Consider the following 72089-nt stretch of genomic DNA (forward strand, 5'->3'; position numbering starts at 1 on the left):
TGATATATATGTGCTCCTAATGAGCTCTGATGAGTCCCTGAATGAGCTGCAGCTGCTGTGTGATCGTTGAGAGGTGTCAGGGAGGAGTAGGAGATCAACCTAGAGTGGCAACACCTGGACCACAGCCTTCATCCTGCAGCTCCACAACACCATCATTAATCTCGTTTAATTGTAAAGTATATCTACATAGCTGATGCATGACAAGAAGTGTTTTCTGCCACACTGGATCTGATTTTAAGAGAATGTAACGAGATCAACTTTTATCCGCAGCTGAACTGTGATCGTCACTTTCTACTGAAGTATTTATATCATAGGCGAGTAGTTGAGTGACCGAGAAACAAATAAGCTCAGTTTTGAGTTTTAGGGCTTGAATTTCATTTGATGACTTGGGACCTACTTGGGAATCAACACATAATACTTAAGTCTTGCTTGATACTTGAGGCTAAAAGATGGACTTGCTTAAATGTACTAAGGGATTACTTGTTTACACCTCTCATTTACTTTAACGATGACAAAGGCACAGGTACAGAATTTCCGGTGTCTACACCTTTATCTCATGATAGTTTACAACACTTTAGTACTGGTTATCAGTCATGGATGAGCATAACTAACCTATTATAATAATCTCCACTTTATGTTAGGAGTTAGGAACACCTCTGAATTAACATGTTGCACAAGTGCAAGCCCCTTTTTCATGTCATGGTACATTATCTTATAAATATAGATATTTACCTTAATAACAAGGCATGTATTGTATAACATGAGCTTTAGTAAAAAAAATAGAAGGAGTCAGAGGAGAAGCTGGTGCCTCAGAGATATTTTGGCTGGTAATTATTTTCATTTTGTCTGTATTTGGCAGATGGGTCAAAATGTTCATTTAAACATGCCCAAACAGCAACTTCAAGAGTGTGAGTTGGAATTATTTGTATTTTGCGCATCTCTGTGTATGTGATCAGCTTTCATTGTCTATTCACAAATAAAGGGCAAAAGACTCATAGCATACTTTAATACTTTAACTGTAAAGCAAAGCACAGGTTCTGCGGAAACTTAGACGTCTTCATTTACCCATTTATTACTCATAGCAAGTGATGATGTCATAGACATCTTTAGTCTTCAACAGAAGACTCATTCATGCTATGCTCTCCTGTTTAAGGACCAAACAAGCCAGTGCTTAGCTACCAAGGCAAGTCTCAAAAGTGCCTTATTTGTCCAAGGGGTCCATGCTGTGAACGATCGAGCAAGTTGGAGGGGTTTTTTTTCTTTTTCTACCAAATAATTCATTTATATATCAAATTCCTCAAAACCATATTTTAAAACAGGTTCTTGCTTTCCAGAAAAATATGTACTGATATCTAATTGCAAGCAATCACACCCCACACACTGATTCATTTTAAGCAACTACAAACAGAACAACTCTTCAGGCAGATTTATTGCTCATGTTTTTGTGAAGCATCAAACCCTGAAGCATTCGTTGCAAGGCAAGATTAAGTCAAACTGGCATGTACATAACCCTGACACGAAGTTTTTTCTTTGGCAATCATTTGCATTATAGCCTTGGTTACATGATTGTAAATAGCAAAAAAAAAAAAAATTAAAAAATCAACTGATTCAGTTCATAAAAATATTTCTTTCTACTTCTGACTGGCAGTCTAAATTTTAAAAAGTAACAAATATTTTATACATATTCAGGCAATACATATTTACAGTAAAAACAATGAGTTTACATTCAGGGGTTTGGCATGAGTTTAAGAGCACCATGCACATAGAGCTGGCTCCTTTATTATATAAAAAACCCATGCCTTAAAACAATGCATGTAACTCTTGATAATATAAAAATATAATTAAGGTTATAATAAAGATCATTCTCACAAAAAAAAAAAAAAAAAAAAAGTATAAGCACAAAACATTAGATTACTCTTGCCACAAAAAAAAAAGAAATTATATATATATATATATATATATATACACACACACACACATACACACACACGCACACCCCATTTAGGCTTTGATATTTGACAAAGGTGATCTCGATTGTGAAAAAGAAAAAATGCACTTGGAGGACATCAGCATATTCACAGATAGCCTGAATGTTTTAGAACCATCATATGCTCAGCATATCTATTATGGCAAAAACCCACTGTGAGATGAAACACAATCTCCTTATTACTAGTTAGTAAATAGATCAACCAAAAAGCAAAAAGCACCAAAACATTTACAACAAGGACCATTGAAGTGCAAGTATTGCATCTTTCGCTAATAAAGATGGATGTAACTAGTACAGAAACTGTAAGATTTATCGTTGTCAGTAAGATGAGGGGGTGCAGATACAAAGCACCAGCTGAGCTGAGTGTGGCTAAGTGCACTGCAGATGAAGCAAGATTCAGTGCAGAACCTGATTGTAGTGCATGGGCTGTGAGGCTCTGTGATGCATAATTCCAAGAAAATATTATTCCACCCGTCTGTACACAAGCTTCTGGACACTTTCATAGCTAAAGGCACGTAGACTGAAGTAATGATGCCTGTTGAATTATTTAGAGAAAAACAAAATTTTAGGTCTTTTACATTTTCCCTTAGTTGTATTGTCTACAACACTAGATGTTGTAAAAATAACAAAAATCTAGATTTGCAGAGAAAGTATATACACAAGTAAATATAATTCACTGGAAATAAGTGCATACTTTGCATTTAAGGATTCCCGTTAAGGACAGTGCATTTAATTACATGCAATTAAAAGAGATTGTAATAAGCACAGGATTTTGCCAATATAAAAAATATATTATTTTTGCAGGAATGTGTGGTTCATTTATATCTAAAACTGTATTCTAAACTGTTTCTATATTTATTCAAAATGAGATGCAATGTTTTTAGGATGTGACAGAGACCAGTTATCTAGAGACCAACCAAGCAGAATTAATGAATTCTTCTAGACATAGTAAACTGAGAGGTGAGCCAAGTGGCTCCCAAACGTGAAATTACTGGAGAGCAAAATGAATGTCATTTTCCCCCCATCTTAAATAAGGAAAGGTCTCAGATTCATATGTCATTTACACTATGATATATGAGGTCAACTCTGGTCACAATCAGTCTGGGCCAAATATTGGAACCACAAGACCATTTTAAACATCAACTCACTAGCATTTTTACCGCTGGTGCAGCCGACATTTGGTTGTGTTATCAGTGAAGCGTGATTGGCTTGCTATCAAAAGGTGTGCAGGTCAAAAAGCATTGAGACTTTGTAATAGCAGAAAGGCAGATTATTGGTCTCCTCCCATAGTTCCCTGGGGTGCGACTGCAGGCACAAGGCAGGTGGGAACAGGCAACCCAAAAGTCCCTTACATGTCCTGCCGCCACGCGCCCATTTATGTCTGCCCTCGGCAGTGCACTCCGGTCAGGTCCTTCCTTATGATCTCATTAACTGCAGGGAAGAAAGAAGAGTGGGTCATTTAGAACATGAAAGAAACACTGTGTCGTGTCATGGGGTAACATGGCGTTAATTCCATGCTCACTAGACGCAGGTGAGAAGCTTTATTCAAGACTCACAGGCCAGTAAAGGTATGCGTTATCCCTGGTTTTAAGGTGCAAATAAGGTTTTAGGGAACTAGCAGTTTCTTCATATGCATTAAAGAACATGTTTAATAAAAATGACATAATAATTGTAAACAAAAAAAACCTAGCATGAAGAGGTTTTTTTTCCCCACTGGTGAAGGATGAATTTACAAGAAAGCCACATGGAAAATGGAAAACATGAACAGACACTACCAGAAGAACAGTTCCGACAATAATTGATAATCCAACCTCAAATATATCTAACCTATACCAACATATTTCTATTATGTCTTAATGGCTCCTGAATATCCTATGCTTTATTGAAATAAAGAATTCTGAAGTAATGTGCACATATTTTAAAACGTATTATATTTTATATAATATAATATATTATATTTTATATAATATTTTTAAAGTTTAAAGTTAAAGTCCATATATGGAATCTAAGATACAAAAATAGCCCATATTAAAATCACTGTTTCCCTGCCTAATGTCGCCCGAACAATTGCTTTCAAATATGCAAGCCTATTTAGTCTACAACAGTTTAGCCCTGCCCACATACATTGCAGTTCTCAGGTGTGTTTCAGCTCTGAATGATATTTGAATGAGTGCTTTTTGAATTAAATTGAAATATGCATTATGAAATATGCATTAAATTGAAATATGGTACAATAACAGAAACAGCCTTTGTAATTATATTACATAAACAGAGGTTTAAAATGGTCACGTAAAATGAATTATGTTTTTGGAACATAAAGCCACAAAAACATTGTAAGTGTACATCAAATATAAAATAATATAAAACATATATAGGCCCTTTAAAAATCACCGACCAAATTGCACTGACACAATCTGGCCACTAGAGTGTGTGCTGCATCTTTTATAACTTTACCTTGCCTTGTTATACTCTGTGAAGGTTCTATTGGTGATAATTTGCTTTTGTTCCTTTACCTTCACTAACTTGGGGGGATACAAATGGAAACTTTTATGGCCTTCACATTCTAAGAATAGCAGCAAGGTGTGCAGGGTAGTTTGCATACTGATGACAAACGAGGATAGTTGCCGACCACATGAGAAGCTCGGCTGTGAGACGTTCTGACTTTCTGACTTTGTATAGTTGTCACAAGTTCAGAAGTTTGTACAATTGTGTAATCTTGGAATTGACTACAACTGAATTACGACATTTCATTTTGACCTCAGCCAAATACAACAAGGGTGTCTTGGGAGAGCTAAGTCAACAAAGTTGTGTCTACATTTTAATTTTGTTTAAATAATTATTTTAAGTAAGATGTAGAAAAGTGATAAGAAGGAATAATTATTTTTTTAAGAATAAGAAGTCTTTGAAAGAATAACAATGGAAAGCTTTTGTCAGTTAAAGAAAAGCTACTAATAAATACCTTATACAAGAAATCAGCACATGTTGCAGTCTTTATAACCTGTCTGTCTTTATAACTTGCCTGTCCTGTTAAAACTTTTACATGACCTGAATGCAGTGCAGTTTACAGAGTTTAGTAGCTCTCACACTCTGTGAACAGGTTTGCACTACAGCTGAGCTCATTTCATTTTTAAAAGCAACAGTATATGCCTCTCTGTTGAATGAACAGCACACAAAACAAACCGGGGGAAAAAACACCACCAAGTGCTACTACAGTTAAACTTAGTCAAAAAGGGAACCCATCTAATTCCCTAGATCATGGAAAGCTCAAGTGACAGTGGCGAGATTCCACAGAATTTTACAGAATCCCACCATGCCTTCCCAAAGCCTAAGACAAAGTGCCATCAGCGTGGAGGAGTGTGCGGTACAAAGCATGTGGAGTCTAGTGTGATAGACCACATCATCTGAGTCGTGTGCGGCCTTTGTCAGTGTGGACCGGCTCATGGCTGGACGCATTCGCCATGGCCTGCCCCCCAGTTGCCAAAATATAAGCAGCAGGAACCCGCCTGGGCAGGTGGTGAGGGTGAGGGGTAAGGGTGGGGGCGAGGGTGGGGGTAGGGGGGAGGATGGAGGAGAGTAGGGGGAGGGTGGGTTAGGGGTGAGTGTTGGGTAGGGGTGAGGGTGCACTGAGGTGAAGTGCGTGGGCTGGAGGCTGCATAACAAGCAACTGTCATCACTTCCTGTTGCATAGCTATAGAGGCTGTGTAATATTGTTATGACTTTACAAGGCGCTGATTGACAGTTCAGCCTAATTACTGATGAAAAATGTTAATATTTTATGAAAGGTAAAACAATGAAGACTACTCTTTAGTAGATCTGAAAACTATTTTGAGGGGGGCCTAAGTTTAATAAAGTATTCTTGAATTTAACTTTGGCAACAAAGCAAATAATCAACATAGTTTATAGTTTCAAAACAACAATATTAAACACAATAGCACAGTGATAAACAGCAACAATTTGTTGACCAATCATGTTTAAGTTGAGCAAAAGTGAAAACTCGTTTTGACTTTGTGCTAAGAACTTGTTAGGCGGTCTCAATATTCTGCTAGATTCCCTTTCATGCACTGACCTGCACACGCTGGAGTTACTGTGAACAGGAAAATGTATGGTCATGTTATATCAGTTGGTCCAGAAGGGTCGACTATCCTGCACTACTACACAGGCTGGGCTGAGTGACATAATGAAGAAGTGGAGCTTTATTATAAAGCTAGATCTATATTCTTTATCTGGTTATCCTTTTAAGCGTTTTAAGAGCTTGGTAAATGTCTTGTATTTGGCAGAGGAATACTAAACTCTATCAGTTTAATGATGTAAATGTGAACAGCAAGAAAAGAGTAAATCCTGAAAAGATTTTTCCACTTGCATTGTGGGATTTTGAGAATCTATGAAATTCCAGAGTTCCTAACTTGAAAGAGCATGAAAGTATGAAACTACACATTACGTCAATGCAACAACACAATATGCAGTGAACATGTTTTCGAGGTAGAAATATCACAGTATCTTGCATTCCTTTATTTTGTAAAAGATAACAGTTTTGATTATGCTAATGTATGGGGAGCAACCGCTTTTCCCACAGTGCCCTAATCAAAACAGACATGCAGAAGTTTGACCTCACAGATGGTTGGTCTAAACACAAAGCCTGGCTGTCCCAGGGACCTTAGCCATTCACACTAGCTGCTGTGTGAACAGGGCCGCAGGCCTTTCCGCAGTGTAAAGGCTGACCAGTGTAGGACAGAGAAGGGGCTAGAGGGAGCCACCTTATGAGCTGGCCCAAACTACACTGCATGAGGCTGGTAAGGGGGCAGCACAGGACGGCCTGTATAACAGGTGGCTGGAGAGCAGAAAGCAACTGGGAGAGGTTGTTTACTAATCGGAGCTGGGGAGCAGGAGGCTGCACAACAGCTGCCTTGATTTGCATTTTTCAAAAGCAGAGAAAGTAAGACTGAGTGATAACCAGCATGCGAAAGTGAGTGGTTGCACACGCATGGCCTGCCTGGGCCACGGGTATACAGCAAAGTCATAGAGAAACAACAGATTTAGATAGGAAGAAGCAAAACCACAAGCCTGGCCACTGGAGGCCTTCTTCCCCAGCAACCAATCCTAGAGACCAAACAGAGAAAGTAAGGGCATCCGATGGTCTTTTATAGTAACTGCACCAATTTCAGCATGGTTATTTTAGTGCAACATGTCACACTTCATTCTAAGCAAAAGACTCTTCCCTTATCATGGTAGTTTTCTGATCAACTGCTAATCTTATTTTTGTACAAATACACAGCACAGTCTGCAAAAGAATGCACGGGACCTGTGGCTAAGGTGCACACCTTGTGTCCTCTATCTAACAAATCCCACTCTCCAACTGGAAGAACTTCAGCTCTGCTTTGGCTCAGAGGTTAGACTGCCCCCCCCACAACTGCATCCAGGCCAGTTTTGATTATGTTGCGAATAAAGTTTGATGAAACAAGAAGAAAATATCAATTTGAACTGAAATCAGTTTTTGCAGTGAATAGAAAGGTTTCTGTAAACATAACTAGTGGCATGAGTGCATGATGAGCAGACACCCCTTTATTGACTAGCTAGATAGAAATGGAAACACAGTTTTACAGAAAGAGCAGAGGATGGTAACTGACTGGCTTGGCAAATCTCCCTTTTGTGATTGCTCAAAGTGAAAAGGGTAACAGCACAGCACCTGCAGAAAAAACATATCGGATGCAACCACAGAAACCCTTAAGCCTCTAAGCAAAACCACTGACAAAATGAGTGATGAGAAAGCTACACTGCATGACTCATTTTAAAAGTTAATATGTGTGAGGCACTCGGAGGACATCAAAACTGAGATGTTTGTAGGTGTAGCCACACCATGACACCTCGGCCCTTGACAGACATATGGGGCTTTTTTAAAGTTCTCATCCTTCCTGCGCACTGGCCACCCCCACTCAGTGGCTGCTAATACAATTGTGAGCATTGGTTCTGTTTGGGGAACAGTGTCACTTCTTTTCAAACCCAAGACTGGAAGCCCACGTTGCAAAGACGCAGCAGACATAGCCTTCCTTCTGCTACCCAGCATGGGAATTCCCCAGTTTGTGGATTTACACAGTGGTGTAAGTCTAATAGCGCTACCAGATCCCCTTGGAAAGGAAAGATCAGCAGGCAGCACACATGCCATATGCTGGTGCCTGGCAGGACCCCTTTAATCAGCACGTCATCATGACAACACCAAGCAGGTGGGGGGTGGGGAATAGGTGGGAACCACTCCCGGTAACGTGCGTGTAATGTGGCAATGCCTGCTCCGTTGCTGTTTATCCAGGGAAGTCCTATTATGCTGCGCAGAAGAAATTCCATCTCCCCCTTTTTGTTAATTCGTTCGGTTCATTTTTTCCGCCCACCCTGACCCCCGTCGCTTTTCCCGTGGCCCCGCGCCCAGTCGCTATCGTGCGTGGAGCGTTGGCTCTCCAAACGAGCACGGCAGCTGCGAACAGGACCGGGCCATGCCAGATGGGCAGGAGCACAGTTGGTGGAAAAAAGCGAACCCTCCCGTGAGTCCCCCCAACAGACGTGAGGGCCATAGGGCCAAGGGGAAGCCCTGGCCAAATATAACAAACACGGAGGCTTTCCCCACCTCTCCCAGGCAGCCTGTTCCACTGTTTGACAATGGTTGCCATGGAACTTGTTTTGTACATCATAACAGCGTCAACACGGCCAAGAGGTCCTGAGTGTATTTTTTCCCCCTTTCTTTCTTTTTGGGTACCCAAGATTCGAAAAGAAGCTCCATTTTCATGGTTTTATGTAATTCCCTTCTTATAATGTACTGAGGCCCTAAGAGCAATCAAACCCCCTGAGCTACACTCCTGGGCAAAAGATGGCCCAAACTCATTCCTAACTGTTGAACTGTTGGAAGGGGGAAGCCTGAGGCAGTGTTCTTGTACACAAATAAAATCATAAAAATAGAAATTCAATTGAACACATCTAGGTGTTTAAATTTTTCCCATTATTAGCTATTTTGAGCACTAAAAGCTTAAGATTATACCATTTCTTAATATTATACAATTTTTGTATAATGTATACATGTATACATTATGTATACAAATGTATACAATGTATACAAATGTATAAATCTTTTGCCCGACAATGTACTAACTCACAAAAATGATTATATCCATCCATGCACGTTACGTGACTGAGCTGTTTGACTGACGTAGACCCCACCCCATTCCCACCCCCTCTAATTAATTAAGCTGGACATATGTGAAAAGATTAGACGCTATTGTACTGAAAATAGTCTCAAGCATTAATTACATCATTAATCCTGATGTTAAGTTTGTTAGAGAGGGTGTGTCTGTTTGTGATCTTGGGGCAGATATGTATGTGTGTAATGTGTGAAAATGTGAGAGAAAGAGCAGAAACAGACTGAGAGAACACGAAGAGAAGACAGGCTTGCAGAAGCATGCTTCCTGCTATTGTTTCAGTGCTGAAATGTGACACTGGCCAGTCTTTTTAAGAGCAAAAAATTCCACATTGTGCTTTCTTGTCATTGCAGTAGACTATTTCAAATCAAAATTCAGATTTGTCTGCTATTACTTGCAGGTTCAAGTCATTTTTTAATGACTTAATTAAGTTAATACTTTTTAAAAACAATGGCTTCATAAACTTTGATATCTGAAAATGTATGAAATGTTTATTCAAAACAATCTCCCTCCCTCCAAACCCCACCCAGAAATTAAATAAGCTTATTTGAGTTTGCATAACTAATGCAAAACAAGTTGACTAAATACCTATTATGATGCCTTGTATCAAGTTACTGGCTGATATGGCCAAAGAAATCCAGGCAATATTACAGTATGCTAGGATCAGCACAGCAAATCTGCCAAGTGTTATTTAATGAAATATTTCTGGTTTTCTTACAGAATACTTCTTAGCTGTTGAGATCAGCCTGTTTAATCTCAAATCTTTAGTTGGCATGATCTATTCAGATGGGGCTGGCAACTGAAACATGCAAAACAAGTGTCCCAAGCTTTGTGAGAGTATAAAGCAAAATATTTGGTTGTGATTCTTACATTACATCCTACAGTGCAAAGTCTGCAAGAAATGTTTGTTGCAGTGTCTGCCCATTCATTCTTCTATTGGAAATCTGTAAATCTCAGTTTAGGTTTCTGCACTAACTCACCTTTCTGGTAGTGGTTTAAAGGTATATTTGCTATGGACACTTTTCTGGGCAGACAACTAAAGCACTTTGGTAAGTCACTCAGGATAAGAGCATCTGCTAAATGCTAACTTGCCTTTAGCTGCTGAAGGATGGACATTCTGAGTACAACATGAAACACCAAAGACAGGACAACTATTCACCCACCATCATCCAAGTAGGCTTGATCCAGGTTCTCCTGCTTGACTGTGACTCGGCCAGGAAGGGGGGCTTGCTGCTCCTCGGCTGGGGAGCACCTCTGGGGGTCTGCCGAGCCAGGAGGGGACCTGTCCTTTGGGGCCCTCTGCACGTAGGGCTGCTGGTGGATTACAGTGGGGTAGTGCTGGGGATGAGGGGCTTGACCAGGTGCGGGTGAGCGGCTGACTGCGGCCTGGTTCCCCGGCTGGCTGTAGCCCTCGCAGTAGATGATGTGCTGGTGCTCCGGAGGTGGCGGGGCTGGGGGTTCACCCCCTCGCAACAGGTGGTGGTTGGGGGAGAATTGAATGATGGAGGAGTGCTGGGTGGAGGTGTATTGGTTGGGGGAGCCTGTGTGGACCAGAACGGAGCGATGGCCGTCCGGAATCATGCTGACCCCCGCTGGTGGGTAGGGGCCGCGAACTAAGTTCTTCTCGGCATGGGAGTAGACGATAGCTGAGCTGTGCTGCTGGAAACAGGGGTCAGGAGGGGAGAGGCCCGGCCGGGGCTGCTGGCACGGGGGCATGCTGGGAACCAGGCTGCTGTCTGGGCTGAGCATGGTGCGTGGGTTATGCTGGTAGTAGGATGGCACCGGAACTCCCAGGATCTGGGACATGGTGTAGCCCATTTGCCCAGAGTCATATTCATCCACTGGTTCTGTTTTTATGGACGGAACTGCAAGATGTAAAGAAAAATCATTTTCCACTGTTGTCAGTTTAAAAAAAAGGCTAGGCAATATTTCATCAGTGAATGAATTTAGATTTAAGGTCTTTACTGAAATTCATATTAACATTCATCTTTAGCTTTGTTTGCATGTTGCATTACCGTGTGATCTATATCTGGCTATCAATATTTTGGATATTGAATAATCTGACAGCACTTTGCATTGGACCTGGTAATATTCATTCTCATGATCTGCACAGTAAACAGATTTCATTTCAAATCCGGGTCACATTTTAGTGTCCAAATCCGGGACCCCATGAGTCACGTGGTATGGCCTGCTGCGTGCAGGGGGGTTCACCCTTGTCTAAAGCCACACCCCCATGATGGCACGCACCTGCACGGCATTTATTGTTGAGTGTTTGTTCGTCTATTTAAATCGCGTGCCTCGGTTGTTGGCCATTGTAAATGTAAATGTTAATGTTAGTGTCGGTGTATGTTAACCATCGCTGAAAGTGTGCAAAACCGTTTAAGTGTGTCCACCGTTATCTATTTGTGAGTGCCACTGTTGTCATTTGTGTTTTATGTTAATAAATGTTTCACTAGATCGAGGGAGTCTGCGCGTCCTGTTCCACGCCCTGCGGCACTCGGGCAACGTTACACATATGTGGATCTGTGGAAGGTCAGGCAAGGTGTTGCTTCAACCAACAAAACTAACTAAACCAAACAAAACTAAACTAACATGATGGGTGCAGGGTCATTAACTACTATAATGGATTAATTGCTGTAGCTCAGCAGGTAGAGCAAAGCACTGGTAACACTAAGGCAATGGGTTCAATACCCAAGGAACACACATACTGTCATAATTTAAAAGTTGTTCTGGATGAGAACAATGCCTTGCAAATGTGCTGAGGAGATGGAATTCAGAAGTTCTTTAGAAGATTCTGATGCTATTGTACATTCTACCTAATGTAAGCACACTGTGCCCGAGATTCAATCACATTATCAGCCAAACGGTCACATTCCAATTGTATTACATGCTGTGGGAGTTAACCCACTCCAGATGAGATGTCTGGATACACATGGCATTTTATTTCAAGGTGTAAATGGGGCTACCAGTGTGCTTTCACCATTAAGCTCTACAGCTCTCTCATGTAATACATACATAGAAGGTGAAAGTGGCTTAATTCCCAAGTGTGCCACCAGTGGCTGTGTGCCACCAGTAAAGCACCCCATCTGGCAGTGTATGTGGAAAGCACGGGACAACCACCTGGCAGAGGCGTGTACGTGAAGTGCTGAGGTTGACTGCGTTTCCTTTTCCCATTGATCACGTAGAAATTGACCTTTGCCGGATGGGAGATGGATGAGTCTCGATAGGGAGGCACTTCGATGAACAGCATAGTCTGAGAAACACAGGTCACTCACATTAGTCCTCGCTGGTGCGCAGCAGCAAAAGTGAGCCCCAGGCCGAGTTTAGCCGCATTTCGCCTGTTGTCGTGGGCAAAAACTGCAGGTGGTTATCTCAACACGAAAGGAAAAACAAGCAGGCTCGGGTTTCCCTTTCTAGCAAAAGAAACAACGCTAGAAATGTGAAGCGTGATAAGTTGTGCTTGTTCGTGTCAATGCCGATTTCATGGCCAAGTTTGGGTTATGTTTGTGAAAATATCTTTGGATGACAAGCTGGATATTCAGAGGCATCAGCTCACACAATCTGCCATTTGATACCATGAAGAAGTCACTGTGAGCTCATTGTTCAGTGACTAATACAAAAGACTGCATCTTTTGTATAATATGATCCACTCACTCTTGTCATTTTTAGCGATATTCAAATGTAAAGCAAAACATTAACTACGGACCAATCAGTGAAGGAAATTTCATGGTGTGTTGGTAGCAGGTATTACACAAAGTATTCACAGTACTTACCGCCTGACTTTTGTCTTTGTCAACTGTGGCCTCCAACTCCCAGATTTGCTGTCCATCTAAAACGAAGAGATGGCAGAGATTAGGGATTACTGTTATTAGTAGCAGTCGTCGTGTTTTTTGTGTGTGTCAAAGTCATCATTATGTGTCATCGTTAATCCAATTGTCCAATGGTCGTTTCAAACAGTGCAATGCTATATTGTAGGACAGACATGAGTTTTACATCAGATATAATTACAGTACTTTCAATGGTATGAGGAAATACAGGTTTACCCAACAGGTCTGTATGTGTACTGCAGTCTGGTTTTGAAGATTTATCTTTTCTAAAAAGATACACTAGCATAAATGCCCTATGTTCCCAATACCCAATGAGTCAACTCCTAATCATTTCTGTGACAGGTGAACGGGGAATGGTGATCTGTTTCACATTGTTATCTCATATGGTTGATAGACTGCTTATACCATGCCTCGCCTACCATCCACGTTCCAAACAAGGGAAATGTAAATGAGATAATATCTTCAGCCTCGACCGCTTCATCCAGCATGTCTGATCCACTTCAAGGAAGAGCAACAAAATCACACCCTATTAAGACTGTAAGTTTCAACAAGCAGCATCCCTCAAAGAGCGATTTTCACAGATTGTTAAACATAAGTGTGACTTCTTGGTATGAATCATCTTTGCGTTTTGAGTGTCTTTGCAAACATCACCTAAAACATCATCCACATCACCTAACAGACATCCCAGTGATCAAAGTATAAAATCTATAAAAAAAAAATTTTTTAAATTATATATGCTGTATTAAAAAAAAAGTATAAAAGTATCTCTTCAAACCAAACCAAGCGCAATATTCCAGCTGGTTTGTTAATTACACAATACAGACTTTTACATTTGATTCAGCCATTGTGGGAAACCCCTACTCTGGTTGAAAGTAAGACACATAAGCTCAAATGAGTCACTATGAGAGAGGGGGGCATCCGCGCATGCTGACAGGTATCACCAATGTTTTATCATCAAGTCGCTCCATTTCAGTGATACCTCTGATGAGTTCTGCTTCTCTGGCCCTTTTGTTTGGTTGCAGTTTGCTCCAAATTTTACCCTCGGTAGGTGCTCTCATGGCCCCACCCACGTCCCCTTTTATATAGTTAAGAATGAAGGCTTTTTTGAGGGGGTGGAGGCCCAGCTCAGCGTATTCCCTGGGTCTTTGCGCACAGCGACGCCGACAGCAGCCAAACGAGCTGTGGCCAAAAACAGCTGTCTCCCGTTCAGAGGGATTTCAGAGACTGAATGTTCCAGAACAATCTGTCATACAAAGAAACCCTCCAAAACAAAGGCGATCCCTCCTTGAGTCGTGGTAATATTTTTCCCCCTCAAAATTTGCCATTACAGCACAGCAGAATTATGCAGCAGGGAACCCCCAATTAAAATAAAGGGGGGGAAAAAAACTGTATTTTTTGATAAATTTAAGTGAACAAGTGAAGAGCTTACATATGAGGAGAAAGAGAGTGAGAGCGAATAAAGGAGAGCAAGACAGAGAGTAAGAGTTACTTGAAGCAGACCATGGAGAGTTCATGTCTAAATGTCTAAAAGCTGCCCTTGTTTAGAACAGGCGGTCACTGGATTTTATGACTCATAGCTATATACTGAGACTAAGCACCTTACCATAGACCTGTATCCCGCCAAGACTTCAGACACCATGGAAAACCAAAACAAAATCTAGACGTAAACCAGACAAACAAACAGAAACTACACGAACCACCTTGGATACACCAGGCTGCAAAAGTTTGGAAGCAAACAACTTATGAGGTAACACATGAAGCCCAAACAAAAAATAACAAAGTCTGCATTGTATGGGCTCAAATTCATAATCGAGTGCACTCAAGTCACCTGTAATATACTTACCTGGGCCTGCTGTGTTTATGAACAAAGCTTCCATGGACCACATGTCTAAAACTATCATAATTTGTCAAACTGTCACCAGTAGCATGTAAAGGTCCATCTGCTCCTCCCAGACAGAGCAATTCACAGCCTATGCACATCATGCATGAAAGACCAGCGTGTTTGTGTGTGCCAGAACAATGGCACCTACAGATGACGAACCCTGTCATTTACATGTGATGAAAACATGTCGTGAGGCGTGACAGCAGCACTTCTTTAAAGTGCTTGTATTATTCATCGAGTGGAGCTCATGAAAGGCCCGTGAAAGTGACTGATGTGTGCAAAGTTCCGTCTAGGACCAGGTGCTGGCCGGTTTGAACGAAAGGATAACAAGGCGCTGTATCAGAAGTCTGAATGCAAATGAGAGCGGGCAGATCAGGAAAAGGTCACAATTCAAATACCAGACCTACGTGCTAATGTGGGCGCTTGACCTTCAGCCTATGTTCACTGATCCTTTCTCTGTCTAAGGTATGTCAGGCTTGCTGCTTGTAGTTTCTGCTGTGTTGCAACAGCTATACTTATAGACCTTTAAAATAAGCATGGGTCTTTGAAAGCACTCACCTGCGTGCAGTCAGGGGCCCTACATTAATGAAAGTTTTTCTGGTGTGCTCTCAAAAATCGACTTGGTCACGTTTTCAAAAGTCTAAACAAAGGTTAAATTCTTTTGAGAATTATTAGTATTCAAATTAATTTTAGACAGGAGAGGTTGGTGCAGAGCCATTCAGACTGTTGCAGAATTTGTACGTAAAGTTATAAAGGCAACAAAAGTAATAATAATTCATAGTCTCAGCACAGGTTATATCTTATATAATTCTTGTTATAAATGATCTACTGAGCAAGGCCACAACCAGCAGCAAACAAATCTGTTAGATGTGTTTAACTGCACATCTAACACATGCAAAAGTCCTTCATGCTACAAGTTTTCATAATATGTCCCTAGATCGTCTGATCATTCCTTGCTCATTCCAATATATAAAGGGTAAACAATATATGGTTAAACATGCTGTCATATATAGAGGTCATGACCCAGATAATTTGGTAGAAAGCATAACGCTTTCATGGCTTGAGCACTGCTTGACACTACCAAACAGTCTAAATTAGGCTCTGTCCAGATAATGTTCTGAAAGACCGGTGAGAAGCACTCCACCTCTGATCACAGTGTGATACTCACCGTGGGTCTTCTCAGTAAATATCACTTTGGAGTCTGCGCTGAAGTTCTGCCCGGTGAGGATCATCTGCTGCCCTCCCAGCACCGAGCAGCTGTCCATGTCCTGCTTCTCCACCATGGGAAGCTCATGTGCAGACCTTTGTGCTGTGTCAAAGAGGCGAGCATGAAACAGCATGAAACAGTATTATTTGGGACACATGAGGCGCATTGACAGTATCTGTAGGCTGGGATGGAGGCTGCTCGTTTATGACCGATTTCAATATGCTTGATGGCAGAGTGTAAGCACACAGTTTAATTACGTAGATTTAATTGCATAGACTTAATTACATAGTCTTTTTCAGTACAAGAGTATCTAACCTTTCAGAAGAATCAGACCAGGCCTACACTTGGGATCTATGACTATGCATTTTTTTGAGCAGATATAGACATTGTGTACTTCATTCTAAGGAGCCTATGGGTAATGTTACCAATCAGGAAATATCTGGAGAGAGGCGTTATCTTCATGTGTGATCTTTTAGAGATTTAGTTCTGATTGAATTCTAATTCAATGCAAACCTAATTTGTTTATTTAAAGACCACCAAAGTTTGGTTTGCTATTCTAAATTCACCAAATTAAAACGTTACAAAGTAATAGTCCGTGTTTACTGGGTGTCATAGTAAATGATGCTAAATCAAGTCCTCAGATATGTGACAACTTGCTCTTATCAAGTGCAATTCAACAATGCCAACTGCTGAAATCATCAGCCAACTTCCAATGTCTTATCACCTTACGACTGCGCAATTCAATATCTCCTGGAGCAAACGCAGTTCGACCAAATATCTGCGACCTTTGAACAGCTGTAGGAGACATGCTTTAGTCCAAACCAGTCAGGTGGATAATACTTTGGAAAGAGTGCTCTTAAATGAGGCAATGACACCATGCTGTCACTGATAGCTGGCTTTCACAGGATGACTGTGCAAACAGCAGACTGCATTATCCGACTGCTGCTGCATTCACGGGTCTCTGTTTTGCACCCTGCTAATAATCCTTGACCCAGTAGCTATCTGTTCATTCCCCAACCAAGACAGTGAGAGACTAGAACTGAGCGATCACTGTGTGTCCCTCTATACATTTTTTTTCTGGAAGACAGTGAGATGTTAGATGACGAAGAACAAATTTTTCTTTCTTCTTTTTCCTCAGGTATGGTAAGGCTAAGAGGTCCTCTGAAATGTGAGTTTTGCTCCCTTCTTTGCCCTGTTTAATTATATCTACTTCTACGTCTACACTATCTACTTCATCAAACCAACATAAACATGAAATGCCTAACCGAGAAGGAACTATGCATACTGGCACATGGTACAATAATTATTACAGTAGTGCTTACAGTAGACTAAACACAATCCAATAGTGAAAGATTAGGCCTACTGCAATATGGCATCCCAAATAGTATGGAATACATAATTTGCTTCCTTGAATGGCTATAATATTGATAATACAAGCTGTATCCAATGAAAACTATACTAGAAATTAATCCCCAAAGCAAACATGGCTTTAAAGCTGTGACAATGAATGTAAGCAATAATCACTCACAACATTCAATAGGGTGAGATGCCACTTGGAGGGAGATGTGTTGGCCTCCTGGCTGGGGAATGTGTATGCGGAACACAAGGCGTACACGTGTATTCTTCCGCCCAATGTCCGTCTCCCCTTTCCTCAGCTCTATGTCGGCGTTCCTGAGCTTCAGAATCCCGGCGCAGTCGATTCTAAGATATGACAATCGCATCATGATCAGAACAACCCTACACAAGGTACATCCTAATATGCAAACAGTGCAACCACAAGAAAGCATCTCAGCATGGCTTGTCCTGCTTGACCTACACTGCTTTCATGTTGTTCTTTGGTTCCAGGGGGATCTCCAAGACCTTGGTGGTGTTGATCATCTTCTCATAGCTGGTGGTGGTCACGGTTTTGCCCGTGATGCGGTGCACCTGGTAGAAGGCATGTGGCTTCAGGATCCGCTCATCTGCTGTGCCAATGAAGATTTGTAAGCCCAGAGGGTCTTTGCCTCTGTATCCATGCAGCTGATGAATATAGAGACAAACAATCTCATTACAAAATTATCTTTGAAATATAGTGACCATTGATGTTTTATTGCTGTTTTTACAAGTATAAAATAAAATCTTCCACAATTCATTGAAACTACAATATCTTATTTACATTTGGCAGGCACTGTTATCCAGAGCAACTTAACATTTTCAATCATGTTACAGAGGCAATGGTAATCGTGCCCAAGGACTTTTATTGGTAGAGCATAGAGCACTTGCTGAGATGGGGCTTGAACCCTAGTCCATCACTGAAGAGGCTGCATTGCTACTTACTACACTATACCAATCTTATCCGAAAGGATTAATTACAATATTATCCTGATAAACTTAATATTCATAGCACCTTTCCTGGAATAAACACGTTCTTCTTGAATTGCTGCACCTGAGTACTAAGGAAGGAGAAACCACAGAACTCTTTTTAAAATACCATCAAGAAGTGAACAGGATATTCTCTTTACACCACATGAGCTTGAAGGGGATTTCAGATTTATAAATGGTCGGGCCTAATTCACCTTCCTTTCACTCTAAGTGAAGAGCAAGTTGTTGGTTTATAGTAGTGTGCTTGCCAGCACACAAATTTAGCCTTCGCTCTGCTCGCATGGCTGAACAGAGGCACTGCTGGAAGCAGTAGTATCTCCTGCAGCCTTGAATACCAGCCAGCGTGGCCTCTGATGTCTTGGAGGCCACAGATGTTTTCGCTTTGCCACGTTCCCTTCCTCTCTTAACGTCAGGAGGAAATCCATTTATCACGATTGATGACTCCTCAGGAAAACTACCTGACCACCACTCTCTGACTTGGCAGCTTTCAACCTGAACGTTCCTGCATGCCAACCTCAATAATGATGATTTAATGTGCAATGGTAAATTATGTTACATCAGCCCTCTTGATCTAACATGCCAGAGATCTGGGGTCAAAGAGGAAGGTATATATTCTGACTCAAATTTATTTCTTTTTGCACAAATAAGCTTTTCTGAATCTCGTTTGTTTGTTGGATTGTCTTATTGTGATCTTTACACCACAGACTACGACATTGTTCTTTTCTTATACATATTATTTAATAAAGGTACACAACTGGAGGGTGTTTTTGTTGGGTTATTTTTGCTTTTGGTGAATAGGGGAATTTCCATATGCAAAACACAGCAGCTTTTTGTATACAGGGATAACAACAATGGTAATATCACTTCTATGTACACAGCACACATGCAGCAGTGAAATGATGGTTTACCAAATTATACCACTCTATTTAATATATAACAATATCGGCTCCAATGTGCAAAAATAGTTGCATTAAAATAACAAGAACACAGAGAGGTGTCATCTAATGTAATCTTTCTGTGTCCTTGTAATAATCCAAAATGTAGCAGTGTTGAAATCATGCATTAAAAACTGTAAAAAGAAGAAATAATGCATAAAGGTTTTGATGATTCATTAATTTAAATTAGAAGCAGCCTCTTGTAAGCCCTCTTTGTTAAAATTAATATGAGCAATTACCTCATCCATCAGCCTACATCTACCTCAGTGCATCTCTATAATTAGATGGTTTATGAATACCAACTTGTTTTCTATTTGTACTATTTTTTATACATTTTATTTGAATGTGTTTCTCATCATCAGTAAACCAAACTATCAAACATTTGACCAGAAATGTCTGTGGCACTTGCACAAGCTTCTCCTTTCACAGTCGATTCATAAAAATCTGAGGAAACTCATACACGCAAGCACATGATCATGTGAATTTGGAGAAAGGCACAAACAGCGACACACACGGTCATGATGCATGTGCACGCGCGCACACACACACACAGACACACACACACACACACACACACTTGCGCACGCACATACACACATACACACACACACACACACACACACACACTTGCGCACGCACATACACACACACAAATACATATACACACGCATGTACATACACACACACACACACACACACACACACACAACTTGCGCACGCACATACACACACAAATACATATACACACGCATGTACATACACACATGCACACACACACACACACACACACACACAAACACAAACACACTACACAAATTAGAAGAGAAGAACTGAGAGGAAGTGTGCAAAACCCACAAAGCATAAAGATGCAGTTAAAATTACCCAGAAAAGCTCAAATGAGGAGGGCTTCAAGAAACGCACCAAATGAATTACGCATTATACTTAAGGAGTAGCATCAGCCTGTAATAACTTTTAAAAAGCGACATAATAATACATTTAAGAATAAAAAATCAGTAGTAATAGTTACAAAATATTAATAAAATACAGTGACGTGTGAGATAAATTGGAGGTCATATTTAAAGGACAAAGAGGCGCACAAGGCATATTAATGGTGGTGTGTCCACAAAGCATTTCTTGCTCATAGTATACACATATTTAAATTTAATTTAATATATTATATTGATAATTTAATTTAATTAATTAGTCAATTTGATTTAATAATTTGATTTAATAATTTTATTTATTTTATTTAATAACAAACTGACACAAAAGAAAGTGTAGCAGGCAGCCTTAGTGCCTGCAAAAGCAATATTATCCAGCAACTTCAACTTTCAATAATAGTGGTAAATTGTACACTTTAAAAACACTGCAAATGCTGTCTTTTTGCATGCAGCCTCTGAAACGAGCACTCCGAGTACAGGTGAAAGGAGTTCTCCAGCCTGAACAAACAATGCCGTGTGCATGAGCCACCTGAGAACCTGGTCACCATGGGAGCAGGTGATGAGCTGTGAGCCAGAGCAGAGGTGGGCACAGTAAAAGCGACAGAGGCCGGAATAGAATCCCGTACAAACCCCCATACCCCACCCCCTCTCTCCAAAGTACCCAACCAACACCCCTGCCCACCCCCAACCCTACCTTCAACCATCCACAAGGTCCCCCTCACCTGCTCCTAGGCTACAGCTCACAGCTCCATGATTGGGCTCTGCGGGCAAGAGCTGTAAAACGATAAGGTATAAACACAGCGGCTTTGCCAAGGCCTGCTGAGGCCTATACCAGAGTCATGACATCGTAAGTACACTAACCACTCTGTTCACAAGACCAAAGACAGTTTACACTGGTGAGCGAGAGAGAGAGCTCTCAAGTAAGCTGTTGCTGAGAGAGCACCAAACTTAAAGAGGCAAACAACCCGATCAAGATATTGGAGAGGTGGAGAAAAAGTTGGTTGCCAGGATGTGAGTACACAAGCCCTGCACCCATATCTCCTTTCATAGAAGTATCGTAAACATTTTATGACAGCTTGACTAAACCACATACTAATAAGTGGCAAAATATTTCCAAAACAAATGCAAGTAATTTCCTGCAGCCCCTTTTAACGCTGCGTGCCAAGTTTACAGTTTTCAACAGTGTAACTATACATACATCCAGATTCATTGGGAGAACTGTATCACCTGGATAGAACAAAGTACCAAGAGACATTTACATAGCCCAGACCTGAGGGCAATCCCAACCCAGACAGCATGACCACTGGGAAATAACACGTACGGGCCCCCAGAAGCAGCACCAACCTGGACGACTGGGTGACCCCCGGTGGGGGCTTTGACGGCTCCGCGGCTGCCCTCGGTCTCGTAGTGGGCCCTGTGGTGCGGCCTGGGCTGCACCTCGATGTACAGCTCGTACTGCTCTGTGCAGCTGGGCAGAGGCCACTCCAGTGGGGGTAGAGAGCTCACGGGGAGGCTGTGTGGATGTGGTCATGCAGAGACACTCTGATTATTCACCTACCTTCTCCAAAGCAGATGTTCTGAGAGGGATTATGGATCAGGAGAGTCCTCGTCCCATAACATTACATTTTTAGTAATAGCATATCTATGTCTGGCTTGAGGTTTACACAGCAGCATTCAGAGATGTAGTGTAAGTATAATGTACAGTACCAGTCAAAAGGTTGGACTACCTACTCTACTCTGCCCTACTGTAATTTATTTTCAATATTCTCTACATTTAAAAAAACAGTGAAGGTATCAAAATAATGAAATAATATGTGATTATGCTGTGTTAAACAAACATTTTCACTATATTAGATTTTAGATTCTTGAAAGTTCTTCAAAGTCACAAATTGTTTGACAGCTTTGGATGACAGCTTTACACACTGTTGGTATTCTCTTACCCAGCTTTATGAAGCAGCAATTAATGTCTTAAAGACATTCTCATGTATGCTGAGCATGTGTAGGGTGAGGGTCTACATTTATGAAGTTGATGAGGGGGCAATTAAAATGTATTTCAAATTTCATTATTATTATTTAAAATTTTATACTGTATATATTGTTTTGGAAATGATTTCATATATAGGCTATAAACTTTCACTATTTGTATTTGTCTAATAAAGTGAAGTATAAACCATTAGATTAAAATGCCTTTAAGACTATGAAAAACATACACTCTGTCAGCTGTGTCCAATCTTTGGATCAGTACTGTATATCACTAACTTTCAGCTGAGCCCTTCAGTGATGAAAGCTCAGCAGACATGTACCTGCAGATTCCAGGTACCAACTGTTTAGACCAAATGGAAGGTATGACGAAGAAGGGCTCTGGTTTGGTCTTGATGTCTTGCTCACAGGACACTAGGTAGCTCTCGTCATGGTTGTCTGGGTAGAGAGTGTAGGACTGTTGGTTGGTTTTCACTATCTTTGTGGGTACTGTGCCAGGCTGCCCAAACCCGTTCATGACCTCTGCCAGGTTGCTTGAGCCATAATGGCCGCCAGCGGGGAGCTCGTCATGGCCACGGTGTGGTGAGGGGCTGCGTGAGCGAGACACGGGTGCCAGACTGGGGTTCCTATACATGTCGTAGGTGCGTTTGCCCTGAGGCGAGGCAGAGCGGGAGTTGGGCCTGGGGGACGGCGATCGGACACGGCAGCCCTCTTGGGCCAGGCTGGCCTGGGGTGAAGTGCTTCGGCTGGTGCGCGGCGAGTCTGTGTGGATGTTCTCGATACGAGGGCACAGCTCCCCGGCCACCACCTGCCCGCTGCTGGGCGACACGCACGGAGAGGCAAAGGGTGAGTAGTTCTCCGAGTGGCACGAGGCTGATGAGTTGCTGCTTGCTGGGCTGAGGCACAGGGCCTCGCGATAGGTGCCGATGTCCTGGCCAGGCACAGTGAGCGTGGGGCCCGGGCCAATGTTTAAAAGGTGGCTCTGGAGGGAGTCGTGGTTGTGGCTGTAGTGCTCACGCGAAAGCGTGATCTCAATCCTGGGACTCACAGCTTGGCCTCCAGGTCTGGCATGCTCCGAGTAGCTTTTAACCTCCAGCTGCTCATAGCCAGACAGCGCCTCGGAGCTAGCCTCAGAGTAGGCAGATGGCTCCTCCAAGGGGTAAGAGAGACGGCTAGGCAGGGTGATACCTTTGTGTGGGGGGAGACTGGTCTCATCTAAAGAAAGACAGAATACCATGTGGAGAGAAGGGGAGAGAGAGAGAGAGAGAGAGAGAGAGAGAGAGTGTGTGTCAGAGGACCATAAAAGAAAAAAACTGGTTCGGTGTCTCTATATACTTTAAATAGTGACAAAACTATATAATAGAATATTTGAGAGTGGGGGACATAACCATCTAATAAAATATATGAGATTGGGGACATCAGACCTAACCAAAAGTGATATACTTTCTTAATTTCTCTGTATGAAATATCAGGATCTAAAGGCATGCTTATCCAATACAGATGGGGAACACGTAAAAGCAAAGAGGAACAGCTGGCCATAGTGTTAGGCATTTCCTGGTCTCTGAACTTATACACGTGAAGGTGCTATGATGTGAATCCAGGAACTTGTACTGCAGATCCTCCATTGCTACAGCATGCTATAACTGAATGTATAGATGAATACATTTACTATTTGATATAGATGACACCGGAAGCCAGTGTAAAAAGGATAATAATAATTTTTTAAAAAGCCAAACACTACATTTTTTGCATATACGTTGACAAATGCAAATTTGTTGCCACTAAGCGTTGGTGCAAATATGATTAATCGTCAATAACCTATTTCTGCAACCTGTTAAATCGACGATCACAGTCATATACACATGCGCATCTTAGATGTAACTATTATGCCAAACCTTTTGGATCTCCCGCGGAAAAATCGGTGCAAGGCGTTTCATAGTCAAACAGGTAAGCAAATTCCAGTTCATCTGAGCAGTTTACTTGACTGAGATCCCCAGTCAGCCCCAACTCATTGCAGTCTTTATCTTCGTAAAAAGAGGTCATCTGTCTTAACAGGCAAGTCTTACGGCTGAACCATGAAAAACCCGAAAACGGTTTGAAAGTGAATCGATTAAACAAAAACAAGCCTCGCAAGCGCAATGCTCTGCCTGAAGTTCAAAAACAATGTATAGAAGTTACTTGCGACTTGTACAGTAAAGAGATGTAGACATGGCACGCAACTAGCAGTCTAACCTACAGTTTCCGCCCTCCTCTGTAGATGATTAGGTTGGAGGGGTGTCTGCTTTCTTATGATGGCGTTACATGAGAAATTATACGGAGCGCAGAGGTAAGCGCCTCCTATTGATAGCTTTTAGTTGTGATGCGGAACACGAACTTTTTCAGTAAGTTCCTCACTACAGTTATGGCCCTATGTACTGCTGCCCCCGGGTGTTCAACAAATAACATCGTTATTACGTTACACGAAATGTTAACATACGAATTAGCGCAATATTAAAAATGTAAATAATGTATTCATTATCTGTATTGTACCTGTGTTTCTTGACAGCATTGTTCAAGCCAACTCCATTAAACATTGAACTAGTCATCAGAGATCAATTCAATTTCTTGTTATTGAAGTTAGGCTGTTGTTTTGCTGTAGAATTCAGTATGACCTCTGTTAACATGTGACACCGTGTACGTGCTTTGTATTTTGTTAGTGCTACAAACTTATACAAGTGCAAGCTATAACATTACCGAGATTGTCCAATGCAACTCATTTGAACAGCATAAGGACCAGTTCACCCTCTCGTCCAGTGTTTTCTATTCTGTTTATAGAAGCATGGTAACAAAACGTCAGCCAGAGAGCCTTTAGTCTAGTGTTTATCTACAATTATTCATCATATGTTTGTCAGAAAGCGCACCTGGATTCGGGGCATTTCTTTTGGGACGGACGGACGTCAGCAAGCGGCAGCAGTTTGCACCGTCTCCAGAAATAATCCTCATTTGCTCCGTAAAAGTACTCACTCTAATTAGACGTCTTTTAAAAATTCTTCAACTTCTCCTGTTCATCTGATTTTAACAGTGTTTTTTAACAGTGGGCGTCCAGTGGGCGTCGAGTGGGCTATAAAACCACGCGTATCCCTGGCGCACCCCCCACCGCCTCGCCATGTCCACCCCCTTTGAATATACTGACACGCTGCCTACTTTGTTAAACCACGTAAAGTAGTCCCTACATAACTGTAAAATATTCTCTTGGACAGTTTTACCAAACACCTAGGTAGTCGATACTGTGTAAAATAGAGGTATCGGCTCATACAAAATAGTTACAACTGTAGGCAGCTTATGACAAACCTCTGCCGCCAGTCTTAAATGCGTTTAGGCGTACTGATAAGGCAATGGGGTAAATGTACATAATTACTACCGTGTTCAACTTGTCACATCTGTAAACGTTTTGCTGTCAGATTCATATTCATACGCACAAAACGGACTGCCCCGATGACGTAATGTTTTGTGTAAATTCCTATTGCTAATATGTAGGAATTCCTTCCACACTCCCATAATATAGGCTACCGATAACAACAAAAGCGGTTAAGCCGCAGAAATTTTATTCTTAGAATTTAAATACTCATTTCACTTGGAAAATAACAAAAAATCTTTTTAAAAAAAGCAAATACGTTGATTACCAGTTATTCACAACACTTCAGCACGCGCCTTCCATACCTTGATCCATCGACCTCATGCTGTGATATTGTGCCAATCTCCAAGTATCTCTAAACATTTGGAAAATTTTAAAAAATAAAATAAAATTTAACAATTAAAACAAAAGTTTGTCCTATAGCTCATAGCAGGTAGAAAACGTGTGAAGGGCAATAAAAATAAAGCCGAGTATTCAAACGAAAATACTCCTTCAGAAGTACAAGAACAGAATGGAACTGAAATAGAATCACTAGCTATTTGAAGTTCTTTTCCGTGCTCTGAGGATTACTCGAGAATCAAGAGCGGCTTCCTTCTCCGCTCTGGGTGTTTATAATGGTCCAATGCTGTAAAATAACGGGATTCCCTCAGTGTTTCCTCCTGTTTGTGCGCTTTGCTATGGAAACCTGGAGCGGCTCCATCTCGGAGACTCAGGGCTTTCCTGCAAAGCCCACACTCAGGAATCCATGACGTCTCCAGCTCCCGCGCCAAGGCATTTCTGCGGCTTCTCTCAGACAGTGGCACACAAGAACTTCATTGTAGGGCTGAAAAAATCAGCGAAAAAGGAGGGGAAGAAAAATTAAAACAGGAGCGACGTTTAAATATATACATAAAAAAGTGCATTAGAACACAGCAGGGCCTGAATTGGGAAGGCACAGTGATGTCTTTCATAATTGCGCGGTTCTAAACGTAAAGAGAAAAATACAGTGATTGAATCGCTTGCATTACAGCTTACAAGTCTAAAATGTAACTGCGTTTCGTTGATTTCAAAGTTTCCATTCATGGCAGTCGTTTCCGAATGGAAAAATTTAGAGTTACAGGGGGCAGTCCGACACAGCAGCGGTCTGTAGTTAGAATCCAACTACCGATTATGCAAAGCGTAGCTATAATGTAACTAAAATGTTTCCCGTAATCATTTATGTAATTCAAATATTTTTTTACTGCACATCTTTTAGCTCTTAAGGATGTTGCAACTTAGGGGGTGTTGGGGAGGTGGAGTGCTATCTTATTTATGCTATGAATAATCAAAGATCTTAAACAAGAAACTGCCTCCAAGTTCAAGGGGCTGTGGGTTTTGGGGGAATACTCATCTGGTTCTTGCATTTTCACATTCTTTACCTGAAAAGACATAATTAAAAAATGTCACAATTAACAATGTCTTGTATATTTCATATTTAAAATACAGTATTTAAATTAGATTTGTACATATTTCTCTTTCCCTCCTTTATTAACTTGTTGATAATCACGTAAAACATTTAGATAGTTCTCATAAACTTGTGCTTTTAACCAAACAGGTAGTTTCAACCTTGTGTTGTCATCACTGAACTGATCGTTGTAGTGGGATTTGGCCTACTGCACTATCATACATCATTGATCACAGTGTAATGATGTATAATCAAGTACTCGCATCTCAGCTAAAGGAGACAATGTAATGGAGCCAATATTTAGTAGGATCAGCTGCCAGGTCTGATTCTTTATCTTAAAAGAGGCATTTTCCTTATTTTGTTGTCAGTTGTAGTTACTTAGAATGTGACTCACATTTTGAATGCATCATGGCACAACATTTTACAGACTTGAACCTTCATGTCATTGGGTTATCCTGTAATAATTTTCTGCAGACTAATGACAGTTCTTGGTTGGAATTTTATTGTAGTTCAGTGGATAATGTTACTGATCTTCCATCTGCTGCTCCGCTTTTTGAACTGGGCAAGTTTTCAGCGGCTCAGAAACGTGGTGCAGTCATGGTAATCGTTTCAAACTGTGAAAACACAGGCTCGTCCTAAGCCGTATCCCTATTTCTATTTAATAAAAGATAACACCCAGTTGTAGAAATATCTGGCATCGGGTTGTCAAAGACAGAAAATTGCTATCCGGCAGCTATACACTGCCTTACCTCAGATATGATAGAACATAATAATGCAGAGCATATAGTGCAGAGATTTGCAAGACACAGTAAATAAACACATTCTGGTAAAGCTTTGCAGTAAGTGTCTTAAGAAAACCTGAGGTAACACATTAACAGCTTCTTTCAGTGCCCCACAGAGGAAGCTGCTGAATTCTGGGATATCATCATGAGCCAAGATAAACTACACAGAGCTGCAGGCACAGAGCATAGAGTAGGCCTCTTTGGCCCACTCACTTAAAAAGTTTATTCTGGAAATTTCTGATATGAGACACTAAATTACTTAAGTTTTCACACAGTGCATGTTCTACACAGTGACCTCTCTGAATAGGCCAGCAGTAGTAATGTGTGCCCCAGACTGATGTATAGAACATTTGGCTATTAGCCAAAATTTGGCTATTAACCATTATAGAGAGTGAGCAAAAAGAGGGAGACACAGAGAGAGAGAGAGAGAGAGAGAGAGAGAGAGAGAGAGCGAGAGAGAGAGAGAGAGAGAGAGAGAGAGAGGAAGAGAGAGATAGGGGCAATTGTGTAGTGCGATGACCGCAAATTACTGGACACACATTTGGATTGTGGGGGTGTCTCTGAGAGTGTCATCTACCAGATGAACATTCTTCCATTGTTACACCACTCTTAGGCAACTGAGATCCTGAATGAGCTGAGAGACAGGGGAAAATATATGCTTCCAGACGGCCGCATTTACACTTCCGTTTTTGTTCGAAGAACCCCATTTTTCCAAGTTCACACTGCAGTTTTCATCACTGCCAAGCAGCTCCCAGGGCCTCCGTCTGGGTTTTTGAGCGTTCCATTTTCCAAATGCAACATGTGCTTCTGAGTAGCCTCATGCAAGCAGTGGAACTTTGATACAGAAATGGCATGTTATAGGTGTCTCATGGAGACCTTTTGGCAGTACTCATGATCGTTTCTGAAACACCATCTTTTCTCTGTCCATGTCATCTCGCTTAGGATGATTGCCATGGCAGATGCAGACCAGTCAAGTAATCTTTACTGCTATGTAATATACAAACCCTACTTAGAATGAAATGGAGATTTGGATCTGCACAAGATTTAAACTCCAGAACTGAATAATGTTGATTTCCAGAAAGAGTGGCAACTTCCAGTGACTAACAATACTTTCCACCAATATGGAAAATGTGTACATGGGAAGAAATGACACTGCAATACAAGATTTGCAATATTGATTCTCAAATAAAGGAATTTTAAAGCTTTTGGGGGGAAAAAAGGAAAGCTGATTTTTTCCACACCAACAGGAACAATATTTCAAAGCTGCTAAAACAACATACCATCACACATAAGGAACCCATATAGCACCCCAACCAGTTTTTAGTATGAACGGTGAAAGAGGAACCTGCCCTCCGTCACCCACATAGGGATTAATGCACAACTGTCTGTTTCTGGATTTGTCTCCAAGGTAGCTGTGTGGAGTGGTGAAACACTGCTTTGATGAGATGGAGATACAGAAACCTATCTCTGTCACTCCTAAGTGATTCTTTCTTGTACACCCTCTTATGACAAACAAGAGTCACTACACATCGATACCAACACCCATGCAGAAAAAGAGGGAGCATAAATCATTAGAAATCATGGGGATAAACTGATAAACGTGGTAACTCCAACTGGCATAATGTTGTCTTTTCTGTTGCTTGCAAGATGTCTTAAAGAAGTCGCTACCAATCCAAGAGTCTAAATTAAATGGTATTTAATCACTAGATGTTATATATATTGCCAGATTCAAGCAAGGCACAAAAAACCTTCTTGGGCATTGCGTTTTGGACAGTGAATTATCAGTAAACTGGTTACTCAGACTGATAATATGGTAGAAAGATTTAAAATAAAAGTTCCCAGGAATATGTGTAAAAACATAATTTTCATTTAAAGTCCCAGGAATTTTAGAATAATTACAATTAAAACATAATGTCAGCGGACAGTCATTTGAAGTAGTTCTAAGTATAAAAGATCTTTTGCTGGTTAATAAGTTTTTCTGGGTCAATATACATTGCTTTTGTGCATTTCCCATTTATTCTTTTGTTTAACTTGTCTCCATAATGTCTGTGATGCTTTCGCCATTAATCTCATCTAACAGAGATGTGCTTTAAACTGATTATAAACTTATAGCTTCTCCACTATACTTTACAACTACAATGGCCAAGCCTGGACACCAGGAGGTGTTGCTATAGATTACAGTTAGCAAGTAAAGTACTTAAGCATGCCTTCCTTAAGAGGAGAACAGGCAATTCAAAGTATTCAGGCCTAGCCAGCCTATAAATAGCTCCACTGTAGGGTCTGAGTGCATACTCAGCAAATGTCTCTTTTGAGTAGGCTGTCATCAAGCAAATCCTCCGTTTAAGGGAATAAAGAAGAGGAATGTGATAGTGTGGGTAACCCTGTCGAACAAGCCCGAATCCGTCCGTCTGGCTTCTGTAATGTTGTATACAAAAGATGACAGATGTATGTTTTGGAAGGCAGGAGAGCTGATTGCACCTTGACATACATGAGAGACAAGCGCTGGATCGAAGCATTGTTTTTATATGCTGTCACGGAGTTACAGACTAATGCCTAAGAGCAGGTGTCTCCTCATGGTGGAGATGTGTCACACACAGACTACGGTGTGTTTAGCCCCTTTTCCACTGTAGGGGAAACAGTTACTAGGTTACTAAGTTACTTAGGCCAATCCACGCCGTTGCACACTCCTGAGACCAGTTACGCAGTTACGGTCTCTTTTTCCACAAGTGTGCTGGGATTCAGGGTCAGGAAGTGTTTGTGGCAGTAACGGGTTCTCATCATTATTATGCTAAAAGACTCCAATGGCTGCACGTGCCTGTTGAGATGCATAATTTGGAAAAGGGACTATTGTCTTTATTGTACTTTTGGATCGAATGAGCATAAATTAAATGAAGTGACAATAAAGCGGCAGATATAAAACACATCTCTAAGAAAATTGTAGGTGTTTATCAAGTTTATAAAAAGTTACAAGGATAAAAATGAATTAATTTCTCCCCTGCTAGAGAAATGCACCAAAGTTTATTTGGTATCAAACACACAGGGTTCTGATATGTGAATCAAAAATACCCAGCAATGGGAAAAACATGTTTCTCTTCAAGCAATCACAGAAATACAATGCAATCTAAGTTATAGTGGTCAATTCAATTCCAGTATTCAGAAGTAAATTTATCTCATGTTGATTGACACACTCATACCTCCATAGGAAATCTGTTGCTATGCTGCTAGAATGTTCCTATGCAATTTACTGTCTTTCTTGGACTTTAGCCAAGAAAGGTTGTTCGGCTTTCTCACAAAAATAATATTTTCCTGTTTTTTCAATTTTCCCTTAAAATGGGAATTTCTCAGGAATTCCTGTTGTTCCAGGTTGAAGCTGCTGTGAAGGGCCTAAATTTTTCACGCGTTGGGCCAAGTCCATAAAACTTACTGCCAGATTTAATGTGATGTTAACAGCTAATAACATTTACACATTCATAAATGTGGATTGCTGCTGTGTTCTACCATCTGCGTGATATATGGTGCTACCGTATTTTGTCCTCAATTGTATATAATATTAGTGATTCATAATAGAACACTGTTCGGCAAAAAATACCTCTGAAACATGTCCACCAGTAAATGTCCTGGTAAGAGGCTGATTTGGATGGCATGATCTTTTCTCGAACAGTGTTTGGTCATACATTCTGCACATGCATCCATTTAGCGTTTATTTAAAAGGCACATTTTTGGTCTGTTTGGAGTTAGCATGATTATGGCAGACTTTGTAACTGCAATGGTTGGAGTATTGCAGGGGAAGGTGACCTGTTGAGCAAGAGCTCAGAATGCTTTTTGTAGGAGAAATGCAAATGTAGTTGTCACAACAGAAGAAATTATAAACCGTTATACACTGAGTATAGATACAGTTTGAAGACTGAAGTCATCAACTCAACTCAGCTCAACCATGCAGTTCCCTTCTTGGTGAAAGTTACAAGTTAGAAATGAACCCACTGTATTTTCAACATCAAATAGGGTCCTGTTTCAGTCTTGATCCCTAACAGTAACAGACAGAACCATTGATCCATCAAGTAGATGCATTTGAAGCAGCAGCTGACAGAAGGCTTCCCATGATTTTCCTTGGGTACTTCTATATGTCAGACAGCTATTTTGATCATTTGTCAATCTGTTCAGGACATGGTGGTTGTAATCTTTAAATCTTGTGTGTTTGTTTTGTTTTTGAGCTTCTCTTAGCTCAAATATCATTGTGTTCAGTCTCATTCTGTTTTGTCCATGTTTCCATGGTGACCTTTTCAGGCCCAACACTTTTTTTCCCTTTTTTCATTGTCACTAGAATGAAGCTTTGTTTTAAATGATTAATCACAGCCGTTTGAATCTGAATCAGAATCAGACTCTTTGGAATGTTCAATGTCACACCTGATGAGCTGACAGCTTGTGAGGTGACAGCACTCAGACAAAGCTTGACTGCTGCCTTGGAACTCCACTGAAATTCTGGAAAAGTACAGATGTCATATTAGTCTTGTGGTGGTTTCACTGTGAGCAAAATATGTCCTTTTTGATTTCTCTGCTTGCACTTTTTTAATCTCAGCATCACATATTTTGGTGAACAATGATATCAGTCATTAGTCATACTGTTGTGGTTCTGGATAAGAGGGCCTGTCAAACGCTGAAAATGGTCACACGCAGTAAATTCCTTTCAACTACTCACTGGCACAAAAAATACAATCATATTACACAGACTCCACACTTGCTTCCAGTCTAATTCAGAATTCAATTTAAGGTTTTATTGTGGGTTCTTAATGCACTAAATGAGCATGCTCCCAATTATATATTATATATATATATATATATATATATATATATATATATATATATATATATATATATATATATATATATATATATTCAGCTTTATATGCCACCCACAGCCCTTAGAGCTTTCAGTCAGCCTCTCCCACTGCCCTTGGCTCAAAGAATAAAAGCTAGAGGGGTTGTTTCCATGGTAACCCCAAGGTTTGGAATAGATTTCCTATTGAGATTGGATGGGTGCTTTCATTACTGTCCTTTAAACTGAAACTCCAAAAATATTTTTAGCGGTTGGCCTTAACTAAATGTGCTATAAAAATAAGCATTACTTACCTAATTGCGTACTTACTCACCGAGTTGGATGTTTGTATAGATCATCAATCATACTATCAGAATTTCAGCAGCCATAGTGCTGTGTTTTTTAATATTTCCCGCCTCTGATGTTCAATCCATCTGTGAGGAGCTTGCATGCTCCCTGTTCAAACACCAGGGTAAACAGCAGGGAACCGCAGAAGAGCAGGGAACAGCAAAACAGCAGGGAGGGGCTGCTCACAATGTGGGTGTGCTTCACACATACACCAAAATCAAGGAGCTAGTCACAAATAAGGTGGGGCCTAAACTATACTTGTTGAAACCACTAAAATATTTACATATGTAACACACCCATGTTTTTTTTTCACTGTGGGAAAGATAACTGACCAAACTGCTTGCTTCACACATCACACATGAGATGAAACATACACAGTTACCTTCTGTATGCTATCCTCCTTTGTGTATTGGGCTGCATTAAGGACTGTCACTCCCATCTGCAATGTGTTAATGCACTTGAACAGCTTAAACTGTGATACTAGCCACCATAACAAGGTTTAAACTGTACTAAGCAGTACTCAATTCTTGGGAAAACTGAATTTCTTAACATTTAACCATAACATCTTCATACTGTTTAGGAAATCACAGAGCTCTTTTCAACAATAAATTGCTGGATACCTTTATTTGTGTTGTCTGGTTCACTTTATATTTGTGCTTATTACTTGCTAAGACAGCTTAAACACTAAACTCCCCTTTGACATTTTCAGATAGTTTGTCAGATGGTTCAGCCGCCTTTTTCTGCATCTGAGTTGCAGTGGGTTGGGTAGTTGGCTCACGTATAGGAGTCCGACTGTGTCCAGCTGTGCTTGTCTTCTGGCAGGGTATTATTGTTCTCCAGGCTGGCAGTGCCATTTGCTGGACTTCTGGATGTCACGGTATGGCCCCTCCCCCCACAAACGTCTCCGTGTGTAGGTGTGTGTTTGTCTGTATTGTCAAGCCTTCTCGAGTCGTTCACCTGATGCTTGCTGTGTGTAATTCTCATGTGTATATAAGTCTCGTGTCTTATTATTTAGTTGTTGGTGTTTGAAACATAGCATGTGTCCTACGCCTAGGTGTTCTATGTTAATAAACGTATGTTTCAACGTGCCTCATCCCCGCATCCTGCCTCCGAGCATCACACTGGACCATTTTTTTAATGAGGACAAATGAAATAATAAGGAAACAAATATTGCTGTCTTTTCTCAGGGAGTTGTGGATTGGTTACAAGAATGAAAGCTGATTCCTTTCTGAAGAGACAGGTTTTCAAAACATTTCCATAAAAATTTATTTATATAGTGGTTTTTTACAACAGATGTTATTACAAAGCAGCTTTACAAATGTCCAATCTGTGCCCCCAGTCAGCAAGCCAAGGGCAACAGGGGAAAGGAAAAACTCCCTAGAGCACGACGAACAAACCCTGAGAGAAACCAAGACCCAAGGGGGGGGCTATCCTCCTCTTGCTGGTTTTGATTATTGTTATCTGTTACCAAGTTCACAGTGTCATGACATATTTCCCAAAAATCATAAAATATTCAGCAATGAAAAAACATATTTACTCTTCTGGGAAGTACAATGGCCAGAACTACAATCACAGAACTACAATGCATACCGAGAAATAAATCTTATTCAATGAAGTATGATCAACATGACCATTTTGAAGAGTAACACATCCACATGAAAATCTTAAAACGCGGATCTGGTAAAACCTGGGCTGAGTGGAAGATACAAATCAGGAAAAACACACAAAAAAATCAAACTCAGAAAACATTAAATCATTTAATTAGTCTGTATAACAGAAAATGGCCATCACATTGTAATTGGTAACATATTACACAGATTTTATGTTTCTGAGAACGAATCAATCAAAGTGATATTAGCATCAGTATTTTTCCACTGAAATAATTATGGCGAATGGTTGAGATGTGGTTATGAAATATATGGTTCTGATTACGGTTTAGCCCTGGGCTAACTGCCCAAAGAAAGGATTTCCCTTATTCCCTTATTCCCTTATACAGCAAATTTGCTGTACCCCTTTTAAATTTTACCCAGAAGAAAATACATAAATAAATGACCAAATAAATAAATAAATAGTGTTTAACTTTGCTAGTTCTGTTAATATTAACATACAATATGATATAGTGTAATTACTAGTAGTAGTATTAATTAATATATGATTATGTAATATAAATCTTTTATATAGATATGTGGATAATATGTCTCTGAGGCCTTTGGATTTCTATATAAATTGTGTTCTCATTTTTTAAGACATAACAATACAAGACAAGTCTTAGTTTACCAACATCACAGCCTTTTTACACTTTCATATCTTTATTAAAAGGGTTTAGTCAACCAAGGAAAATATGAACCCTTTGACAGAAAGTAAATGCTTCAGTCACTAAAGGAGACTCAATTACTGACAAGATCTCAGTTAGGAGGTCATTTGGATCATGTGTTTCCACAAAAGTGTTTCACTTCATCTACGCTTCTGGGATGTCTTGCTTGAATGACCTCCTTCAGATTACAACACAGCTTTTCAGTGGGACTGAGTTCATGGCTGACCTGAGCATTTTAAAATATGGAATTGATTCTGTGTAAACCACTCCATTGTTACTTTACTTCTGTGTTTAGATTATTGCTATATTGCATAATCCAACTTTGTTCGTTTTAAACAGTTTAAATGAAGCATAATAATAGCAGGGTTTAAGGCCATGGAAGCTACAGTGAAACATGCACAGTCTAGCTTGTCTGCAGGGTGAGACTGAAGATTACAGCAAGTGGATATGGGTGTCATTTTCAAACTTGTACAGGCACTTTTCAATAGGATTTTTCCTCAGATTTTTAAATCTAGTGAAATGTTTATTCTTTTTTTAATTCATTCATTTACTTATTTAGTACAAATGGGCCTACAAAACAAATATTGAATTATGTTTGTTAATCTTTTAAGTAAACATTTAATAACCTGCTACACATATGTTATGTCTAAATATTTGATTTAAAATAAACATTTAGGTGCACAGTAAAAAAAATAATAATATTAAAGAATTATTTAAGAATTATTTAACAGGAATTGCACATTATTTAACTATTTATGCTTGATTTGTGGCCCATTTAAGAAGTTGTTAAAGAAAATTAAATTGTATTAAATAAAGTTTAATAATTTAATTTTTTTAAATATACATTTTTGCATATTTCTTAAATTGGAAAGACTGGAGTTGGTTTTAACATTGCTAATATTTTGTAAACTATTAGGAACTGAAATATTGATACTGAAATGTTAATCTTTCAGGGCAGAAGTAATTAATTTCCTTTCCCTCACTCTGTCTGAAAGAGATTAAAATTAAGATTCAATTTATTGTCGTTGCTCAGTACGAATCAACAAGACAACAAAATATCTGCATATCCAAACTTCTTTTTGGAAGCTGGGGTTAGAACTCAGGGTCAGCCATTGTACAGAGCCCCTGGAGATCTGACACCAGCTTTTATGTTTTTCATACCATAAAGTGAATTTTTGGAGCCAGATATTTTTATGCTATTCATGAGAGTGAAATTAAAATACATTGCAATCAACTTTTTCATTAAAAACACTGGGAAAAGTGTTTGAACTATTTCCACAACGTTCATTAACATTCCCTTTAACATGGCTGCTGTTGTGAGGAAGGTCATCATCCTCATTATGGAGACTTGAGCGTGTATTTTCAAGGTGCGTTCATGTTCCCTGAATTTATGGTAAAATATCAACAATCTGGAACTACTACACTGTAAATATTCTACTGTCTTTTTAATTAGATTTAGTGATTGAACTGACAAATTAGATCATCAGTCCCATCAATGTCTATTCATTGAAATGAAGTTACATTTTTTCCCCCATTTACTGCTTTAATGAGAATGAATTCTCTATAGATGTATTATTGGTATAAGTTATAATAATTGTGACAACCAACCCTGCTGTGGGCTTGGTTGTCACAAATGGTGAATGTATATTTAAAATCTAATAGGCATTTTGCATTTGTTATGCCAGCTCAGAAGGGCATCACCTCTAGCCCCCAGAGGGCTTACCAGATTATCACATGTCCCTCATTAGTTATTAGCTTCGCCTGTTGTGTAGTTTAGTTGTGAAGTCTTGCTGCTACTTATTAGTCCCCTATATCTGTGTTTGTTTGCCTGGTTCTGATCTCTTCTTGCCTGTTACTCACAGGTTTGGACTCTTTGTTTACCTATTTGTCTTATGACTTCTGGTGTTTATGACCTATGCCTGTTCCTTGGGATTTTGATACTGGATTTGTGGACTTCGTTCTTCACAAGGTGTTTGGTCTCATAAATGTGATAGAAGATTTGGCTGAACTCCAGAGATCCAGAGAGGAGTTTCAAGCACAACAAGGCACTCTGCTCTCTGACAACGCACAGCACCTAGAACATATCTCCACAGTAGCTAGAGCATATCTCCACAACACCTAGAACATATCTCCACAGTAGCTAGAGCATATCTCCACAGCACCTAGAACATATCTCCAGAGTAGCTAGAGCATATCTCCACAGCACCTAGAACATATCTCCACAGCAGCTAGAGCATATCTCCACAGCACCTAGAACATATCTCCACAGCAGCTAGAGCATATCTCCACAGCACCTAGAATATATCTCCACAGCAGCTAGAGCATATCTCCACTGCCTTCCAAGAGCTAACCATGACACTGCAACAGCCCTAAACAAGTGCCACTTCCTCAATCTGAACTATGGCGCCTACTCCTCCATACCCAGAGGATGCATGGTGAATGCCCCTACCAGCTATTTGGAAAAGTACAATGGCTCCAAAGGCAGCCACAAGGGATTTTTAATTCAGTGTGCCATTATCTTCAGTGCTTCACCTTCCCATTATGCAAGAGACTCTGATAAAATATCCATGATGCTCTCTTTGGTGACAGGTTAGATACTATCCTGGGCTTACTGGGTTTTATCACAAACAAGTGGCTTTGAATCAGTCCAACACCAATTTCGAGAGGCTGTTTAGAGAATTTTTCAATGACTCTGATTCTAGGCAAGAAACCAGTGAACAGCTTCTCACTCTCAAACAAGGGAGGGGTCTTACTTCAGAATACTACCAATGCATTTGGAATACTTAAAGACACTGTGTTAGACTGGGGGGCCCCTTTCTCTACTGAGTGTGGAACACCTTCTGCCAGAGGTTGGAAATCAGACTATATATATATTAGATTTAAGATTCCCTTTAAATATTTGACAAGGTACTTTTTTCTGAAAATCAGAAAAATATTAATATTATTATTTTATTTTATTTTATTTTTTAAAATATTATTATTATTATTATTATTATTATTATTATTATTATTATTATTATTGTTATTATTATTATTATTATTACATTTTATTACATATTATTTAGGGGAGCTTTAAAAAAACAAACAAATAGTCACCCATTTGTCACAGAAATGTGAAAGCATTCAGATGAAACCTGAGTGATTTAGATTTACCGCATTTATCTGTTCACTTACATAATAGACATCTGCCTCCATGATGGTGTTTATGCCTGACTGGATGGGCTTAGTAAATCCAGCATTCTTCATGTAAACCTGGCTAGGCTGAGCTTGCTCAGGCCACGAGGCAGAAAAGGAGCCCTATCATACTATCTCCACCATGCTTTACTAATAACTCTCGCTCTCCTCAGTGAATGTGTCTGCCTCATAACTGCTCCAGGTTTTCTTTTTCTTCCATGGACTCCTCCCATTCTTGGTCAGTATTTTTCTTCTAAATACTAATCCTTGGGTTCTTCAGTTACTCTTCACTTCTGTAAGGATTCTAATGGGTGTCATTGCCCTGATTACATTTACAGCATTTAGCTGACCTTTTATCCCAAACAAAACCCTTACAATTATGTCAGAACACAACTTGCACAATTGAGGGTTAAGCATCTTGCTCAGGGGCCCAACAGTGGCAACTGGCAACCTTCTGATTACTAGTCAAGTACCTTAACCACTGAACTACCACTGCCCTGATCTTTACAGGAAATCCATATCCAGGAGAACAGTTACAGTGCTAGATTTTGTTGCATGCCATGTTTGTTAATGTCCCTTATTGATTACTATGACTTCTATTATTCCAATCACATTTTCACATTTCAAGAGGCATTTATAGGATCCAGATAATCCCAAAAATCTCACAGACTCCTCAGTGTTTTACTGTATAGTCAAGACTGGCAGCCTGGTAATGTTCTACTAACAAACTGACCATAAAATCTTAAGACTCCCTCTCCTGGAGAAATACAACACATACCCAGTATTTTCAATCTGAGAGCCTGCAAAATCAAGCACTGTTACTAAAATCTGACTATCAGTCATTGATTTAGGTTAGTTTCTCATTAGTCCCAGACTACTACTCCAATTAAAGGAAGTGTAATAAACACAGTAAAAATAAGGTATGATAAGAAACCGTTTTCTTTATTTTAACACCACTGGGATTCACAGACATTTTGTCCCTTTTTGTTCAATTATGAGTGCAAATTACAACACAAATAAGAAAAGTTAATAAATAAATACCACTTTTGTTATTTACAGTTCAACAAGTCATAATTCCTTGACATAAAAATTAGTCCTGCCATTTATGAAAAGGAACAAGAACAAAACAAGAACAGCAAAAACTGGAGAAGTCACAATCTACACGGTGTACCATCGCAGTATAGGTCCATGTTACTACATCTGAGAAGTCTCATTAGTACAGATTTTCCTCGTGCAAGACACTAAGCAAACCAAAATGAGATTGTTGACAATGGATTTTGAGGACACCTCAAATGTCCTACAGCAACTGTTGAGTCGATATCCATTCACTAACTACTCACTATAACAAACAGTCTCTCTGTGTTGCTATCCATGCATAACCAGTTAACTGGAATCTTCAGGGAAAGGTGACAGCATTAGAGACAAACTAATTTTCTCTTAATTATATTAATTTTTAACTTTAATATATTGCACCCAAGAAGAAAAAAATATTTTCCTGTGTCTAATGCATGTATAAAAGTCTTATGTTCATCTTAGATGGCATTAGTCATAAATAAAATCTATCAGAAGACACAGGAAGAAAAGATCAGGAGAGGAGGAGTCTATATGGCACCCTGTTAAATGACTCCTTCAGCCACAAATGGCACCATCACTATGTCAGTTTACAAAGTCTTACAGATTGAATCAACACACAAAAACATAGCAATATGTTAAGTGCACATGAGATCATACAGATTATTTACAAACCCAATATCACTGAGCCACAAATAATTGAATCACAATTGAAGTTAGAAAACCATAAAGAAAAAAATTATGAAAAAGTTGACGCAAGATTATTTGGCTTTCTGTTGAAGTGCGTAGTTGTGATTTTTTTTTTTGTTGTTGTTCTCTTTAAAGGTATAATTTGTTTGGGAGGTAGGGTGGAAGTAAGTGTGTTAGGAAAACAGCATTTTGACTAAATGTCGGAACTCTGCTCAGTAATGCAGTGAGAGACACAGGGGCTGCGCGTGTGTGTGTATTTGCGTGCGTGAGAATGAGAGAGAGAGACCTTAGCTGGCAACAAGGAATTAGACAAAATTAGACACCCAAAGAGGGCCAGAAAGGGAGTTGTAAGCTAAATGAACATTTAATTTATGTCATTACACTTCCCATGCTCTTTAAAGATGACCCACCGTTATTCAGTAACCTTCTGCCCTGGCAAAGTAAACATCATTTGAGACTGCACAACAACATGCTAATAAAAATAAATTAAATTTACGAAGATCTGGGCTTTTGTGATGAGTGCATTCAAAGAGTAGCCCACACAAATATACACGCATTCACATAGAGTGGTGTAGATCCTGACTTGTGTTCCCTTTTGAACAATCACATTAGATAAATGTTGTGTACAAAGAATACTTTCCACAGAAATACCTTTAACACATTATTTTAAATGATCAAATCTTTCCATGTCATTCAAAAAGCCAAAGTATCTCTTTTTGACCAAACATCAAAGCTTCAAAGAGATACCAGATTTCCAGAGATACCAGATTACCAGTGTTTTAGTATTCATTAAGCAATCTCTCAAGCAATCTATTGTTAAAAAATAAATAAATGATGTGGCTGAGATGGTATGTCTGCAAATGGCACGAATTTCCAAGCTATTTATTAAATTGTGCAACACCCTTGAAACATAGCCACAAAGAATGGTCTTTGTGGTTTTCCCTGCTTTTAATGCCCACACCCACACAGAGCAGAATGGATAGGCCACAGTGCCTTAGTGAGCTCGCACTCTGACCGCTTTAAAGTAAAATCAACTGCACAGCTAAATAAAGGCAATCAGGGCTAGGGATCCTTAAACTTCCCCACATTTCTTTGTGTCATGCACACAAAAGAAGGGATGTTAGGGTTCGGTCATGCCGGCATCTCTGTTAGTCACGTGCGATGCATGTTGATGAAGCAGGTCTGTTGGTGGGGGGTGGGGGGTGGCGGTTGTGGACAGGGATGAGGCTGCCAGAGTGGGGCGTGGTGGGGGTCCGGGGTTCTAGGAAGTCAGCTTGGAGTAGCTGGGAGGAGAGAAGCGTCGACGCAGGTACTTGAGGACGTAGAGCGGCAGGCAGCTGACCAACGTGATGACCGTCACCTTCCACACGAACGAGAGCGTGGCGATGAAGTAGATGTCTATGGACAGGAGAGAGGTTCGTCATGGGTGCCTTTTAGACATAGTGGGAAAAAAAATGGGTCAAGTCTGTGCTAAAGATTCCTATTTTATAAACAGCTGTACAATCTACCAAACAGGGCTGAGACAAGGGGATGGTAGATTACTCTGCAGTCTGGCTTATGTCTGGAGTCAGTGTCTAGACAACTACCCCGGTTGTAGTCCTCTCACTGAATGCATCTCTCCTTTTCTTGTGTGTGGCTCTTGAATTCCTGCTGAATAAGCCTCTGCTTGCTTTTTTCTGAATGTCTTCTCCCCGCAGACACAGTGAATAAGTCTAAAATAGCTTTGGCTAGCAGGCAACTTGACCACAGTGAAGCCATAAACCGGAATGACCCTGATCGTACATATTCCCAAAACTCTCACACATACTCACACTTACACACGAAATCTAAATAATACCAGGCTTAATAATACCAGGCTGAGGCTAATGAGGTACAGCAAACGTCGTGGGACTGATGGAAAGCCACGTCACACTACAACGTTGTCAAGCCTCGCCACGTGTGCCACCTGCCCTTGCTAAACAAAGAGTGGCATATCACGTGGCGGGCGCTGGCCTGCACTCTGAGTGCTACCCCGTCGCCAAAGCCTCACAGACCCGGCTCAATGGCCACTCTTGTTCCCGCGCTGTGAGCGCACACCCGGGCTGGACACAGTAACCACCGTCGCCATGGAGCCCTCGTGTTGGCTTGCATATGCAGGTTCAACATCACACTCTTGGCTGCTCAAGCTCCAGATATGGCTTAAGACTTGTGCTGGACCAAACGCAACGAAACTGTCGTTGGTGATGCACCACTGACCATTGTGTTTTATCACGAGCATGACATAATCTGTGCCCAGCAAACTGCATATAAAGCATAGTGTTGCCTTGTATCTCTACAATATACATGGGAAAAGATTATTTACTCACTGTAAATGACATGAAAATAAAAATATACAATGCTTTAAAACTTACCAGAATCACTTTGCTTTCACTACTATTTAATTGCAGTAAATCAGCAGATAACATTCCATACTGCGGAAAAACAATATTTTGGAGGGCAACAGGACTTTTTGGATGTAAAACCCCCTGGCAGGTAATGCGACAAACACACAGACCTTGGCCAGTGTGCGGATCTGGCAGGAAGTGAGCAGAGACCTGTGGCATTTCCTGCCTGTGTGGTGTCCACTGCCCTGGCCACTGTGTGTCCCTCCTCCACACTGCCCCTGACCAAACCCGAGCAAGCAGGGATGCATTCCCAGCCTGTGCAATCGGGTGCAGCGGGGCTGGGGGGTGCAGTGGGGTGAGGGCGTGTGAGGGGTGTTTGGGGGTCTTGGAGACAGGGACACACTGCTGACTTGGGGCAAACGCTGGTGAGGGCCATTTCCACCGAGCACATTGCTGGGGAAGAAGAGGAATGGCGCAGAGGAATGCGGTCGCATTATTTCACCTCTGCGCCTGTCAAATTCTGATGTCAAAACAGTTTAATGGCAAAGGGATATTATGATGATATAAGGCGCCAGCTGCCCTGACTTGCAGCATGAGTGAAATATCAAAATGTGGTGTGGGGACAGGCGGAGGACATAAACTCTGCTTGGTTTGATAATCGGAACTGTAGAAGGACATAACATTAATTTAGTAATGCTATATTAAGTGTCAACAATTTAATCTTCTCTATAAAAGAAAAATATAAGTACATTTCTTATGTACTTAATATATGTAATGTTGGATAAACTGTAGTCAGTGATAACTAAGCAGAAATATTTACATTTTTTTTTAATCTTTCTGCTTTACTCAAGCATAAATGCTTTTACTGCTCTTCATCAGACTCTCATTACTACAACAGAAAAAAACTATTTAGTAGCTTACTTGTTTCCTCCAACATACTCTACTATGCAACTATGATTCTGACTAGCTTGCATGTAGACATTAGCGGTTTTGTTCATTTAATTTAATTTAATTTCAGAATATCACCTTTCAAGAGTTCTCTGTCAAAGCTAAAAAACATGCAGACCTAAGCACTTCTGCTGTCTTTAGTCAGGAATAATGTTTAGTAATTTATTCAGGAATAATGTTAGTGTTTTAGGTGACTAGCTAGGCCTTTAGGTGCTTTGCAACTTACCAGTAAACTACTGCGTCAAATTTAGCATGTGAGGTATTTTTTAGTGTTTTCAGTCATTTTTTCAGTGTTTTCTGAGAAGATGCCCAGAAGTCTGTAGGTGTTGTTAATGAGACGTCCTACTGGTTTGTTCTATTATTTATATCATTTTATATCATTTATGTATATGTAGTATCAGTTTTTTAAAAAGTTTAAGAACAAAATTTAAAAACAACATGAGTATACTTCTTAAGGATTAGCTAATGGGCTACTTGGACACATTTTCAATGAAGATATGTTTACTACAACTCAAGCATGACAACTAGGTAGCTCATACCACGCTGACCACTGTGTATCCACGTGTATCCATATATGTGTGTCACTTGCGTGTGTGCTTCCTTACCAATGAACTCGTGCAGGAAGACGAGTGAGGCGACGTAGCAGGCCAGGCTGAGCAGCTCTGCCACCACCATGAGCCAGTGCCACGTCTGAACTGTCAGTGCCACCATCAGCAGCTCGGTCAGGATCAGCGAGGTGAACGAGATCGCCACGATGTGCACAAACTCCGACTCAAAGAGCAGCAGCGCTCCATACATGATGATGCTGCCTGCCGGGGTGGGACAGATGGGGGGGACGGAGGCAGGGAACAGGGTAGATGGGAGTACGGGGAACAGGGTGGATTGGGTGAACAGGGCACAGGCAAGACCACGGCAATTACCATGTGACTGAACGAAGAAGGACAAGAAGCCTGGCACTGTCTGAGGAGCTTTACAATTCCACAGGCAGTTACAGGAGCAATTTGCCAAGCATAGCTAAAGCAGCATGACGTGGGAAATGATCAGATACAGGCTGGGTTGTCAGGGGCTTGGGAAGATTGTTTGAACAAAAGAATTCAAAACCTCCCTCTGACGAATCGGGTCAAGCACTTAATCTTTCAGGAAGAGGAAGAGCACGTTTTTCCATGTTTTTACTCTTTTCTCCTCCCATAACTTCCTCACCCATAGTGTTATTGAGACCTTTGAGATTAAGCGCCAAAACACTGAGATTAAACACCGAAACAGGGAACAGATCCCACATACCAAGGATGATATTTGGAGGTGTGCAACTAAATGGCTGGTAAATGCCCTAAACACCACTTAACATTAACCAGGAGAGAGAAGAATAACTTGTTCTTGGGTATCAATAGGCAAGAGATCAATTAAAGGCAAGTGGAATTCTTGGGTAAATGAAAGGAAGGCAAGCAAAGTTCTTTTAAAGCTAGAAAAAGCAAAGCAAGCACTAAACAATACAGGGGAAAGGAGGAACCTTAAGGTGGGGAGGTGAGGTTTGGGTGGAGCTCCAGATTCATAAGTCCCGCCTCGAAAGGACACAAAATGCGGTGTTGGAAAAACCACCTGGGGTTATTCAACATTTGCAAACTCGGACACAAATAAACTCCTCAAGATACGGAGAAAACATATGCATGGGCTTTGTTTGGGTGAAACAACATTCACCATGCGAGTGTGTCCGTTCTCTACCACTGCCTCTTGGGCTCAAAGATTCCCTGTTTTCTTAGCAAGCCTCTGCAGGGCCATTGCAAACACAGTCGTGCTCAGAGGGAGACATTAATGGTCCACTCCATTTGGAACACTTGATTACTTGCCGAGTGAAGGTTGCTAGTCACACTGTACGTAACACATCTTGATACAATACAATGAAGTAAACTCAAAATCAGCTTACCTTGGTAGATGCTAATCAAGACCCATATTAGAAATGTTTTGAAGGAGAGCGGCCGACCCTGAAAATAAGAAGTTGAGTTGATACAGGATAAAAGCAAGGGATTCTCTGTTATTCTGACAAGAACAATGTAAGGCAGATACCTTTAAGAGGTCTTTGTAAAGTTCAGGATAGAGCATGGCCACCTCTGATTTGACATCCTTATCCAAAACCAGGGAAAAGACAGGGAACATAGTGTAGATTGTTGAGTAGCTAAAAATATGGGGATACAAGTTAGGAACCTCCAGTCAAATGCTAAACACAAAACATCATTTAAAACCAATAAAGAATTTCAGCAATAGATGATTCATACGATTCTCTGTAAGCAAGACTTACAAGACGCAATATACTTAATATAATAAACTGTAATAAATCTACAGGTCAGTTTATTTTTTTCCCCGCAAATTGTCTTTGAAACACTGATGTACCCAAACAGTGTCCAACTGAATATCTCTAACTTCCTAATACAAAAGGGCCCTTTGGAGCTCTTCGTCTTGTGTGCAGGCAGCATGGTTTGAAAGTGCGACTGTGTTCGCTGCAACAATGCTGGAGCTGAAGCAAAATGTCAGAGCAGCACATAACTGAGATGCTGCGAAGATCTCATCCAGCACAAATGAGTCACAGCCCATGTCTAGAGTCAGCTACTCACCCGATGATTAGAAACCCTTGGTACAGGGGCACTGATGCGAAGTAGAAAACGGAGGAGAAAACAGCCTGGGGAGAAGCCAAGCAACAAGTCACTGCTGTGCATCGTACCGGTCTGGTTAACCACTAGCTGTGAACTGAATTGAAACAGTTATACTCCAACGGTTATAAACAGCTCTGACTTGTTTGGACAAAACTAAGGTTCATGAATGAAAGAATGGATGAATGGATTAAAAGGAGTTTTTGTTTTTGGAGATTAGAGAAAATTTGGGAGAAAACTGATAAGGACATATTATTATGAATGTCTACTGATTTTTTTTTTTTATGCATAATTCACTTACTGAGAGATAAACATGGTAAGTTAAACTGATTTGATGAAAAAACACAATTGTAAAGAGAGTAAAATTGCCTCCACAAACTACCTAAACGTTTTCCAGTGAGGATTTGAATTACAATTATTGCATAACTACTATACGGAAGGAAATGATTTTTTAGTAAAGTATCATGATTTTCCCACTGTCAGAATTACACATAAAAACTCAGAAGGCGCATATGTCTTTCTTTGGCAGTTGCTTTGTAGACAGAACCATGCTTCCTAACACAAAAACTGAAGATCTCTAGAATGAATCTTTTTCCCTCCAAAAACACTGAATGACTTTTAGTTCTGTTCTTGACAAGTAAATTATACAGAAAGTGTGAAAAATCAGAATTCCCCTTTTTAAAACTCCAGTAAGCATTTTGCTTTAACTGCATATTTTCTGTATTGCAAAGAGGTTTGTTGCGTAAATTATTGAGCAAAGTTTGAGAAGCATACTTTGTTTATCATTGCCATCCATTACCATCATGTCAGACACAGCATGATCTGTGCAAGCCTTACCACTGTGTTCAACAATAAAGCCTTCATAACTGTGTCACAGGTTGGAAAATAGAAGCAGTCTTCCTGAAAACAGGCCCTTCCAGGAGTGCTTTACTTGCTACAGCTACTGGGTATGAGTCAGAAAGTGCGTAGGTAATTTGTACACACAGACACACACTCACTCTCGTTCTCTCTCTCTCACTCTTGTTCTCTGTCTTTCTCTTGCCCTCTCCCTCTCTCTCGCTTTCTTGCTCACACACACACACACACACACACACACACACACACACACACGCACGAACACACACTGTACCTGCATGGTACTGATACAGAGGCTCCTGTGAATGACGAACTGGCTGAGAGCAGCGGATCTCTTGTAGCTGTTTCTGCCGTGCACCATGAGCAGTCTGCCCAAATGCTTGAACTGAGTCACCGAGAAATCGGCAGCCAGGGAGGCCTGCTTCCCTTCCTAACAAAATAAACATTCCACACCATTCCAGACTGCTAAGTACACTTTAGTATATGTGAAGAAAGTACATGTTACGAGCATATAATAAGATTTGAATGTATAATGTTGCTGAGCATAGTTCTGAAGTGACCTGGTGAACTTGTATGAGCCAAGAGAACTGCAGACCTGGAAGGAAACACACAAACCCACCTAACCACGGCAGTTTAATCTAGGGCTATGCCATGTTAGTCATGGGTGAGTCAATATCAATTAACCAACTCATAATGTCTCGTTTTCGGCCTCTGGAAAGAGTGCTTTGCCCACCACAACAGGGCCAAAACCTGTCTTTGTAGTGTTTGAAGTTCTGTGACTCAATACCTTAAAACATGAGTGACGGCTAGAGCAAATTTCAAAGCCCTACTACCACCTACACTTATGTACTGATTTGTCAATAGTGCAACACTGCCTATGTTTATACAATGACAGATAAGTTCCCTGGACAAACATGACCAGACAGTAGGTCAGAGAACATCATATCCAGTCAGTGGTATTTAGGGTCACACATATATACGTGTGGGTAGAGTGTGTGTGTGTGTGTGTGTGTGTGTGTGTGTGTGTGTGTGTGTGTATGTGTGTGTTTATGTGTGTGTTTATGTGTGTGTTTGTGTGTGTGTTTGTGTGTGTATGTGTGTGTGTGTGCATGTGTGTGTTGTGTGTGTGTGTGTGTGTGTGTGTGTGTGTGTGTGTGTGTGTGTGTGTGTGTGTGTGTGCGTGCGTGTATGTGTGTGCGTGTGCATGTGTGTGTTGTGTGTGTGTGTGTGTGTGTGTGTGTGTGTGTGTGTGTGTGTGTGTGCGTGCGTGTGTGTGTGTGTGGTAAGGACGGATGGAGATATCATTCCCGAAGCATGCGACATTGTGTGTGACAAGGACCCAGTGGCTCTTACTTTGCCCTCCACTCCCACGCCACAGTCGGCTTCCTGGATCATGCTGACATCATTTCCTCCATCCCCTGGGAGGCAGAGAGCAGGTTTAGCGACAGGCCAACTGCAGATGCTGTTATGACTTTTAATACTCTTTGAGCAGATCTACTTAGTCTATTATGAGGGTCCTACATATCCCGTGTGTTCACTTACAAAAATTCTTAGCTCTTATGACACACTGCATAGGAAAAACAAAACAAAAAACAAAACACCCAATTCCAATGCCACACAATTCTAGCCTACAGCTAGCTAGGTCCCAAGGCAGGGAGGGGGCGGGGCATACTCACCCACGGCGCAAGTGAGTTTCCCAGTGCGCTCCTTGAGCAGTCGGACGATCTGCGCCTTCTGCGTGGGTGCGCAGCGGCAGCACACCACAGCTGGGCACTGGCATGCCAGCTCCATAAACTCGTACTCGTAGAACTTCAGACACACCTGCAAGGCAACATTGCTTAGCGACGCCTTACCACACCCACACATAGCAGCACCACACAGGGATCGGGCTCGGGCACATGACTCCTATTTACTGCATACCGTTTGCCCCGTTTTAATTAGTTCGGCAACATTTTTTATGTACTGTTACAGGACTAAATAAGACTAATTAATGAGCATTAAGGGAAGCACATGTTGCTAAACCTTTCGCCCGTAAGAGAATTGGTATCTAAAAGCTGATTCACATAATAGCCTACCAGGGTGGGTGTGTAATGGCGAGGTTTACCTCCAGAGAGTCTCCTGATATCACCAGAGCGCAGTCGTGCTTCCTCCTGAAAGCGTTGAGCTCGAGGTGGGCCTCACTTCGTGTGGTCACCTGCAACATAGCGAAAAGTACATCATCAGCTGTCTGCAACCCAAACACACGCACAGGCCCGTAAACTCATATCTAAGCGCACCCCTTCCCCCAACATACACACAAACACAGAGAGATAGCAATCTAGCCCAAATATACTAAAGATCCTAACCACACCAATAACAGGAGTTTACAGCTGCTTGCTTCAACTGTCAGCTGTGTAAGACCATGGCCTGAGCCAACTGCTTAACTGTCATGAGGTCGCGGTTGTGTGCTACTCTCGTGTGGGTAAGCGTTTCATAAAGGAAGTGCAGTATTAGGCCTTTAAATGACTGTTTAGATCAAGCTAAATAGATAATACATTGTCAGCAGGACCATTATTTTGTCTCTTGAATTGGCAGAATTGGATCTGAATTGGTTCAAATCCAATTCTGCTAATTCAAGAGAGAAAAGAATGCAAAATCATGTAAATATGCAATATGGTAGAATGCAGTGTTTGACCACAGCTGCAATTTGTTTTTCATCATAAAGACAGAAACAAATGTAGGAGTGAACATGAATGTTGGCATTAGCCTTGTACCACAAGAAATGGGCCCTAGACAAGCATTTCAGTATGGTAAGAATTTAAGTATGGTAAGTGCATAGCATGAATTAAAGGCAACAAAGTCTCTTGACGACCAGATCCGCATTCTATCACATCAGTCTGTCTTCAGCTCTTGGCGCAGACCGGATGTTTTGTAATTAGCCGACGCGCATGCTCGAGCCTCCATCTATCACTTTCAAACGCCTTCAGCCTCTGGTCCAGATGCCGTTTGTGATCAGGAGGAAGTAGCTCCAGATGCGGGCCTCCGGGGCGCTCAGGCACCCGGGGACTGGCCCCACTGTTCTCAAGCCTAGCCAGCCATTGTTTTCCTTTTTCCAGGAACCGGCATGTTGCTGTAGGCAACCATGACCTTCCCGACGGCCTCTGGCAGCAAGACATTCGCGATGGGGGGGGTGGACGGGACATCTGGTGTGGTGGCGTCCTGATGCGTTTCGAAGTGGGCCGGATGAAGTGTGCATTTAAGCGCAGTTACACGACGCTCTAAATGAAAAGCAGAGAAGACACTTACGGGCCGGAAGACATGGATGTCCTGGTTGCGGGTCACCAGATGAGCGTTCTTGGCAGTGCAGGTGGCTGTCTCCAGTTTGTCCCCCGTCAGCATCCACACCTTTCCGAAGAGGGTAAAATAACTTAAATGACAATGAGGCATTTGTACTGCGTCGGTTGCCATGCACGTGTTCAGTTCCCTTAATGCTGAGTCAGGTGCTCTTAGACTCTTGATGCGCGGCAAGTCTGAAGATTGGTGTGAAAGTGCTGCGTCTCACCTTAATACCGGCATTGCGCAAGATCTCCAGCGTGGGCCGCACGTCGGCCTGCAGCTGGTCCTCTACCCCCGTCAGGCAGAGCAGCTCCATCTCCATCTCCAGACTCTCGATGACCGTGGCCACCTTGAGTGAGCGGTCGTGTACGCTCAGCTTAGCCTGGACGTAGCGGGCCTTTGGGACACAAACCCCACCAGACAAGGCTGAATAATGGGCAGCATCTAAGGCTTAGTAAACAAGCACACCTAGATCTATCTGATACGATCTGATAGCCATCCACAAAAAAACCTAATACATAACATAATAAAGTGATTAAATGATGGGAAAAAATCTGTTTTGGAAAACTGGGATTTTAGTGCATAATTGATGGGACTGACAAGTCATTAACTTTCAATTGTAAAAAAAAAAATTAAGACAAAAAACACTTCATGAGATCAGGATCTGCAAAACCTTCCTATACATTTTGAGATGTCCAGTACCATAATATGCAGCTGTCAAATGCCAAACTACAGCTTGGAAAGTGCAACCCTCAAGCAGTGTATGAACTATGGCCAAGACAATGTGTGCATGAGTCACACAGGAACACACTCTCACTTGGTGAGTCATACACACTCTGAGTCATCCCCGCCCACCAGTTCACACACAAGTACACACTCAGGCTGCAACGAGAAGAAACAGTATTGTGTGAGTGTGTTTTTTTGTGTGTGTGTGTGGGTGGGTGTCTGTGTGCGTACGTGTACATGTGTATAGGCTGGGTAACCAATACTGTGACATTTTGGTCCAATCCATACGGAAAACGTGCTCCAGCATTTCTTGTTTTGAGACTGTTATTGATGTTGCATGGTTCCTCAGCAACTAGGATTAATATCTGAAGTTATTTGGAACCTGGATACTTTGGCTGGGCTGTAGCAACTACAAACAAGCAGGCCAAGTATTTTTTCACTATAAACATCCTAAAAACACAGGTTCTTAGCTCAGATCTCAGAACTCTGTGCTCTTCATAGCTCTCAACAGGTGGTCTTGCTACTGTGTACATAACTTGGGCTCCAGGCCTGCACATACATCAGAAACTCCCCATTCCAATAATGTCTTTAACAAATGACTTTAGATGGATTCTTCTGCAAATAAACACAAGGGGCAGACGAGCTGTGTGCTACTGGGGAGTCAAATGATATTCAGATGTCCGTATCTTCTTTCTGGCTTCAGCAGTCTGCGACATTCCCGGATTTCATCGCAGGGCAGTGAGAAGACAGCCTGAGCACTCTTGATGTCCCAGCTACATTGCACTATGATGGGCACTAGAGTCCTCCAAAAACCATTGGGCAGAGCTGTCCTAACCATCACGTATTCCGTACTGATGCAGTATTGTTTGAAAAAGTCACCAAAGCTTACAATCCCGCTTAGGGATAGGCAGTACTTTTAGGTGCTGACAGGGACATAATTAGGTTGGGATTCTCTGGGAGGTTAATTAGAAGCCAAAGATCATTTGAATAGGTAATTCCTGAGAGATCACCTCAAAGTCCTGGTACTGGTCTTCGGTTAGAGACTTCTTGGCCACCACCAGAACTCTCAGGCCCTCACGGGCCATGTTCCCACACTGGCAAACATGAAGGAAACATCATATGGCAAAGATCACAAGAAACGCAGTACACCAGCTAGATTTTTGTGCGAACGCACATACACACGCACACATATATACATATAAAAGCAGTTAGCAGAGAGAGAATTTTGAGAAAGCGAAAGTACCTCTTCTTCAAGCCAGTCATTATATTGAACTATGCCTGACATCACAACATCAGCACCTTTCATGTAAAAGGTGATTTCTCCAGTGGACTCATCCTAGAAATAATAAAAACAGGAACATGTTTATGCTATTAATTAATAATTAATATGTAAGCCTGTTCCTACCCAAACCATACACCACCAACAGCTGTTTGAAACATGGACCATATTAAAACATACCTGTTCTGCAGATACTGTCCTACCAAGCTGATCAAATATTATGTTAATGTATTAAACACAATATAAACAAATGGTTTTTTAAACCTTTTATAACCATTTTAAAAACTTGTCATTTGAATTTCATCTGCAGACAATATTTCTTGCATTAAGTGGTTCTGAAAGCAGGCATCTATTATTCATATATTATTATTAAGTGCATGTAATTTGAATAAGTATAACCACTTTGTGGACCAAAGGTGCTTCAGTAAGGTTTTATTAACATAACATAAGCTTTGATTTGTTTTCTTTTCAACTCAACAGAAGAAGTCTTTATTTTAGATGTATCCAGGAGTCCTTCAAGGTATCTGAAAGGATACTGAAAGGAAGCACACATATATTTCTAGTTTCCTAAAAAAATATTCTACAGGATCCAGTCCAAGCCAACAACAATAGTCAGTCATTTGTGCTTGGAGAGAATTAGTCATCAGATTTAGAGAAGGGGGGCAGCTTTCTCATAAGAACCCACATCTACAGAGATAACTTATGAGAATTGCTTGTACTGTCCCAAAGGAACACACCAGGCTCACTGTCGAATCTCTTAAACAATATTCATCCATTACTCAGAACAGCATCTAGAGGCTTTGATCTTCACATCTTTGCTTTGCATTATGTACCCCATTAATCTATAGGTTGTAAAGGCAGCACTTACTCGCACTATGATTCCCATACGCTTGCTCTCATAGGTAAAGGGGAAAATCTGCAAGATGGTGAAGTTGAGGATTTGGCCACTAGGGGTCCTCAGTTGCATGGAGGATTGATCTCTTCCTACCAGAGTCAGCCCCACACTCTCTGTCCACTGTACCAAAGACACCTAGTGCACAAATGAGAGAGAAGAGGACAAACAATAAGTATTTAAGCATGGTTACTGTATTTTGTACCTGCAAATAAGTACTACCAGTTTTTGATGCCTCATGGCTTGTTGCTTTACATTATTGAATTTAGTTTAGAGAAACTGATGCTTAACTGATGAAACTCAAAACTGGCAGTGGTAAGTGAAAAACTGAAAACATAACACTGACAAATATTAATATAAAACAATTATTAAATTTTAAAAATAGTATATCTGTTATAATAATAGGATTCCTTGCAGGCAGAACTATATAGTACCTTTGTTTACCCAGATTTGTGCCATTGATAGTGCTCATCTACCTGTTAATGACTGTTACCTTACTGTAACCATAAAGAAACAGTTCAGTACCTTCACTCAAGGAAGAAATCATTCCTTCAGCCAGTTACCCAAAATGAAGGAGGAAATTAACCAAAATACAACACATTTCAAAAATGTAAACTATACTATACTTTTTCCACCAAAAATCCGCAACTGGATTTGTGTAGAACAACCATCTACTTTCTTTTTGGTGGACACATGAAGATAAAGCAAACCAGATGACATCCATTAGTGTAATGTTAAAAGGGGGTATTTCTGGGAGGGAGAAGTTATTGCCCAATAACTTCCAGACCAGAGGTTATGGGGAGATCAAAAACCCTATTTCTTATGCCCTTTGCAACTAGCTGCTAATGACATATCTCAAGGCATCCAGATGGAAGGACAGAGGCCAAATGTAAAGAGGCTCCACTGCTACACCAGTTTAGCAGCAGTGGTCGATAAAAGAGGCCTACTATAACGGCCTTCGTGAGACCAGTTCTGTGTCTCTGTTCTAATAGAGCCCCTTTCCTTCTTGTTGGCAACAAAACTTTTGATTTTCCAAATCAGTCTTTACTTCAAATGAAGCTCAGATTTTGGTAACATGACACTCCTCTGTTTATAGCCAACCTGTGACCAAGCTTGGCACTTCCTCCTCTGGCAAGGCTATCGAGCTCCACGTGTAGTGTAAACCTATAAACCTTATTGATTTTCAGGTGCTTAATGGGCCTCTGAAAGCCATCTGCACAACTAACTCTGACATCAAGTCAACAGGAATTTCTTTCCTCTGAATGAAGACTGCAGTGTGAGTGATAGCTAGTACGTGTGCGTGTGTGTTTGCATGCTTAGTCACTGTCTCGCTGTGTACGTGCACACTAAGCCAGAAGGAGCGCAGGGATACGTATGTCGCCAACGGTTCCGCTGCTGCTGCAGGAGACGGGGGTTGTGTGCGTAGGCTTGCGGCTCGCCTCCGCCCCCTGCCTGCCTGCCTGAGTCAGAGCACCAAACCACTCTCACAGTCTGGCCTTGACTCAATCCCCACTGCCCATAAATGAGCACAGGCACTGGAGTGCATATGCTGAACAAATCAGCAAAACCACATGCCTCCTGGGATCAGGGGTCCGAGAAAACATTACTGGGCTACATCTACTTTGCAGACTCTAATCGTCTGCATGGGTACACTTCAGACACAGAAGTTAATCTAGAGGTTTGAAAACATGTTTAAGAACATGAAAGATGAGAATCAACACTGGTGAAGCACAATGACAAAGAGTAACTGTGTGTCCTCATTATTCTATATGCCTTTGCACATGTGACACACCAATAAGATATTTCTCAACATAATCTTAGTGACTCTTACTTTAATCAGGAGAAATTCTTGCTCAAAGACCGGAGATGGGAGAAATGACTAGCAACAAAGAACTCTGAGCTAAATCAACAGCAACCAGAATAGCTTGTGAGGAATCCCTCAGCATTCAAAAAGGCTATATCAAGCAAATAAAGAAAAGAAGTCCTTGATCTTTCAAATACCAAATGTTTTCAGACTACCCACGTTTTGCTTTATCAAAGCCATTAGCCCAAATCACAAAGCCAAAACACTGATTAAACTCCTTATTACAGGACACTTTGAAATTTGATACAGTGGTATGAAGCAGTAGGCCTGTAGCCTCATAACTACCACAGAGCACAAACAGATGGCCCTTAATCCATTTCTATCTTTTTTCCATTTAGCTTTAGAGTTGATCACCTCCCTTGATAACAGTTTTGTTTGCTTTTTAAACCTCATATTCATCTTAGGTTATTGGGGCAATTAAAGACAATTATGGCACTCTGTTCTGCTATGGATAAGATGATCTTGTACATCTGTGACCATGGAGGACGTGTTGGGTTGCATTTGCTGGGGCATGTGGAACAGCAGCGCTGGCCTGAAGGTTACCTCATCAGGGCTGGATGCCTGGTACACCCTGCAGGTGTCCTCGTAGTGCTGCTCGGCCTCGGCCTGGTCCGTCACGCCATTCGCCTCGTACACGGGTGTCACGTTGTGCACCAGCGCGATGGCCTTCACCGCCTCGTGCACTCTGCTGCTGATAGTCTTCCTCACTTTTGTTGTGGCTGGTGCTCTGGAGGCTGCGAAGTCGTGAGGGGGCTGTGGAGTCAAAAACATGAAATCAGGATCAGCTGTTTAATGACAACGTCAGTAATAGCGACAGAATAGTTGCTAAACTCTTATGGGTAATACTTGTTACTATTTTAATTTTGTGCTACTGGTGACAAAAGTTTTATAATCTGCATAATATGAAGATGTGGTCAGACGAATATCAGTACCATAATTAGAGTGCTTAATTACTCTACTGCAGCTAGACCCCCCGCTAACCCCAGTGACAAAATGATGAACTGTTTGTCAGCCAACTTCCTGCTGGATGCCTGTGTACACAGCCTCCACAAGGCCTTTTAAACACTCCCATATGTATAGGAAAAAAATATGAACAATAAGCTTTAGCTTTTGCTGAGGCTATTTTTAGGCCATATGCTTCAGGGGTTAATGATGGCACAGTTATTAAATTAGCCTATGGGAGGCAGGGAGGCAGCAAATTCTGCTTCCTACTCTAATGACCTCTGATGTCAAAGGGACAAAACATGTCCATAATGGTCAGAAGGCAGAGGCTGAAGGCCTAGTCATAGGAGATATACAGCCCTAAAGAACTCTGAACACACCTTTTGGGCCACTCTGGAATTTGTGTCATTGGAACTTTATATAATAGTTAAAATAGTTCCACATAAGAGGAATAATAGTTCCACATAAAAGAAACAGAGCTTGGGAGATTTATTAGAATAACAATATCATACATAAGTCATTTCACAATTATCAGATACGACACATTTTTTGAATCTGATAAGTAGAAACATGCAGCCTTTGATCACTGATGCACATCTTTATTTTAAGTCTTTTAAGTATTTTAACTGTATTTTAAGCTTTAGCTGATGTATAGTTCAGGTTATTATATAGTCCCATCCAGTACACCAGAATATCCACTGAAACTCATTTGTGGATAATACCATAAGTGTTAGTTACCTGAGTGTAAGCACTGAATACATGACTCTGCACCTCATCCATGGAGTCCATTCCATAGGCCACAGTTCCAAGATGGAGGCGCCTGAACACCATTTCATTCATAGTGAGAGTGCCTGCAGCAATAGAACACTTGGTGCTTTAGTGGGCCTTTGGAAACTGGAATTAATGCAAAGAGACACCTCTGATACCTTGAAATACTGATAACAGCTGATCAGATGCAAGAAAGATGAGATTACTGGCCTTTGATAGTCAGGCTGACAGTACTAACTAAACATGACACTAAACAAAACACTTAACTCAGGGTTTCCACTCCAAGTTAAGTGTAAAATTCCCTGACTACTGCCTGACTTTCACTGACTAAAAATAATTTCCATGACACGTAATGAATAGAAAAACCACCTTTGTTAAATGGGCATGGAAAAAGTAACCATAACAAGCACCCACACAGTACAGGCAATGCATGAAAATATAAGTGGACACTAAAATTCAAAGATGCTTCAAACAAAATTGCCCGATATTCCATGACTTGACACAAAAAAATTTCAAATCCCCAGACTTTCCATGTCTGGAATTCCATGTCTGGTATTTAATATTCCATTATATTCCCAAAATTCCATCACCAGTGGGAACCCTGTTAATTATACATGAAATAAGAACTTGTGGCATAAATATCACTTAAAAATGAATGCTGACACAACTCTTGGTTTGATAAGAGCCTCTTATTGTAGTCACATAATACTTAATTACATTATGTATGTTTAAACAGGTAATCAAATATCCTGCATTTAAAGTTAGAATGTTTCAAAGTAAAAGAGAATATTATAAATGTCAATGAAATAGCCAAACCAAGGATAAAGTGTGCCTATTTTGAAGAATACATTGACATATATTTTCAAATTTCCCGAATACTGCTTTGATGCACTTCTTTTGTTGATATTGTATTCATAATACTCGATTGCTTGAAAATTCAACAACATAAATAGTTTCCAGCAAATACACACATAGAAAAAGTAATTCGTGGGTATGGACTGTCCTCACTCACAGAGGCACACTGGAAGCAGAAAGAATTGAAAAGCTAATGGTTTATTACTGACCAAAGGCTTAAAGTGTGCTTCCTCACACCTTAGCACAGCCCACTCTGATTAACAAAGCCTTTCAGCTATGTTTGAGCTAGGCTTCCATTCTCTGCTCCTTACATTACAGCTCCCTCTCTCTCTAGTGCCTATGTGGGAAAGCATCTATCATTTTATAAGGGGTCAGTGTCATAAATCTAGAAGGAGATTCTAAAGGGGGAGATTGGGACGAGGGCCTTCAGGTTACATATGATTTAAAGCTCTAATACGTGGCATGTCTTTGCTGAGAGAATAGAAGGTAAGCCCTCTGGGAAAGGCCTGAACTACACTTGCACTGCGTGTCTACAACTTCTAAAAACACTTCAACACTATCACCTCTCGCATCAAACCACACACTGCTCTCATTTCAGACTTGCAAATGCTCACTGGTTTGCTCTCAAATGATTACTGGATTCCAGATCATAAATCTGACTGCGAAAACAATGGCTCTCTATGTCCTCCACTCTGTTATTGTTGTCTGAATCCATTTTATTTTATGCCGTATAAGTTTCAACAACTTAACTCACAGTTGCTGACAGCACAAGGGATAGACACTGAGTGAAGTGCATTATAACGTTTTCTCATTAAAAACACAAAGAAAACCCATACTACATTTTTCGCTACCACTGCCATCAATGCAGTTCTTAAGCCTCATCAGCAACTTTTAAGAGTCTAAAATGGATCGATTTCACCTTCAGAATACTAAGCTGATTTAGTCTGGCATCCACACAGCTACATGGTATGCCGAATGCTTTGCACTCTCCACCCAGTGTGCTGAAACATTTGGTGATGCTCTGTGGATAGTGCCTTGAATATATACAGTGGCAAATCTAACACTTCTCTGAGAAGGCGTGTTTAACCTCGAGGACTGGTTGTATTGGGTTGTACTGTGGTGTTTCACAGGCGACACAGAAATTTGGTGTAGGAGCCATCTACATCAGGAGACCCAGTGTGAAAACAAACAGAAAAAATGGCTCACTCTAGTTGGCCGGACACAAGATGAGACAGCTCACCGGTCTTATCTGTGAGAAGGTATGAGATCCGTCCAAGCTGCTCTGGGATGGTGCTGGCTCGGACCACGGTACCAGGAATTTTAGAATCTTTCTTAATCATCCAGCTGAACACCATTTTGCCCATGTCCAGGTTTACGCGCAAACTGCAAACCAAGAGCAGTGAGACATTTTATAGGGTAAATCATAAAATACAATAGTATATCCTGTACAGTGCACAAATTAATGACAATAATTTAGAAATCACGTGAAATTTCATGAAATTGACAACAAATCATTTGGCACATAAATATTTTACTTAAGGCTGACTGGTTCCAAACCACCAACACAATACTATAGTTATAATATATTTGATTAAATAACAAATATTTATCCTACTGCTACAAATGTGTTTTACTAGTAGAGTGCAGGAAGGTTAAAGAATACAGCCTCACCTGATGGGAACTATATTGGAGAACAGCAACAAGAAGCGGAAGATCTGGAGGTACCAGCGTCCGGCAAAGTGCTGCAGTGCCACCATGACCAGAGAAACTACCACCAGGGCTCCGAACAGGATCTTAGTCAGACAGTTCACTTCCAGGTCAAAAAGCCCAATCTGCCACACCAGACCAATAAAAAAAAAAAAAAGTCATTTCAATATCAATCATCTTATGATCCCTTCACAAATAAAAGTTTATAATATTTACATGCTGTACCATTTAGTTGTCCACATTGTCAATTGTACCTTGTGTCTCGGGTTCGAGGTGTTCATGACACTACGGAGCTCTTTTCCGGTGTAAATCACCACCCCTACCACGGTACCTGAGGTCACAAGTGCACAGTCATTGGGGGTAGCGCAGTAACATTAAACAAACAGCATCATGAAAGAAGATGAGCAAATGAAGGGCATGCATGCAGGCGTCCACTACTGGTGACAAACTGGTCGGCAAAGCGTACGTGAAGGGTAAATGCAGAGAGGAGTCTCTTTACCAGAGGCAATGACAGTGCTGGCCCACAGTGTGTTCTCAATACTCAGGCTCTCATTGACTGGAGGGTCTCCGTCCTCCTAACAGCGGCACATGCACAATGCAAACCACGTTAGTTTTTACAGGCATGCCGTTCACGAGGCTCCATTTTCACTATTCCATGTGTAAGACATGGTGTAACCTCTGCTCTCATGGGAGCAGAAATGTACTCACTCTGGTGAAGGTGCCGACAAAGTTATGGATGTCAATGTTAGGCTCCTCGGCATACACATATGACCTGATCTGCAGAAGGTCCTGGAGGGGACCACAAGAGCAGTGGCCAGTTATTTAAAACTCCTTGGCAACATCGGATACCTAAGACTGAAGTATTAGTGTTATAAATGGGCATGTAGATTTGTGTTTGTACTAACTCACTCCTGCTGTGGGGAGTCTTTGCGTGCAGGCCACCGGGAGGCGCAGTTTCCAGTCTGTTTCGCCGTCCAGTTGGTCAGTGCGCAGAAAGCACGAGCCTTAAGAAGAACAGGCGGATAAGGTGGTGCCTTGCACCTGAGACATCTGTGCAATAATTCATGATATCTCTGAGCAGGGAGTTGTATTTGTTCCATCTGGGAACAGAGCTGAAGCAGCACATGAACATTATAAAAACTGCATGGGAACTTCACTGACCACTAGGGGGCAGTGTGAAGTACAAATCCTTTGTGCTACCAGAGCAGCCTGTTGCTGCCTTGCAGTAGAGCTAGACACGCCTATCTGTCTGGAAAATTACACTTCACTCAAGTTACATAATATGGAATAAAACCATCTGCAGCAATCCTACAGCATATATGTATGAAGCATTAGCTGTTATGTAATATTAAGCAATATAAAAATCATAGTGCTCTAAATGAAGGTGGAGTATGTGTGGTAGGTTTGCTAAGGCCCTGCCCCCCATCTCAAAGATGGGTCATCCTGCCTGGGCTGTGGAACCCTAGGCTCTTCATAATTGACCTAATGGCCTCCATCTGTAGGGCAGATAACAATGCTCTCCTTCCCGTAAAACCAACACATCGACCAGGCCTGCTCCTCCCCCTGTTGTAAAGGCAAATTTCACTGGTGTTCAAGAAATGGTGTTCAAGTCTATTCAACAACAATAATTTAAACAAGAAAAAAGGAGGAAAAAATAGTTGTGGTGGCATGTGGTCACATTGTTTTCTCAGAAGAAAGCTGGATTGTTCTTCTATACATACATTTATTGTTCTGTTTCTTGACCACCATTCATTTAGTAGTAACCTTTTTTTTTTTTTTTTTTTTAGAAATACACCAGTGTGGATAGCATGCAACAACTCAATCACTTCTTCATTTGTTTATTCAGATGGTACCTTGTCTTTCTGCCCCTCCAAAACCCTTTGCATTTGTTTGTTTTGTGTATTCTTTCAATTTTCTGTGCCACTTTGCATGTCTTGATTTTCCTCACAACTGCCTTGCCATTTGAAAAACAAAAAGAAATCTCAGTCAAGATGAGATTTGATTATTCAACGCCATAAGAAGTCAGGCAGTCAAAGCTCTGTATTAAAAGAAGATTCAAAAACCATAACGCCACACTGCACGCCATCTCTCTGGCAGTTAGTTTGGTTGTAAATTCAGTTCCTGTTCAAACTTTAGTCTAATCCTCCAACGAAATGTCCCCCCCCACCCCCCACCCCCTACACACACACGGTACATCCCTGTTCTTTCTGTTGGGGAGATTGGGATGAATGACCCACAGATGTTTACCATTTCTTTCAGAGGTTCTTAGGAAGATCATGTCAGCAGGAACACGCTGATTCTAAAAAACAGTGGAAAGAAAGTAAAGTTAAAAAAGAGACTTAACCTACTGCATCTCCTCTACTGGTGTGGGGGAATAAGCCCCATTTGTCTTTGATCACATACACTACTTGCCTGGTTTATAGAGGAAGCCCTGAAGAAAATCATTAGGCCATGGCCCATTTTATTCCTTCACTGAGAATGACTCACTTTTTGACCACTTTTTGACTCCATTGCCAATCTACTCTGGACTTCCTGAGAGACGAATTGGTCATGCTGCTCAGTTCCACAGATGTCGCAAAACAACACACATGACTTGCTTACCTCAAACACACTGGTTATGGTTTTAACAAATAGCATTATGGTTTTATTTAATTATGATTTTACTGTACATAACTTATGTGGGAGCTCATCGCTCTGAATAATTATACAGAATTGCATTTCCTTCAAAAGAAAGAACAAATGAGTCCAAAGACAGCTCTCACCAGGAATGTATTACCTCAACATTTACCGACAAGCACGTAATCTTAAAGAATCAGGTGAAGTTCATGGAATAGAATCTAGGAACATTACCACTTACACCTTGGTGCAAATATTTGAGTGTAACATGCCTAAATTCTCTTTCAGTGCAAATCTGAGCTATGTGAGGAAGCCTCTTCTGGGTGGCAGCTGGGGACGTGGGCCTGGTCTCACGTTTAAAGTGTTCAGACTTGTAAAGAGACGCCAAACAATCCAATCTTCTTACAATAAGATGCAAGACTGCATGGCAAAATGGTAACTCCTGAACAAAAGACGATGCTAAATGCCATTGGAATTACAGGAATTACACGGGATTACTAATAACTATCCACTCGCCTTGGGCTACAAGGCTCAGTTCTTCAAAATGACAGACAGCTCAATTTAACTAATTAAAGGTGATTAAATAGATTTTAAAACTGAAAGAATGAAACACAGAAGAAGTATAGACTCAGTTAGATACTCTTTATGTTGTTGACATAACACCAAAAATTAGGGTTAGAAATCTTAAATTACTTATTTGTAGTTTTTATTCTAGGAGATGTGTAATACAACTGAGTTACTTCAAAAGGTAAATTACAAAAATAACAAGACCTTGCACCCTAATCCATTGAAACTGAATATTATTTTTAACATACAAAGCCTGTTATGTCTGGCTGTTTGGTTTAGGAATCAAATTACAAGTCTCTGCAGCAGGTAAACAGCTCAAGCATTCATCAGGATGAGATGCCATTAGTCACAAGATCTCAAATGTTCACAAAGACAGAGCTGATTAACACACTAACCTTTTCAACAATGATAAGATCTCCAACCTGGATCCCACTGCTTTTTACCTTCACAGTTCCTGGGGGAAGACAGGGAACAACAATTACTAAAATCTGAAGAAAAAAAAACTGAATGTGGCTGTGATGCCTACATTTATTTTTATAAACTGCCTTAAAGTATTATGAATATTATAAACGTCATAAATGAACTCATATTCTTATAGTTTATAATGTTTTTGTTCCACCAAATACATCTACTTATTTCGATGACAAGATTCAGCTATGTGTTTAGATATTTAAACCCACTAGAAGACTTTCCTCTGAGATTTTCCAGGCCTTGAGTCCATGAGTTCTCCATTTACTTTTCAACAATACCCTCCTATGAGTCTTTACAAGAATTCTGAGAGAGGGCAGAATGCTCTCTCATTCCATTGAGCGGGAAAGACTAAAATTGTTTGGAAAAGGTCAGCGACCTATAACCTGTGCAGAGACCTTACTCCAATACATATGCAAAGCATTAACATATACACATCTCGGTATGCACGTCGGGTATCAAAAAGGTCATTGTACACTTTTGTGATAAAGATGTGAGCAAGGACAAAATATGTAGAAAAATGTATATATATATATATATATGTCTCAGAGAACCTCCTGTGGATAAATAAATAAAGAAATATATATATTCTAAATCAAGACTTCACATTTAAAAATTAAAAGTTAAGCAAAAATGGATCCAAGATATAAGGACTTACATGTACCTACAATCTTTTTTCTTCTGCTAAGGACCTTTAATTTTGTTTTCTGCTTATGATCTTTGTTGAATACACAAGCTAATTTCCAATGGTTATTCACAATCTGTAACTCAAAAGGGCATAAACTCTCTTTTGTTACATACCGGACGTTGTGCGCTACCATAAATCCCACCATCACCTCGAATGGGGTGACTCAATAAAAAGGAGGCAAGGGGCACTTTAAATATGACAAACTTTGATGTTTTCCAGTCCTGTTGGCCATCAGTGGCTCTACCAGGTAAGATAGCTGTAGCAAAGTGCCACTGGTCAGCTTTATATGACTTCTATATGGAGAGAGTTACTGCAGGCCTACAATACACAGAGTTTATGAGGAAGAGACGGTGCCAGATCAAAGGAAAGCATGTGACAGAATCCACAGGAGGTTCTCTGATTTTCTAGTGTCAAAAGCTATTCTCCACAATTTATGATTCCTTTAAGATCCCTGCTCCAAACTGAACACAATCCTTCACACCTCTTTAAGCCTGACATGTTATTAACATGCCTGAAACTACTCATTCAGACTCAAATGCCTTTAACTTAAACTATATTAACATGATTCCATTACACAGGAACCAACACATAAATATCAAACAATGGCCTGAACCAATCAAGTGCTTGCTACTATTTTTCAGTACAAGTATTACGTTATATAACCTATATGTCCAAAGTATGTGGACACCTGATCACCACATCTACATGAGCTTGGCGGACATCCTGGCTTGCATTTGAGGTTCCATTCCAAAGGTGTTCAGTGGGGTTGAGGTCAGGGTTCTGTGCAAGCTAGTGGACTTCCTCCACATCAATCTCATCACACCATGTCTTTGTGCACAGGGGCACAGTCATGCCAGAGCAGCAAAGAGCCATCACCAAATGGTTGCCCCACAGTTGGAAACTTTTAACTGTATGCTGGATTAAGATTACCCTTCTGTGGAACTAAGAGATATAGCCAAAACCCTGAAAATAGCCTTAGAACAATATCTCTCCTCCGCTACACTATTGATGTCGGCATGCATTCCGACAGCTAGTGTTCTCCTGGCAGACAGTGTCTACTTGACTGCCAGATAGTGAAACATGATTCACAATGCCACAGAACATGTTTCCACTGCTCCAGAGTCCAGTGACAGTATGCTTTATACCACTCCAGCTGATGCTTGGCATTGTGCTTAGCGAACTCAAGAAGCTCCTGACTCGCAGTTCTTGCTTCCAGAAGCGGTTTGGAACTCTGCAGTGAATGATGCAACAGAGAACAGATGACTTTTATTCTCTATGGGCTTTATCGCATGCTGTTCCAGCTCTGTGAGTTTGTGTGGCCTATCGATTCATGGTTGAGCTGGTGTTGCTCCTACTTTCTACACTCCTACACTCATTTCACTATTATAGCATTTACAATTGAGCAGGACAGATCTAACAGGGAAGAAATTTCACAAAATGACTGTAGAAAAGGAATCCTATGACATTTCACATATAAAGTCACTGAGCTCTTCTGCACGACCCCTTCTACTACTAATACTCCATTTGATTGATATGTGCTTAATTTTCTAAAATTGTTAGCAATAAATGTAACAAACACTGCAACTCAATAATTAGCAGGGGTGTTCACATACTTTGTCCATATAGTTAGGAGGGGAATCCATACACTAAATGTACTTGGAATATGCACATCTGTACAAACCTTATACCTATATATCTATATAACTATCATGTATATACATACCAACAAAAAAGAAATGAGACAAATACTGTTAGCACTCATTCAGATGCATCCCATGTGTCCCAGTGAAAACAATAGCTCACCTCTTGTGGAGAGCTTACTATAGATCTGTGAATTGACCTCTTTGTCTCGTAGAAAGCATCGTATTTCTTCAACTGCTTCCCTCACTATGGTAATAATCAAAACAAAACCCTGTACACAAACAAATAATAAATAAATTGATAAACACATATCTGCATACATACATATATAAGTAGGGTGTAGCCTTTTTCATTTCAGGTTCATTAGAGAGACTGATGAAATTCATGGATATAAGCAATTAAACAAATTCTAGTCCACATACAGATAGAAAAGGTAAAAAAAATACCAACTTTACTTACCAGTGGAACCCAGTAAGTGTACAGAGCCCCTAGTCTGAGTTCATTCACAAACTGAGAGCAGGCCAGGAGCAGAAAGTATAGATTGAAGAAGTACTTGAACTGGTTAAACAGCACCTACAAGTATAGTGTATCATATATTAGTTGGAAGACATAAGACATGCCTATTAGTAGTTTGGCTGCTCTTCTCAGTGCTGTAAGATTGGATTTAGAGGAAGAAATGTTCTTTTAGGAGGTTTAAATGAAAAAGAAATAATACTACCTATACTACCAAAGATGTGCACAAAGACAATAATGGATCAACACAAAAATACATTATTGTAGACATTTAAAAGCATCAACAAAAATAATATAACTAAGCATGTAAAACATTGTGTCAAACATATCATACTTTACAGGCCTGTTATACATACAGAGTACTTATATCATTACTTAAAGATATCTAGAGAGTGTGATTCTAGGTGTTTTTTTCCCCTTAATTCTGCAGTTAAGGATTGTGTTATTATTATATTGTAATGCGTTTAGCAAGATGCAAGTACTATGCACTAATATTCACCACACCAGTGACAGCAACCAATTTGTTCTTACATACAAAAGTACTAAAAGTAATCAACATTTGCAATGCAAATATTTTAAAAAATGGTAAATAACGTTTTAAGGAGGAGCTTGCCATTGCATAAGGAAATTACTCTGAAGACAAGACAGATTTAGGGAAACTATGGAAAACAAGGGAATCTTATTGACTATGTCCTAACTTGACACAAGCCATAGTAAAGTATATATGTTTCCATATTAGGTTAACATTTAAAGTGCCTTACCCCAGGGAGAAAGGTGAAGAAGTTGTATTTTTGGTTGTTTATGACGTTCCTGGGGTACCTCTGTTCCCTCTTCTCCGGGTGGCCTAGCCATACCGTCCGAGGTCGAAAATCCCCCATCCCACAGCACCCTGACCATGGACAGCACCTAAGAGCAAAAGGATTCAACTCTTTTTTTTTACTTTGAGACATCACATACAATTGCTTTAATGTGTAATCCAAAAGTCAGTACTTTTTCACCCTCATCACCGTCCCTGTCTTACAGCCTCTGTAACTTCATTACAACTTTAGGTGTAGGTTTATGAACCATGCTGAGTCAGTATAATACTTCATGTAAGCAACCACCTCCTTTCTCAACAAGCCTTATCTCCAAGAAAAAAGAACTGGTGTAAACCTCTGTGTCAACTCATATTTGATTGATTACCACCATTTAAAATACAGGTTGGTTTGGCAGATAATTATCCAATCCTTTTTTTTCCCCCTCTACTAACTCTGTAATGTAGATTAATACTAAAGACCTTATGTGTTTCACGGATATAGTAAAGGCACTGTTCAATAAACCAGAGGGCAACTGGAGGGACATCCTGACCAATTTGGTCTTGGTAAAAGAGCCTTCTTAGGGCCAATACTATTGGACTATGAAATGCAAAGGCGTGCCCTGATTTTCTTCAAATGAATTAGAACATGACAGACCTGTTCTCCAACTCTTCTAAAAAGAGTCTATAAAAATGACAGTCACCTGACTCTTAGGGACGCAAAAGAAAATGCTTTATTAAAGATTTAACAAAAAACGTGTTTCTGGTAGTTAAAATATAGATAAATGAGAAATGGATTCTACTGAAAACATCTGTGCCTTCATTGTGCCGTATCAGTGTAGAAGGCCATGACACCGAATATAGATTTTGAGATTACCCCTTTTATTCGTCTTTTAAAATGCCTACCAAGTCTACTCAACAAGACGACAATAGGGACTGGCATTAGGTAACATGGGTTTGGCACTAGGCTACATATTCCTTTGAAGATAACTTGGGCAGTCAATTATGTACACTTGAACTAATTAGCTATCGTGTTCATTAGTCAATGAGATAACAGGAAAATCCACTATTGATCTTCCATTCTCCCCTTGCGCCAACACTAAGCCTTTCATTCTAGGCCCGCCTAGTTTAGCGAAATGTCTAATGTTAGCTTGGTTAAATAAAACTGACTTTGCACGGATAAAACACAACCAGGTTATTAGCTAACCCCAGACAACCTGGTGCGTTTGTCCCTTTCTGTTCATTCTTTTTTCGAGCTCATGTTCTATAAATATCGGTCCGAAACTACAATATTCACCTGTACCGATAACACCCGGAACAAGGATGTTCCGTAGCTAGTCATCCTTTCACTTGTATAGGCTTGCCTTGGACCCCATTCACTGATAAACTGGGTTAACGTTAGCTAAGGCACAATGGTTAAATACTGCATTAATTTATATAATATACGAATTAAATTCATTGTATTTTGTAATAATTATACGTTAACGTGCCGTCACCTCTTACAAAATAAGATTAACGGTAAACGTTTGACGGAGCGGATAGGCAAAGCCTATGGTTATTAGCCACCAAGCTAGGTAGCTAGCTATCCAATATAACTAGCTAGCATCCGCAGGCGTATTCCTTTCGTAGCTGCTTTCATAGCAAAATTGGTTTAACACGTTGCTCTCTCTTACCCATTCTTGTGTTTGTTGTCGTGTCGTTTTTTGTGTCGTACCGGCTGCAGAGGAATATTGTCCGTCATCTCTGCTATGCGGGTTGACGCCTACAAAATTATCCAAGCCGTTTCGACTTGGGCGGAGGCTAGCGAGAGCTGTCCGTGTTGAACTGGTCAAAGAGCGTTTGGGAGTTGAGCGCTAATGATTTTACTTATAGGAAGCGTTCCACGTTCAAAAGTCTATGAACATATTGCCTTCAAAATAACTTAGTAGTTTATGGTCTTTATAAGGAAGTATGAAACGAACCTTCTGAAAAAGGGCAGTTAGGTTAAAACACTAGACCTTAGCTTACATACCACCACCTGGGTAAGGTTATCTTGAATAAACATTTTAATACCCTGTATGTGCATGTTTACCCATAGTTTGAAATAACAAGATACAAAAAAAAAAGAAATCCTGGGTTTTATTTTTAAAAAATTAAAAAAAAAAAAAAAAAACGATCACCACAGAATATTTACAATAAGTCTAAACTGTAAACAACTCTAAAAAAACAAAACAAAAAAAAAAAAAAAAACCCACACCACTCAGACCTCTTAAATCAAGATCTCTCACCATCTTTTTCTTTACATCAGGAAAAGGCACAGCTTGGCAAATGCATATAAAGAGAATGTATAGGAGTCTGTGTTTATTCTGAGCAAGTGTTGTGCAAAGTGTCCAGCAATACATTCATTACATTACTAAAATCAGCAGGTTATGGAAAAATTGTAACCATGACAATCACTTACTCAGCTCACATGGCAGCAAAAATACATATGTTCAAATCAGTAGAGTGACAACAAGGGCATCTAAATGAGGTAGAAGTTTGACCCAAGCTGATGTTATGTTCAAGATAGTGTTGCTACCTTTGAAAACATAAGAGGCTGAATGCATACTTTTTAAAACGGGGGAAGAGTCTCACAAGGAACAAGTAAGGCAGGTGGTAGCACTGCTCAACAGAAACTCAGATTTTTGTTGACTGCTCCAGTCCATTTGATAACTACAGTATCCATTTTACCCAAAAACAAAGTTGCGCATTTTGACTAGAAAGCCACAGGTGTTGTGCTCCCATTGTATACAATTGCAATGAAACCCTTAAATTGGGGAAGAAAAAAACCAAAAAAAAAAAAACAAGTTAGACAATGATGTAACAAACCGATGTACTGGCAGGCAATCAGTTCCCTGGGTCAACAGATGGTCCAGTCAAAAAAAAAAAAAAAGACCCCCCCCAAACCACACATGTCTTAGAAGGTAGAGAAATAAAGTGCAGGGATGAGCATTAAACTGGCCCTTAGAATACATCATCTAAAAAGGATTCAAAGGAAGGCCCTTTAGTCCTACTGACAGGAGGGGATGAAGGGTGTAAAACGTGTGTATGGATATTTGAAACCACAAGAATAAGTCTAAGGCTACATGCAAAAATATAGTACACTTTGGTCATGAACAGAGTGTTTCATTACAATCTTGCGGTGCTTTTTTTAAAAAAAGGCAAAAAAGCGCAAAAAAAAAAAAAAAAAAAAAAGCACACCACTAAACAGGCACTTAAATTACATTTTTGGTAGAGCAGGCAGAAACTACACTGAGAATCAGAATAATTTAATATGAAATCTATTTTTCCCCCCCAAAACACATCTAACAAGCTATATGCACCAGTCACTTTAATAGGATAGTCTGGAAATAACAGGAATTCAGGAAGCTGGAACTATGCTACACTGCATAAGCTGTAAAGATAAATACCTTAGATGGTATGACCTAGCATAACTTCATCAAAAGCAATGGTCACAATAGGAGCATGACGAATTCAACATAAGCTTACAAGCAGTTAATTATATTAAAAAAAAAAAAAAAAAAAAAAAAAAAAAAAAAAAAAAAATCCACAAACAAAACAGATCATGTCCTAGTACTTTGTGAGAGGTGGCAATAGTGTGTGTTCAGGTCACATTACACAGAAAATTCTCACAAGTAGAACAATTCTGGAATAAAGCAATTTCAAGTAAAACTTACATTCAACTTTCTTGAAATATTAGTGACAAATACCCGCATATATTAGAGAGGAAAAACAGTAATAACTACAGTAGTTACATCAGGTTTAACTAAAAGTAACACTAGGATTTAGATCAAGTAAAAAAACAAAAAACAAAAAAAAACACAACAGATATATATATATATATATATATCCATATCCAAGAGCCACTGATTTCAGAACACAGATTTGATAAGGTCTTGCAAAAATCAACAGCCAACTTAAAACAATGCCAAAGCCTAGAATTGATTGTACCCACTGGAAAGGTTGTCAGAGCAGCAAAGTTAACCAAATCACTGGGGTCTTAATTCACTTTGCCCTCCTCCATAAAATGTGGAAATTGTGATTTTACTACACTCTCCGAGCCATTCTTTTCCATGTCAGCAACTGTAGCTGGAATGCCTGAGTGAGAGGAGTCCATCTTCATCAGTCCTCCTGTAGATCCAACCAATGGACCTCCAGCAAGGCTTCCAGGGACTGGGATTCCTCCATTCTGGATGACTGAAATCTCATTAGTTTTCATACTCAGTCCATTTGTGAAAGCAGCAGCATACTGATTCCATACTGATGGGTCAAAGTTCATTGGTGGGGAGATCAGATCTTTTGGGGGCTGTAACATGTCTGGGATCATCTTGGACTCAGCACTCATGGCCATCAATGCCATGGGGTTATCTAAAGACAAACGCTGACCACGCCTTGCTGAATTATTCCACATATGTGTTCCCACATGTACCTGCAAAACAGATAGGGGCCAAAATGTCAGCAATTACAAGCTTTTTGTTTAAAATTAAAAGTGGCTACACAAACATGCATGACCTCTTCTACATGTTCGAGTTTCACAAACACTCACTGACCATTTTGAAATCAATTTTTCTTTAACAAAAAGGTTACCTTGAGGTTTCCTTTTGTTGTAAAAGCTCTGCCACAAATGGTGCAAGCAAAGGGCTTCTCTCCAGTGTGTGTGCGTTCATGAATTTGCAGTGCACTGGCTGATGAGAAGTTTTTGCCACATACATTACACAGATGTTGCTTGGCCGAGCGACGAGGGGCACTGGAGCTTGGGGGAGGAGTGCCTGTCCCCTGGGACAGTGGAGAGCTATACTGATTTTGGGCTCCCATTAGATTCTCAGGAGGAATCTGCATTTCCAGTTTAACCAGACTTGGAGGCACCCTCATGAAGGGCATGTGCCCAGCAGCTGTAAAGTAGAAAGGCATATTTAACAAAAGGCTTCCACATAACGAGGGTACATGCTTAATCTGTAAAATTTTGACCTGGTGAGTCTCTCAATGGCAACTTACAGTATTCTCCATTTGGAAACAGACCAGGCTCTTCTTTGATGGCTTTTGCAGTATAGCTAGAAGTCAAGTCCAGTGCTCCATTCGTTTCAGTGAAATCCTGAGCTCCACCATCAGAGTCTGTTCTACCAGTGACACCATTTCCATCATCTGCGTTTACAAATTCTGGAGACTTTGTCTGCGTGTTCTCCAGTTGGCCATCTACTGGAGATGAAGAGTGAAAGGAGACTGAATCAGACACAGCTGGACTGCGTCCATTCTTGTATTCTAGCTCCCCAGCTGTTGACGGTGACTCTTTGAGCCCACCATCACTCTCGGATGCAGTGCTAC

The 72089-nt window shown here is 40.6% G+C and overlaps 3 protein-coding genes and 1 long non-coding RNA gene across 9 annotated transcripts in view; 1 reads left to right on the top strand and 3 right to left on the bottom strand.

Annotated features, from left to right (window-relative positions):
* Positions 1 to 1411: 1411 nt before the first annotated feature.
* On the bottom strand, positions 1412 to 33173 carry nfatc2a (nuclear factor of activated T cells 2a). Of its 5 annotated transcripts, none has more exons than XM_081704468.1 (12): positions 33045 to 33173; positions 32302 to 32376; positions 25998 to 27089; positions 22622 to 23513; positions 21663 to 21831; positions 17898 to 18100; positions 17610 to 17782; positions 16043 to 16183; positions 12939 to 12994; positions 12286 to 12418; positions 10329 to 11030; positions 1412 to 3418 (listed from the first exon to the last, which is right to left on the bottom strand). In XM_081704468.1, the coding sequence occupies exons 3-12, from the start codon at positions 26053 to 26055 to the stop codon at positions 3363 to 3365; spliced, it is 2583 nt and encodes an 860-aa protein (XP_081560594.1). In that variant the 5' UTR covers positions 26056 to 27089; positions 32302 to 32376; positions 33045 to 33173; the 3' UTR covers positions 1412 to 3362. The 5 variants fall into 5 exon arrangements, with proteins under 5 accessions (XP_081560594.1, XP_081560593.1, XP_081560591.1 ...); XM_081704467.1 differs by having other exon boundaries at positions 33025 to 33173; XM_081704465.1 differs by lacking the exons at positions 25998 to 27089; positions 32302 to 32376; positions 33045 to 33173 and adding an exon at positions 24194 to 24560 and having other exon boundaries at positions 1412 to 2522; positions 3340 to 3418.
* LOC113576316 (uncharacterized) lies at positions 14596 to 17710 on the top strand. Its single transcript, XR_003410500.3, has 3 exons — positions 14596 to 15339; positions 17220 to 17249; positions 17622 to 17710. It is a non-coding gene; the product is annotated as an uncharacterized LOC113576316 (long non-coding RNA).
* Positions 33174 to 39467: 6294 nt separating the features above from the next.
* On the bottom strand, positions 39468 to 68667 carry atp9a (ATPase phospholipid transporting 9A). 2 transcript variants are annotated; one of them, XM_027008308.3, is made up of 28 exons: positions 68423 to 68656; positions 66718 to 66862; positions 65903 to 66016; positions 65606 to 65714; positions 63042 to 63100; positions 61711 to 61762; positions 60373 to 60467; positions 60172 to 60252; positions 59963 to 60038; positions 59718 to 59794; positions 59428 to 59588; positions 58997 to 59139; positions 56872 to 56984; positions 55735 to 55944; positions 53304 to 53465; positions 52400 to 52492; positions 52167 to 52250; positions 50657 to 50827; positions 50401 to 50499; positions 49220 to 49309; positions 48792 to 48936; positions 48469 to 48533; positions 47390 to 47545; positions 46225 to 46289; positions 45680 to 45788; positions 45540 to 45597; positions 44224 to 44427; positions 39468 to 41705 (listed from the first exon to the last, which is right to left on the bottom strand). In XM_027008308.3, exons 1-28 carry the CDS (start codon positions 68488 to 68490, stop codon positions 41569 to 41571), a joined length of 3141 nt encoding a protein of 1046 aa, XP_026864109.1. In that variant the 5' UTR covers positions 68491 to 68656; the 3' UTR covers positions 39468 to 41568. The 2 variants fall into 2 exon arrangements, 1 of the variants encoding a protein (XP_026864109.1); XR_014119081.1 differs by lacking the exons at positions 39468 to 41705; positions 46225 to 46289 and having other exon boundaries at positions 44348 to 44427; positions 68423 to 68667.
* A 2098-nt stretch (positions 68668 to 70765) lies between these two features.
* sall4 (spalt-like transcription factor 4) overlaps positions 70766 to 72089 on the bottom strand; it is a 5580-nt gene continuing 4256 nt past the window's right edge. Inside the window, exons 2-4 of the mRNA XM_027008315.3 lie at positions 71763 to 72089; positions 71355 to 71659; positions 70766 to 71196 (exon numbers count right to left, since the gene is read on the bottom strand). The exon at positions 71763 to 72089 is cut by the window's right edge and continues 2145 nt beyond it. Of these exons, the coding sequence (XP_026864116.2) occupies positions 70768 to 71196; positions 71355 to 71659; positions 71763 to 72089 (1061 nt within the window). The 3' untranslated portion in view covers positions 70766 to 70767. The remainder of the gene's footprint in view (positions 71197 to 71354; positions 71660 to 71762) is intronic.

This window comes from Electrophorus electricus, chromosome 21 (assembly GCF_041902795.1).
Source record: "Electrophorus electricus isolate QZ-2024a chromosome 21, ASM4190279v1, whole genome shotgun sequence".
Classification (NCBI taxonomy): domain Eukaryota; kingdom Metazoa; phylum Chordata; class Actinopteri; order Gymnotiformes; family Gymnotidae; genus Electrophorus; species Electrophorus electricus.

What these genes read in the sequence shown, in the direction of transcription:
- nfatc2a (XM_081704465.1), bottom strand. Translation starts at nt 24,341, where the DNA reads ATGACCTCTTTTTACGAAGATAAAGACTGCAATGAGTTGGGGCTGACT. An exon ending in TTCCGCGGGAGATCCAAAAG is followed by an intron (nt 23,514 to 24,193) that starts GTTTGGCATAAT and finishes GTCTTTCTTTAG; the next exon opens with ATGAGACCAGTCTCCCCCCA. An exon ending in ATCTCACCCTATTGAATGTT is followed by an intron (nt 16,184 to 17,609) that starts GTGAGTGATTAT and finishes TCTTTGACACAG; the next exon opens with CACAAAGGTCTGCACATGAG.
- atp9a (XM_027008308.3), bottom strand. Translation starts at nt 68,490, where the DNA reads ATGACGGACAATATTCCTCTGCAGCCGGTACGACACAAAAAACGACAC. An exon ending in CCTCGAACCCGAGACACAAG is followed by an intron (nt 59,589 to 59,717) that starts GTACAATTGACA and finishes CTGGTGTGGCAG; the next exon opens with ATTGGGCTTTTTGACCTGGA. An exon ending in ACATCCATGTCTTCCGGCCC is followed by an intron (nt 49,310 to 50,400) that starts GTAAGTGTCTTC and finishes GCTATGTTGCAG; the next exon opens with GTGACCACACGAAGTGAGGC.